At 45.7% G+C, this 60,000-nt stretch overlaps 1 protein-coding gene across 3 annotated transcripts; it reads right to left on the reverse strand.

The window, feature by feature from the left end:
• Nucleotides 1–10,197: 10,197 nt before the first annotated feature.
• On the reverse strand, nucleotides 10,198–44,536 carry LOC136631804 (membrane-spanning 4-domains subfamily A member 4A-like). Of its 3 annotated transcripts, none has more exons than XM_066606177.1 (7): nucleotides 44,380–44,533; nucleotides 37,459–37,609; nucleotides 30,245–30,370; nucleotides 29,421–29,477; nucleotides 25,778–25,951; nucleotides 22,599–22,718; nucleotides 10,198–11,323 (listed from the first exon to the last, which is right to left on the reverse strand). In XM_066606177.1, the coding sequence occupies exons 2-7, from the start codon at nucleotides 37,603–37,605 to the stop codon at nucleotides 11,207–11,209; spliced, it is 741 nt and encodes a 246-aa protein (XP_066462274.1). In that variant the 5' UTR covers nucleotides 37,606–37,609; nucleotides 44,380–44,533; the 3' UTR covers nucleotides 10,198–11,206. The 3 variants fall into 3 exon arrangements, with proteins under 3 accessions (XP_066462274.1, XP_066462275.1, XP_066462276.1); XM_066606178.1 differs by having other exon boundaries at nucleotides 44,392–44,531; XM_066606179.1 differs by lacking the exon at nucleotides 25,778–25,951 and having other exon boundaries at nucleotides 44,380–44,536.
• Between the last annotated feature and the right edge of the window lie 15,464 nt (nucleotides 44,537–60,000).

Here is a 60,000-nt window from a genome sequence, read left to right on the forward strand (position 1 = left end):
GGTGGTGGGGAGGCTGGTAGTGGTGGCTCCCCGGCTGATCTTGGTGCGACACAGGTTGCACACCATTGTTCGTTGGTCGTCTGAAAAACATCCACACCTTTGAACACCTAGCCCTCTGCATGGAGGCTTGGCGCGAGGGGGTGCTTTGGGAAACAGTTGGGGGATTCTTCGCTCTGGCCCTGCCTCTACCCCTGGCCACTCCACTGCATCTTCCAACCTGTCCTGGTGCTGCACTTGCCTCCCCCTCTGAAGACCTGTCCTCAGTAGGCTTAGCAAACCAGGTGGGGTAAGTCACCTCATCGTCCAGCTGCTCTTTCTCCGAATCCTCTGTGTGCTCCTCCCTCGGACTTACTGCCCTTACTACTACCTCACTGACAGACAATTGTGTCTCATCATCATCCTCCTCCTCACCCACTGAAAGCTCTAGAGACAGTTGCCGGAAGTCCCCAGCCTCATCACCCGGACTCCGGGAACTTTCCAAAGGTTGGGCATCGGTCACGACAAACTCCTCAGGTGAGAGAGGAGCCATTTTTTCCCACTCAAGGCAGGGACCCGAGACAACAGGACCTGCTCACACTGTTTTCTTTGTAATAAAGGTCTGCCACGCGGACCCATAAATTGGGATATGAAGCTGGGGACCCCAGAAACTTGCCTCTCTCCTAATCCCGCAGCAGCCCGCTGTGATTCACCTGGACCAGGAACTTGACCTGTGCCCACACCCTCGCTTAGATGTCCGCGTCCGCGTCCACGTCCACGTCCTCGACCCTTACCCCTACTCCTCATCATGGCAGATTAAGAATAGAGCAGGGCCCAAATAAATTACCCCACTGTACAGCATTGACAACTGTGGCTAATTCACCGCACACAGAGACTTGTAGATAGCGGAGGCTCTATGCTGTGACTTGAAAAAAGTAACCCGCTGTCTTGCACTGATACCTAGGGGTAATTTACTGCTCGTAGAGACTTGTAGATAATAGAGGCTGTATGGATTGGGAGAAGACTCTAAAGCCAGTGGATAGTGCTGGTAACTGCGGCGATCTCAACCCCACGAAGGAAAGGGTATTGTGAGACGCTCTGCACAGCGGCTGAGCTGAAATACTTTGCAGTGGCCCCGGTAATATTACAGTACTGTTTAGTGGTGAGACCGCTGTCTAATTCACTGCAGACAGAGAATGGTATAAATGAGGTAGTTCACAGCAGGCTAGGAATAATTTGCGTGCACTTTCACGGTGAGAGCGGTATAGTACGGCACTGCAGCCTGGAAAAATATTATTAAAGGCTGCAAACAGGCCTAGCTGCGTAATACAAAAATGGAAGCACTACTACTCCCAGCAGGCCCCAACTAAAATGCACAAGGTCCGATGTCGCATAACGAAGAAGCTTTGCAGTTTTTGCATGGAGGAGATGAACTGTATGGTGTATCTAACTCTCCCACTAGAAGTGGCTGTGCCCCAGCACTCTGTGTCTAATACACTGCAGACAGAGAATGGTATAAATGAGGTAGTTCGCAGCAGGCTAGGAATTATTGGAGTGCACTTTCTCGATGAGAGCGGGATTGTATGGCACTGCAGCCAGAAAAAAAGTCTAAGTGAAAGGCTGCAAACAGGCCTAGCTGTGTAATACAAAAATGGAAGCACTACTACTCCCAGCAGGCACCAAGTAAAATGCACATGGTAAGATGTAGCCCTAAGAAGGACCGTTGGGGTCCTTGAAGACAGGATCCTACACTACCACTTTCCCTATCTCAGCAACACTTTCCCTATACTCTGTATAATACACTGCAGATTGAGAACGCTATAGCTGTAATAGCCTGCACAGCCCGAGATGAAAAAAAAAATGGTGCACTACTGCCCCTATCCAGATGTAGCCCTAAGAAGGACCGTTGGGGTTCTGGAAGACGCTAACACTTTCCGTATATCAGCAGCAGCACTTTCCCTAATCTCTCCCAGTGTGTGTCTGAGGCGAGCCGCGGGCGGGAACAGTTTAAGTACTCGGCGGTCACTTGATCTTGCCAGCCACTCACTGCAGGGGGGTGAGATAGGCCTGGCACGTCACAGGAGGAAGTAGTAATGCCTTCCCTGCATGTGTGTTGGCTAGAAAATGGTGCTAAACATGCGGGGAAGGAAATGGACTTGACTAGAGTACCGCGTGGTGTTCGTCTCGAGTAACGAGCATCTCGAGTACCCTAATGCTCGAACAAACATCAAGCTCGGACGAGTGTGCTCGCTCATCTCTAATGAAGAAGCAAGCGAGAATTAAAGGGGTGGAACTAGATGATGTAAAAGTACGTAATGGGTCACCCCTCTCTTTTTCACAAAGGAGGGGGTGAGAATCTTGGGCAGTCAGGAAAAGTTTTTTTTTCTCAAATTTGATGAGACATTGCAGGCAGGATCAGATTAATAATGAATTTGCATAAAGGATGTCACATTTCCAATGTTGATAGATGTTTGTAGATTATTCTGCCTTGTTGTAATTCATGTCTCTGTTATTGGCACTGACATCTTACAAGCCTTATCTGCATCCTTCAAATTCTCACCGAATGGATCGGTACAGGTTGAGACATCAGGTGACAGTTCATAAGAAATTTGTAAACTAACTGCTCTCTTGGTGGATCCGGCTCATGTGTTTGTCCTGACAGCTGCTGCAGAAACTCAGCTTTCCGCAGGTCCTGACAAATGGTGGGCCACCTCCAAGACATACATAGGGAAATTGGATGTACCCCCTATGATGGTAAATCTGAAGCCAGGATACACACCCCTGGATCAAAAAGTATCCCCTTAGTTTCCCACAAGAAAAATGCTGATTGGGGAACAAGTGGGAGACTTGGTTCCGATGGGGGCTTTGCGCGAGATACGTTCTCCAGCAAACACCCCTCTTTTTCTAGTCAAGAAAAGACGCTGAAGCCAGACACCTACCGCATGTAGGTACTGTGTGCGGATGATTTGGAGGCCTGCCAACAGGCCACAATTTTAATGTAAATTTTTTTCTGCAGAAAATGGCTGTAAAGCCTCTAAAGACAAACTCCAATTCTGCAAAACAAAGGTTGTTCTCCTGGGTCATTGCTTAGCCCAAGAAACTGGACATCTGACAGAGGAACGAAAGGCTACTATCCAGGCCATACCCGTACCTACATCCGTTGCCAAACCCCGCACCTTTCTGGGCCTTGTTTCATACTGCCACCCATGGATCCACCCTGTTTCCTCTCTTATGCAACCACTCTATGACTGTCTTTCAATCATTCCTTTCTCTCTCATCCCTGAAGCTCCATTCTTAGCCTCTCCAGCCTTGGGTATTCCCAACTACACTTCACCCTTTACTCTTTCCTGTACTGAACTTTCTGGCCATGTGACAACAGTATTGACACAAAAGCACAGAGGACAACCACGGCCACTTGGATACTACTCCATGAGGCTGGATCCAGTGGCTTGAGGAGCTCCCTCATGTGTTTGTGCGGTGGCAGTAGTACAGGCAATGGTTGATAAATCTTCTGAGTTGGTATTGGACTACCCCCTAGTGCTCCTCGCAACAAGATTCTGATCTATTCGAAATAGAAAATCTGCATGATTGTCTAGCATTGATGCAACAAGAAAATTCAGGTTTTAAGGACAGTTACTGGAACCCCTGTTGACAATGCAGATTTTGAGCTTTTTTTAGATAATACCAGGGTGAGGATGGACGACTCCACACTGGATATGAAGTGGTCACACAACAAGATGTCCTAAAAGCAGAAGCTCTGCCTCCGCATGTCTCAGCACAAGAAGCGGAACTGAAGGCCCTCACTGAGGCGTGTAGAGTGGCAGGAGGTAAGATGGCAACCCTTTACACTGATTCTAGCTATGCATTTGGCATAGCTCATGATTACGGCCAAATATGGAAGGCCAGACAGTTTATTACCTCCAGCAGGACAGCCAATTAAGAATGGTGCAGTGGTGCAGAGTCTCATGGACGCCCTACTTCTACCTGACAAAGTGGAAAGCTCACACCAATTCCTACACTGGAGAAGTAAGAGGCAATGCCCTCGCAGAAAGCACAGCTAAGGCAGCGGCCCTCAAACCGTGGAAGAAAGAAGAAAAGAAGAGGCTGACAGCATAAGTCAAAGACAAAAACTTTGGACATTGACAAAAATTTGGACATTGATAAAAATTTGGACATTGATATGCTAAGGACTTTATAGTTACAAGCCAGCAAGGAAAAAAAAGGACAAATGGACTAAAAATGGGAAAAATCAGGACAAGACGGAGTATGGAGAACAGTCAAAAGAACTTGCCACGGTCCTTGTACCCCATGATGGCCCAGCTGATGCACGGAAAGATGCACCTATCAAAAGCAGCAATGATGTCAATGCTTGAATGAGGACAGGTGACTCCTGGGTTCTCTGCTGCATCAGTTGTCCAGTCTTGCATAAGCAACTCAGGACAGAAGGTAAAGTAGCCACAATAACACTTGCCTAGGCCACGCTACCCATTTCAGGGATTGCAAATTGACTACATTCAGCTCCCACTTGTTGGGAAGTATGAATATGTGCTTGTTGTTGTTGATGTCTTTTCAGGTTGGAGGCCTACCCTGTTACCAAGGTAAATGAGCAGGTAACCGCACAGAAGCTCATGAATGAGGTAATCTGCAGATACGGGGTACCGGAAGTGATTGAGTCAGACAGAGGTACACACTTCACAGGTGAAATAATGCAACATATCATGTCTGCTCTAGGTGTATCCCAACTCTTTCACACACCCTACCATCCACATAGTAGTTGAAAGAATTAACGGTACCCTGAAATTAAAAATACAAAAAGGCAATGGAGGAAATGGGCAAACCATGGACTGAGTCCCTTCCATTAGCCCTTTTCTCAGTCAGGTACATACCTAATAGGAAGATAGGATTGTCTCCGTATGAAATTTTGTTTGGCAGTGTGCCAAGACTGAGCCTCTACTTTCCTCAACATTTGTAGGCACAGTTTGGGAACCCAGATTTGATAGTCCCTACCAGGTTCTGTTGACTACCAGCATTTCAGTCAAATTGGAGGGAAAACCAAATTGGATTCACGCCTCATACTGCAAAAAGACAACCAAACCCCAGGGGCAATGAGGCCTGTATCCCTCATGGCCTGCGGTATAACTGTCATGTTTTTTTGCATTCTTCCTCTTCCATTCTTCCAGAGCAGCTAAGGCATAGAAGGGAATGAATGCAATGAGCAGTAGGGCATGCCAATATGTGAAAATACTTGGCCTGGAATGTATTAAATATTGCTAATATGTGTATGGTAAGAGTAGTGAAGACATACTGCATACCTGCTTGTTGGCAGTACCTACCTCAATTTCAGAACTAAAAAGTGTATTTTCAATGATTCATAAGGACACCGAGGTAGAGGAAAATGATATTCAGAAATTGGTAAATATCTATGACCATTGTCCAGGGTGCCCACAAGTAGAACACACCCAGTGGAATCTGGCATACAAAGTCCGGCTCGGGTTGAGTAGAACCCTTGAATGTACCACAGATATGGACTCTTTCTCATGATGAACTGTTTCAAAATGGGGGATTTGTTAGGGCTGCAGCCTAAAAGATGGAATACAAGGACTCCATTTTGTCTCTTTGCTTGTCTGTTCTAATACTTAAGCTACACATATATATTTGTATGGTTTCTGATTTTCACTTAGAAATATGATAAATTTCATCTTGACTAATGTAGCTGGAAAAATTAATTGGGACCACCACAAAGTTTCAGGAACTGTGTTCTTATCTTAAGATATGTCCTGCCAAAACTCACTAACGAGCGTCAGAGGATGTATCTCAAGGCTACGCATCTGGGGAGAGAAGGCCGAATTGATAAGAAACTGATGTATTAGGAAGCCAACATTAATTGTATTTTTAATTGTATTTGGCATAAAGCCACTCACTTTGTAAGATCCCATAAAGATTGAGTATATTGTACAATAAACCAGAATGCTACACAGATACCACCATCTCTGTGTGTCCCTGCGTTCTCATGACCGGTCATATCACTATAATTTGGAGCCTGTCAGCATACCAAGAGTTATTGAAATTTCCCTAACAATGTTGAGGATCTCCTTCTCGTCAGACTGGCTCTGACCTGCTTGTAACATCAGGACATTCTTCAGGGATTCTGTAGATAAATGTTCTTTCCTCTTATGGGGAGAGGCCTCTGACATTGCGTAAGTCCCTGTCAGGACTTCTCTGCCTAGCACCTCTATGGCCAGTTCCTTAAAGTCTAGGAAAGAGACCTGTGTTCTGGACGGATAGCATGCACCGCTGTCTTTTGACTTCTTCTGTGGCTGCTCCTTTCACGAATTGTTCCTGCAGCATCTGATCTGCTCCTATCGCTACTACTGGATCTGTGTGGCTCACGGCCTTCATGTCTTCTTGTAGCGACAGTGCGTATTCTCGGAGCGTTTCATGTGATTTCTGTCTTCTCTTAAGGAAGCATTGTTTTACTCCGGATGCAGTGCTGGTCTCAAAGATGTTCTGCAGCCTCTAAAAAATCTGGTCCACCATCTTCCTATTGTCTCTGGGACATCATTTGACCTCTCTGGCTGCGGCACCTTCTAATTTGCCCACTTATATCTCCATCTTATGTTCATTAGTGAGATGGCTCAGACGGTATAGCGTTTTCATCTTCTGCTTGAATCGCTGAGCTGATATTCTTCTCCATTAGGGCTCCTGCACACTTGCGTTTTTCTTGCGCGTTTTTTTCACGCAATTTCGCTGCAGTTTTTAACGCGATTATCAATGAGACTTTTTAATGTTAAAAACGCATCGCAAGTTGATGCTTTGCAATTTTTGTGCAATGCCGTTTTAACATTAGAATTTTCCCATAGATATGACATGAAAAAAAGGCAACGGTATTGTGTGAAAAAAAACGTGCAAGAAAAACGCAAGTGTGCAGGAGCCCTTATATCAAGGCAGCCAAGGGGCTCCCAAGTAATATGGCATGGTAAATGGTATTACCCTGTTTCCCTGAAAATAAGACATAGCATGATTTTCCAGGATTTTTGAGGATGCAAAATGATTTTTCAGGATTTCTGAGGATGCTTGAAATATAAGCCCTACTCCAATATTAAGCCCTGCTTACAGTTAATTTAAAAAGTCAATTTCAATAGTGTCCAGGCAGCTATACATGTAAAAAAGTTAAATCTTTTTGAGCAAAAATTAATATAAGACACTGTCTTATTTTCGGGGAAACAGGGGGGATGGAGTAGGGATCTTTTGCTCCCTTGCTGCTTTGCTGTTCATTGTCACTTGAATTTGACATTTTTTTAAATTGATTTCAAGCAGAGGTACTACCCACAAAATGAATAATGTTTAAATTTGAAATGTCAGTTGCAGGTAATTTAGACGATGCAATCAGGGATCACTTGTAATGGCAGTCAGTTGTAAGGTCACAGAGGATTTAAAGGGGTTGTCCCGCGCCGAAACGGGTTGTTTTTTTTTTCAATAGGCCCCCCGTTCGGCGTGAGACAAACCCAATGCATGTGTTAAAAAAAACAAACGTTTAGTACTTACCCGAATCCCTGCGCTGCGGCAACTTCTTCCTTACCTTAGCAAGATGGCCACCGGGATCTTCGCCCACAATGCACCGCGGGTCTTCTCCCATGGTGCACCGTGGGCTCTGTGCGGTCCATTGCCGATTCCAGCCTCCTGATTGGCTGGAATCGGCACACGTGACGGGGCGGAGCTACGAGGACCAGCTCTCCGACACGAGCGGCCCCATTCACCAGGGAGAAGACCGGACTGCGCAAGCGCGTCTAATCGGGCGATTAGATGCTGAAATTAGACGGCACCATGGAGACGGGGACGCTAGCAACGGAGCAGGTAAGTGAATAACTTCTGTATGGCTCATAATTAATGCACAATGTATATTACAAAGTGCATTAATATGGCCATACAGAAGTGTATACCCCCACTTGCTTTCGCGAGACAACCCCTTTAATCCTGTTCATAGACGCCATAAAGCACTATAGTGAGCGCTAATTTTATTATTATTATTTGTGGTGATTAATTGGGATTTGTTTTCTCTTTTTATTGTTTTTTTAGTTTGTGACACCAATGCCCTTGGTTATAATTTGTAGCTGTGAGGGTGGACGCTCACTGGCGACTTTTTCTTTCTTGTGCTGCGAGAGCACGAGAAAACTCTCGCCTCGCAGCGCAAGAAAGATGCCGGTATAGACCCGGCATATCGCTAATGGTTTCAATGGGGCCAGCGGTAGCAGTGCTAGCCCCATTGAAAACATAGGGAGAATGTGGAGACTTCTGCCACAGCTGGCGGGGATGAAGGATTCCTCTGCCACAGCTGTGGCAGAAGTCGGCGGCATTCTATCCCATTGCTTTCAATGCTATCCCATTGAAAGCACTGCTTTGTCAAGCCCCACGGTATGATTATTGGGGAAGGGCTTGAAATGTAAGCCCTTCCCCGATAATCAGCAAAAAGTGTTAAAAAATTTTTTTTTTTAATTTCTCACCTCTCCGGCGCTCAGACTCGTCCTCCTGCTGGCTCCCCTGTACTGCTATTAAGCTCTTTCAGCAGGCAGGGATTTAAAAATCCCCGCCTCCTGAAAGGGCTGTGCTGATTGGCTGAGGGCTCAGCCAATAGCAGCTACTGCTTAGCTATTGGCTGAGCGCTCAGCCAATGACACATAGCCCTTAGCTATTAAATCATGAATAGCAATATCTTAGCTATGTGCCCATCCCATTGAAAGCAATGGGATAGAATGCCGCGGACTTCAGCCACAGCTGTCACAGCTGTGGCAGAGGATTCCTTCATCCCCACGGTCCCCGCGGGGATGAAGGAAACTCCTGCCACAGCTGTGACAGCTGTGGCAGAAGCCCCCGACATTCTCCATCTCTTTTCAATGGGGCTAGCGCTTGTTCCGTGATGCCGATATCCCGGTGTTATGCCGTTTTTTTTTCTCACACTGCACTGCGAGACTTTAACTTTACTCTCGCAGCGCAGTGGAGAAAAAAACGCCAGTGGGTGTCCGCCCTGAGTGGTGAGGTGTGGAATAATACACGGAGACAGATATTGCTTAATTTGTGGTAAATAAGGTATTATTATATAAGGCCGTGAGATGAGGTCGTTTTCTTCCTCACATTCTATGCATAAGAAATGATATACAAATTGCAACAATGTAGACACCTGTGTCTAACTTGTTCATATACTGGGAGCTTCCTCTGGATTTATTTCCTCTATCCTTCTTTGTATATATATCTCTTTATCTCTTTATCTCCCTCTCTTCATATTTACATCTCTTTTATTTATTTTTTTCTATTCTCTGTCAAAGCTGACTCTCTTTTTCAGTTACTCGGGGTTTCTCTGAATTTTCTCTTGTTTCTCTCTTACTCTCTCTGTCACGGCTGATCTCTGTCTCTTTTCACTTCTCTCTCCTGCCTGGCACTTTCTTTTCTCCTGACGGGTGTTTCTTTTTCTGGCACTCTCTCTCTGCCTGGCACTCCTCTTCTTGGCGTTCCTCTGCCTGGCACTCCTCTTCTTGGCGTTCCTCTGCCTGGCACCACTCTTTTCTCACTACTCATTACTCCCTTTACTTATTTCTTAAACTTATTCTGCCTCTTCTCTCTGGCACTTGCTTTGTCGGGTGCGTCTCCCTGGCTCCTGCGACCGTTGTTCAGCTATTTATCACCTCTGTCACCTGACCAGATTTGTCTGCAGCCAATCACAACCTATCTGGTTGTTAGGCTACCTGCATCAGCTGACTCTCTATGCATTTTTTCTATCTTGTGCAGCTGGATAAAAATGTCCTAACTCGTTGCTAGGTTACCTGCATCCCTTATGTATACTGACTCAGATTAACCACTAGGGCCGGTTATTATATTACCGGTCCCCACAGCTAAAAAGCGCTATGTAGTGCCTTTTTCCGGGCCATTACACTTATAAGCGACCCTTTGGCGGTCATAGTTGGAGCCGTCCGCGCACCGCTCTGAAATCTTGCAGTCTGCTGGGCCGTTGGGTCCCCACGCATATGCATAAGCTGTTTGAATCTGTGGGACAGCTAATCTGCACATGTGCAGGGAGCCGATGGCAGAGCACAGTGCGAGATTTCAGAGCGGTACGTGGATGATGCTAAGTATGTCACCATGCACAAGAGGCTGGAGAGGACTGTTGTGAAAAAAATGCAACTAGGGAGCTGGTCAGCCCCCCAGACCGCAGGAGATTTAAAACATCAATTATGCAGGAAGGAGTTTATTGTCATTGATAACATTGATAAGACCAGTGTGGTAATCAGTGCAGCTCCAGTAATGCAGTGCGGTATTGGTTAATGTCCTACAAACTGGTGACAGGTTCCCTTTAATGCAGTTTCATTATGTCTTTCTACTGTATACTTTGGACAGTCGCTACAAAACGTAATATGTGCCGGTGATGGTAAATACAGTTATATAATACACTCACTGTCAAAACCCATTCCTCCCCTAGAAGGAACACACTCATTGCAATAACATCCATCCCCCAGCGGGAGTGTGTGTGTGTGTGTGTGTGAAAAAGACTTGGTTATTCTCATAGATCACAGGTTGAAGATGAGTGAATAATGTGATGCAGTAGCAAAAAAGGCAAACACAGTTCTGGGATGTATTAAGTGAAGCATAGAGTCTAGATCATGTTCAAGTTCAGAGAAGAGTTACCAAGATGGTCTGCAAATCATGTCCTATGAGGAACGGTTAAAGGATCTGGGAATGTTTAGCAGAAGAGAAGGCTGAGAGGAGACTTAATAGCGGTCTACAAATATCTGAAGGGCTGTCGCAGTACAGAGGGTGCACATGAAGGCTCTAGTACCCTGTTGTACTGCCTCTAGCTTGGATACAAAATGTGATATGAGGGGCATGGAGGTTGTAGTACCCTGTTGTACCACCTCTAGCTTGGATACAAGATGTGATAGAGATAGGCATGGAAGCTCTACTACCCTGTTGGGAAGCCTCTAGCTTGGATTTAAGCCATAATATGGGTGCGGGTAAGGAGGCATACACGTTCTGTATGGTATCCTTCCCCATATCAGTTTAAATGACAACTCCTTCTAGGGTCTGGATTGTTTTTGACAGTGTATATGCTATGATATTGCTTTACAACTGAAGGTTTACTGATTCACTGCAGTTTTAGAAATGCTATAAGTCACAGGTTGCATCCAAGGATCCTGTAAATGCACTGGAGTGTATTCGTCTTGCAGTGGCTGTATGACAACGACTAATGACTTCCTGCCTGTGCCTTTAAGTCGGACGTCACGGCTGCTGAGTAGTCGGGAGGAACATCTCTGGTTGTATCAGGTACATGCAAATTTGTGGTTTGATAGATGACGACAGTCTGCAACAAAACACATTTCATTAGCCTTATCTGTATAATCATGGAACTCTATTGGATGTGTGTGTGGCGGTAGGGCAGGTGACAGAGGGATCAGTGCGGGGCGGACAGCGGGCTTACAAAAATATATATTTTTTATTTTAACAAACTTGGAGATGAAGTTTCCGTAGAAGCTTCCGGTAATAGATGAGCAGTATGCAGGTAGTGAGAAATGTTAGACAACCTGACTGACTCAAAGAATATGATTATCTCTCCCTTGAATAATGGATGATAACAATCTATTATATATCACAGACATCAGTAATACACTTCACTGTAGAACTAGTGGTAGTAGCACCCAACGTTTCATCCTAGCAAAGGCGGTAGCTCACACACAGTCTGAAAGTAACGCAGGTGTTGTCCAATAACCTGTCTGCAACTTGCGAAAGAATGTCTTCCTCTGGTGTTGGCTCAGGCCTGTGTTTTACTAACTATCTGTGTGCAGACGTTGGGTCTTTCCTTGAGGACCAACCTCACTTACATATCCCTAGCATGTTCAGTATTGTAATGTCGGTGACACCTTTTTGGACATCTATTGGGGGCACCGCGATTTGAAGAGCTGCAGGACAATGTAATCCTTTGTAGCAGTCTCTCTAGTCTTAGCGTGTTCAGTTCTTGTGCCTCTCGAACAGGCACAGATTCTACACGACATGTCTCACACAACTCCCCAAGCCGACTCTTCACTGCTTTGGCAGCTCTCTCTCCCGGCCATACAGTCTCTCTTAAGGCTCAGTACCACAGACATTGCTCTCCAGCTTGCAGTTCTCTATGATCTCAAGTCCTCCAGACCTCACACCTATCTATCTATCTATCTCCTATCTATCTATCTATCTATCTATCTATCTATCTATCTATCTATCTATCTATCTATCTCTCATATCTATCTATCTATCTATCTATCTATCTATCTATCTATCTATCTATCTATCTATCTATCTATCTCCTATGTATCTATCTATCTATCTATCTCCTATCTATCTATCTATCTCCTATCTATCTATCTATCTATCTATCTATCTATCTATCTCATATCTATCTATCTATCTATCTCATATCTATCTATCTATCTATCTATCTATCTATCTATCTATCTATCTATCTATCTATCTCCTATCTATCTATCTATCTATCTATCTATCTATCTCCTATCTATCAATCTCATATCTATCTCATATCTATCTATCTCCTATCTATCTATCTATCTATCTATCTTCTAACTATATATCTATCTATTTCCTATCTATCTATCTCCTATCTATCTATCCCATATCTATCTATCTCCTATCTATCTATCTATCTATCTATCTATCTATCTATCTATCTATCCATCTCATATCTATCTATCTATCTCATATCTATCTATCCATCTCATATCTATCTATCTATCTATCTATCTATCTCCTATCTATCTATCTATCTATCTATCTATCTATCTATCCATCCATCTCATATCTATCTATTTATCTATCTATCTCCTATCTATCTATCTATCTATCTATCTATCTATCTATCTATCTATCTCATATCTATCTATCCCATATCTATCTATCTATCTATCTATCTGATATCAATCTATTTATCTCCTATCTATCTCAAAAATCGTGACGTCAGGAACACCACATTCCAGCTTGGGTCTAAGAAACCCCAATAAAATCAATAAGAGAGGTGTGTGTGTGTGAGAATGGCCTAAGGGGCATGCAGCACGATCTAGATATAGGGGGTGGAGGCCCGTGGGGATGGGGGGCCCTTTGCACCAGGCCCCTTAGCTTCTAGGTATGCCCCTGGTGCTCAGCATACTTTTCGTTTGCCTGATGCTACCCCTTTCCGAGAGAGATCCCGGAGAATTGCTCCAAAGCATGTTGATGAGTGATTCATAGAGGCAGTAATAGTCTATAATATAATCAATTGGCCCTTCACAGAATAGACTTGCTAAAAGATACTCTTCATTATTTCAATTTAAAACCATATAGACGTGGGGCCCATGTAATGCCAGAGGGGAGGTATACGTCAGGTGTGTGTATACTCACTCTTGGGGCAGTCCTTACTGTTCATAGATAATTACCATCCGATAAGGGATACATATAAATCCCCAAAGACTGCTCTCCTAAGTAATGCCTACGTGGCTAGAATACTTGAATTGTCGCTAGTCTGATAACCGAGATTACGCGACCACTCAAGCGTAGATACACATAAAGTGCAAAAACTTACTGAAACACCAGTGTATAGTTCAGTAACCTTTGAAGATGAGCATCACGATATGCCATTCGCAGATGTTATGGCATTTATAGCTGCCCAACGTTGGAGGTATTGGATCTCCAAGTGGACACCTTAAATATATTGGTTTCACTTCATGCTCAGAAGTACTCGACATTCAAGATATTAGGTCTCAAATTATACGTCCTAGATGTCTCCAATTTTTAATATTCTAATTTCGACGCGTTTCACCGCTGAAGTTGGCGGATCATCAAAACATTTTTTTGGAACTCATTGGTAAAACTCTATTAGGAAGAATGGCTCCCACTCTGCCAGCGACCCTCTGCCCTCCCTGAATGTCGCTGAAAGTGACATCGGCTGGGAGAAGGGGTGGGGGGCTCTTGTGGGGCAGCGGTGGCGGCCCAGGATCAGTCACTTGATAGTCGGGGGGGTTGCGCCTTCAGGGTCCCTACGCAGGAACCCCCTGGCACATACTCCGAAGGGGGCTGCTCTATGCACTTTTCTGAGATTTTAGTGGCCTTCCAGGAACTACTGCACAGCCTGCTCTCCATCCAATCACGTACAGGGGGCGTCACCCCCTGTCAATCTTGGCTCCCCCAGGACTTCCTGGTGGCGTCAAGATGCACTAATACCAGGTAAAATTCCCCCACTTGCTCACCCTCCATATAAGTTGAAGTGCTAGACCCAGCTATACCTTTCAGTTACTATGTTAAAGGTGTTCCTACACTGCACATTGAAACATGGTCAGTGAGGGTTAAAGATACAAGTGCTGGTAATGCATATGAGGAGAGTAGATAAGAGTAAAATAGCAAACAGATAGGACCTGTGGCCTGGATGGTAGGTCAGGGCATTCTGGACTATACATTGGTGTTTTTGCACTTTATGTGTATCTACGCTTGAGTAGTCGCGTAATCTCGGTTATCAGACGAGCGACACTTCTAGCCACGTAGGCATTACTTAGGAGAGCAGTCTTTGAGGAGTTATATGTACGCAAACCTGACGTATACCTCCCCCTCTGGCATTACATGTGCCCCATGTCAATACGGTTTTAAATTGAATTAATAAAGAGTATCATTTAGCAAGTCTATTCTGTGAAGGGCTGAAGCATGATGATGAGCTGCGACGAAGTTTACAACAAATGAAAGATCAAGGCATCATTATAGACAGTAAAAGTCTGTATGCTTAACCTGCCTGTACGTAGACTACAGGACCTTAAACAGAAGAACAATCCCCGATCAGTATACTCTGCCAAAAATTAAGGAAGCTTTGGAGGCCCTTAATGGAAATTGTTGCTTCACTGTGCTGGATCTTCGGTCTGGATATTACTAAGTACCTATGGCCTCTGAAGATCAGGAGAAGACAGCCTTCATATGTCCATCGGGGTTCTATCAATTTACTCGTATGCCTTAGGGCATTGGAGGCGCTCCAAGCAACATTCCAACGGTTGATGGAAATAGTACTGAATGATCTGGTGCCTGAGAATGCCTTGTGTGCCTGGATGATATCATTGTATTCGGGGCTACTCTGGAAGAGCATAAAGAAAGCCTCATAAGAGTGTTACAGGGCTTGCAGGAAGAGGGGTTGACGTTATCTGCAGACAAATGCAAATTCTGCTGGTCTTCAGTCACTTATGTGAGCCATATTGTCTCCACTGAGGGAGTTGCCACACATCCTGACAAAATTGAAGCTGTAGTGAATTGGCCTCGTCCACAAAATATTATGGAGCTGCGCTCGTTTTTGGGATTTTGTGGATATTACCATCGTTTCGTGGAGGGGTACTCAAGAATAGCTCAAGCCCTACTTGATCTCCTGAAGAAAAATGAAAGTGAGCAGGGGAAGGAGAGAAGGTCATCCAAGAGCCTCTTGGCAGATAAGTGGACTTCTGACTGGAGATTCCTTCAAGCTACACTGGCCAACAAAAAAAATATTATGGAATGTTTCCTTAACTTCATGAGTCAAATCTTACTAATTTTGGGGTGAGAAAAACGAATATGAAAAAGAAACTTTTTCTTAGCTCTAGTTTCTGTGATATACAAGAGGTGGATGTATGCTATTTTAACAGATTAAAGGGGTTGTCCCGCGCCGAAACGGGGTTTTTTTTTTTTCAATAGCCCCCCCGTTTGGCGCGAGACAAAACCGATGCAGGTGTTCAAAAAAAAAAAACGGATAGTACTTACCCGAATCCCCGCGCTCCGGTGACTTCTTACTTACCTTGCGAAGATGGCCGCCAGGATCTTCACCCTTGGTGAAGGTCTTCTGTGCGGTCCATTGCCGATTCCAGCCTCCTGATTGGCACACGTGACGGGGCGGAGCTACGAGGAGCGGCTCTCCAGCACGAGCAGCCCCATTCAACACGGAGAAGACCGGACTGCGCAAGCGCGTCTAATCGGGCGATTAGACGCTGAAAATTAGATGGCACCATGGAGACGGGGACGCTAGCAACGGAACAGGTAAGTGAATAACTTCTGTATGGCTCATAATTAATGCACGATGTACATTACAAAGTGCATTAATATGGCCATACAGAAGTGTATACCCCAACTTTGTTTCGCGGGACAACCCCTTTAAGAGAAAACGATACATTTTAATTCCATATGCTAACAATATAGAAAATGTATTTGAAATTTTTTTTAATTACATTCTAAGAGTTCTAAATTGATGGAAGAATTCCTGGCCGGCGGTTCGGTGTGAAGAGAATCATGTGGTTACTTCATGAGATCATTTTCTTTTGGCTTGCCTCTTGTTAGTGAGTTCCGGAGCATCCCTACACACGGACCAGCAGTAATCTGCAAGCATTGCTTCATTCCAACGGCCCTGATATCTTTGTTCCATTACAGAAATGTCCTGGTGTAATCTTTCTCCATGTTCATCACTGACAGCTCCACAACTAGGAGGGAAAAAGTCTAGGTGGGAGTGGAGAAAAGATTTTAAGGGACATGTTGCATCCGAGTTGATGGTATTTTTTCAGAAGTCCTGTCACCAACTGAGTGTAGTTATCATCTCTTTTGTTGCCTAAGAATCCATGAATAACTCCCTTCAAGACTTGCCAAGCCTCTTTTTCCTTTCCCTCCAAACTTGGTCAAACGCAGGATCCTTTACAAGTTGTCGAATTTGTGGCCCAACAAAAATACCTTCCTTAACCCTTGCATCACTCTATCTAGGAAATTTGTCTCTTAAGTACTTAAATGCCGGTCCTTCTTGGTTCATACCTTTGACAACATTTTTCATTAAACCCAGCTTTATATGAAGTGGTGGAAGAAGAACATGTTTTAGGCCTACGAGAGGCTTGGCAAGGACATTTTTCTTGGCAGAGTCAAGATTTCTTGCAGGCCAGTCCGCTGGAATGTAATGTGATTTCCTATCCCTACTGTCCCACATACATAAAAAGCAACAGTATTTAGTGTCCCCAGTTGTATTTCTAAGAGTACAGCCATGACTTTTTTTTCCACTTGTGTTCAGCATATTTCATTGAGTTGAGGAGGGCTGTCATGTTTGCATAAGTCTCCTTCATGTGAACTGCATGACGAACAGGAATAGAAGGAAGACGGTTGCCGTTGTGAAGTAATACAGCTTTCAAACTAAGCCTGGTGGAGTCTGTGAATCGCCTCCATTCAGTTGGATCATCGTTCAAATTCAAACATTTCATCAAGCCAATAACATCGCAGCAAACAACCAGATTGTTTTTCTTCTAAAAAAAAAAGCATATCCCTCTGACGTCAGGATCTCACAGTACAGAGAACATCACATTGGAGAAAATTCCATTGCTGTAGTCTTGACCCTAGAAGTTCTGCTTTTTCCTTTGACAAGTCAAGGTCTCGATTGAGATCACTCAATTCCGCTTGACTCAGTCTTTGCGGTGTATCATCTTTTACCTCAAAGTCAGGGTCATGGGATGGGGAAGGCTTGTTGGGTTCTTCTCTTTCCACACTTTCTTCATTTTCTACTTCAAGCTCATAATGTTGGGGTGGAGGAGGAACTGGTAAACTATCTGAATGGGGAATAGGTCAGATAGCAGATGGAAGATTCGGGTAATAAACTGTTCCTGTTTTCTTAATTGACAATCCTGCCTTTATAGGAGGAGTCAAGTAGAAATAGCAGTCATTTGTATGGTTTGTAGGCTCCCACCAAACCATAGGCACAGCAAAACCCATAGGTCATTTTTTATTTTTCAGCCATTCTCGTTGTTTAACTGAACAAGAGTTGCAACATAAATGGAGCCCATGGCTTATCCTGGTCCCCGACCTTCATACTAAAATAATGATGATAGGCAGTCTTCAGAAGTGGCGTCAGATTGCGTTTCTGTGATTAAAATGTTATTTCACCACAAATGTAACAACAATTAACTAAATTTACACATTTTCGTGGCCCTTAAGTAGGCTATTGTTGACAAGTTGCATGACTACTTGTATGGAGCGACGTTTGAAGTGAGAATGGATAACAATCCCTTGACATACATTTTGATGTCGGCTAAACTCGACATTACGGGACATCGTTGGCTGGCAGCCTTGTCCAATTATCAGTTCACATTGAAATGTGAAAGGACCGAAGAATATTGGGGCAGACGTTCTCCAGATGACCTGGACTACCTGATTCAGAGGAAGAAAACAAGTGGGAAGAAGAGCTTTATATGCTATGGCTGCTGAAATTGTGGATCAAGTAGCCTTTTCTGAAACATGGCTTATAGACTCCATTGGAAGTGGGGCTAAAGCTGTGTCTGACATGTTTGCGTATCCTGCTGCCCTGGGGCATTTGAGAAGTGCTCCATATTCTCTGAGCAGATGATGGGAAGTCAAAAGGCTGATCCTCTTATCCTCTGGACTGTGGGCAATTCCTACGAGATTGGGAAAAGTTTGAGATCAACAAAGGCTTGCTCTATTGTGTAGTGCTGTACCATGATCACCCTGGGAGGCATCATGGCCATTTGGGACCCGAAAAGACTTATGGTCTAATACATGACCGATTCTACTGGCCTGGAATGAGAGACACTGAGACTCGGTTAAGTAGACGCTGCCTTCGGTGTGTACAACAGAAGACCCTTCCAGCTTGAGCAGCTTTTATGGTTCATTTGAAAAATTCAGTTTGAATGGATCTTGTTTGTATGGACTCCCTGTGCATCAACAATGATTCGAAAGGATTTTCGAAATGCTCTGGTGGTGACTGATCACTTTACCCGTTATACCCAAGCCTTTCCAACAAAAGATCAGAAGGCAGTTACTGTTGCAAGGGTACTTTGGGAAAAGTACTTAATACATTATGGATTACCACACTGATCAAGGCAGAAAGCAAGTTAATTAAGGAGCTGCTTCAACTTCTGAATATCCACAAGAGTCGGACAACTCCCTATCATCTGGAAGGAGATGCTCTCCATGAAAGGTTGGTTCAACAGGACTTTACTGGATATGCTAGGTATTTTAGAGCTTGAGGACAAATGGGCTTGGAGCTGGAAAGTCGATGCCATGGTACATGCATACGGTATAACAGCACTAGACATGAAAGTACGTGATACTACCCATACTTCCTAATGTTTAGTAGGGAACCCCAACTGCCTATTGATATTCTGCTGGGAGTTTCTACAGATGGGATTAGTCAGCGGGATAACTACCAATATGTGGCCCGTTTGAAGGAGACACTCAAGAAAACGTACAGATTGGTGGAAGAGAATGCTGCCAAATTGAATGAAGGAAATAAGCAGGGATTTGATCTTCAAGTCGAGTACCAGGAACTCCAAGAGATCAAATGTTACTTCAACACCTGGGAGCTTCTGCGAAGCACAAGTTAGCAGATCGCTGGAAGAATGAGATCTTCACTGTAGTGAAACAACTACCAGGGATTCCAGTTTACGAAATAAAGGGGCCGGAGGGTAGGATCAAGACTTGGCACGGGAATAATTTTCTACCTAACCCCAGATTGAAGATTCAGATATCTCGGGTGGGCAAAACTGTTGAGGATGATTGGACGGCGGTGACTCAAGCACCTAGTCCCACAGTTTCACCTATACCATGCAGAAAAAGTCACAGGGGTGGGTATGTAGTCTGTGGAGTAGACACGGCAATTCACAGAACAGAGTAGCAAAATTAAAACTAAAATTTTATTAAATTTAATTAAAATGTAAAGAATGGACTGACAATCATACACTACATATCACAAATGAATTGGAGACCCTTGTGAAAGAACGTGTGTACAGTATCGTAAGGTCACACGAACTTGCTCCAAAATGCAGAATAGGGTGCTACCAAGCTGAAAAGGTTCAAAGACCACAGAGTACAGTTGGCTATCAAAATTTTGTTAGAAATAACCAAACTGCACTGATCCTAAGAGGTTACAGTAATGAGCTTCAGAAGGAGTAAGGATAGTGGACCACAGCGTACGGCTGGCTGTCAGGAATCAGATTTATCAACAGTAGCCGTGCTGTACTGGTCCTAAGAGGTTACAGTAATAAGCCTCAAACGGAGCAAGTACCAGTCATTCGGTCGTACCAGGAGAAATATACCAATTGATACTGGTAGCCTCACCAATAAGGAGTTAGCCGAGAAGGAACTACTCAAGTTAGATGATTAGATTAAGTTGAAAAGTCAGTTCATCTGAAATGACGTAGGTTGGATTCAGAATCGGTTCAAAGCGTTTCCCTGCCAAATTTTCGGCAGTTCATGAGGAACCTTGTTTCAGAGTGTAGAGGTCGAATACATAGAGAGTAGTTAACCCAAAAGGGAGAACGATAGGAAAACTTTCAGGTCTGAACCAACATCTATTAAAATAGCATCTCAAATAATGGTATTTATTGGGACAGGTATGTTAGTGCACTAAGGATGATGCTAGTTATATCCCGGATAATCCAAGATATAGCATAGCATGTAGCTGGGTTAGTATAAACCAGTTTGCCTCTCTACAGGATGGACTCTAAAGTGCCGTCCGCCCCAGGGGAGGTCTTAGTAGCCATATATAACACTGGCTGACAGCCCCAGACATTTATACCTGTCGCCCACCATCAGGGTCACAGACCTTATCACTTTTTTTTCTTTATCATTTTTTTTTTTGTTATCACAGCATCCCGGCTATCTCTATAGGGACTAGATTTCTATGCACATGGAGATAGACTTGGTGCGTCAAGGAATTCCTGGTGGCGTCAAGATACACTAATACCCCCTCTGACTACTACCCCCAGGAGATCTTCCCACTAAGGCCAGGAGAGGAAATCACCAAGCAGCACTAAGAGGCGGCTGGAAAGCGTGAGTATGAACAAGCTGAGAGTCTGGAGAGGAGAAGAGTGAGTTGTTTGTCCAAGAGCGGAGCTGCACAGATAACTAAGACTGTGGGCCCGATGTTCATCCTGTGCTCTACCTCTAGTCTCACTACCCACTTTGCCTGCACCAGCCCTATACTCTTCCCTATTTATTGTTGGACTGTTTCAAGTTGGCATTTTTCAGTAAAGCAACATTGCCGACTGTTATGGGAATAAATCATATTCAAGAAGATTTCACTCATCTGCTCCAAATTGGTTATAATTAGAAGCTTCATGCATGAATATGTATTTGAGCTGATTCATGTTATCAGTCACTCTCTAATACCCTTCTGATTTATTCAAAGGAATACAATCGCTTTTACGGAGAAACGTTACACCACAAAATAGGAGAATACAAAAAGAGTTATTGTGCTCATACAGGATTGGTTAATACAATAATATGGTAATTCACATGTTAGTAAGGTATCAAAAGTGAAATCGTGTGTGGGAGGCAGATACATGATTCTAACACATTCTTAACTGCCAGCTATTTCCTATAAAGGTGGATATAACAATATATATATATATATATATATATATATACACACACACACACGCATGTTTGCCTAGGCTGATTTCAGAAACACATTTATTAACCCCTTCCCTCCCCAGGGAGCCTGGTGCTTCCCGCAACAGGACGTACCGGTACGTCCTGGGGATAGCGCGAGATCACATATGATCCCGCGCTATCCCGCAGCGGGAGCCGGCTGTCAGTCACAGCTGGCATCCTGCTGCAACAGCGAGGGGACATCGGAGATGCGCCCCCCCCCCCCCCGCTGTTAACCCCTTCCCTGCCGCGATCTAAGTAGATCGCGGCAGGGAAAGAGTTCACAGAGGGAACGCGCTCTCTCTGTGTCTCCGGCCGGCTCTCGCGATGTCATCGCGAGAGCCCGACCTGTCACCGTGGCAACAGGACGCCAGACACCGGCGTCCTGTATTGCCTATGCCTATAATCGCTGTACAAGCGATAAGGCATGGCAGAGCAGTAGCTCTGCCATGCCTTATGACAGCGATCATAGACATAGTGCTGCAAGTCCCTCAGAGGGACTCAAATAGTGTAAAAAAAAGAAAATAAACATGTAAAAAAAAACCTTTTTTATGCTTTTTCTAATATTAGCATAAAAAAAGGTAAAAAAAATGAAAACCCCACATATTGGGTATTGACGCGTCCGTAACGACTTGTACAAAAAGTTGAACATGCATTTTATTTTGTACGGCAAAAAGCGTAACAAAAAACGCTAGAAACTGAGGCAAAATGCTAATTTTTAGCATTTTGCCTCCCAAAAATGCAATAAAAGTGATCAAAAAAGCCGTACATTCCCCAAAATGAAACCAACAAAAACTACAGCTCGTCTCGCAAAAAATAAGCCCTTATAGAGCTCCGTACATAGAAAAATAAAAAAGTTACAGGACTTTGAATGCAGCTATAGAGAAAAAAAAAGATTTCGGAAAAAAAAGGGTTTTTATTGCAAAACTATAGAGAGGCTCATGGAGGGTTCACGTGTATGTAGGCCTGGTAAGGACTTAGTATAGAAACCCTCGTGCTTTAGCGCCAACTCTGCAGCCTTATGATTGACTTCCTGGCAGACTGTTTTTGCAGGGTGGTTTGCCTCCTCTATCTTTCCTCCCCATCAAGCTGGGTACTCATTTTACCGACTTTGGAAGGATGGAACCTTCAGGTTTTGAGTGAGAGCTTAAGACTGCATACTGCTGCCTTACCACTCAGCGCCACAATCGGTGACTTACTGTTTCTTCAAAAGACGTTCGGCAGACAGTTCTGCAGGCGAACACACTTGTGGATATACTAATGCACAACATCAGCAGGAAAAGCAGTAAAACATACGACAGGAGACCTCCTCCAACAGGCTGAAAGAGAGAAAGAGGAGACGTTCTGTAGGACACGACACAGATAGGAATCTCTTCTGGGATACAATATATAAAAGAGCAGTCAGGAATCTGCACAGTGCAGCAACTGGCCTAGAGTTAGTAGGGCCCCTCCATAATGTTATACGTCTGTCTTGTGCCATTGTTTTGTCAGTGTTTTTTATGTGAAGTATGCATCAGAGTTATATGTATTGCACCTCTGCAGGATTAAATGGGTTAATGTCTGGGTTATATCTGCAAAATGTATCACTTTGTGTATCATGTGACTATGTTTTAGGTATATATGTTTGGAAGGATGCTGTGCAAGTCACTTGGTGCTTGAGTTGGAGTCTGTAAAGTACTGATCGGTCCGTGTGAGGAGAGAATGGAGGGAGCTGAGCGATTCCCTTATGGTTGGCCTGGGCACAGTCTACCCAGGATATGCAGGTGCTACCACTGTTCACTGAGTGAGAAAGGGACCGCTGCTTGGCGAGAGAAAAACACAAGTAACATGAGTGTGGACTGGTAGCGAGTGACAGAGAGAGAGTCGTCAGGAGCGGAATCACACAGATAACTAGGACTGTGGATTGCCCTGAGAATCTTCCCTGTTGGACCACTTTATCTTGTTGTATCTGTGCCAGCACTGTTGATGTAAATTGGACGTTGCTAAGTTGCACTAAACGGACATTACCGACTGTTCCTGGTTTGTCCAGAAAGGTTTCCCTGTGTTTGGACTAATTTATTCAATTATCAAGATTCACCACAGAGGACGCAACGGTGGCGTCAAGTTTGACAAATGGACTACAGGTAACCTCCGGTTACTTTCCCTGTGACCTTCCCCAACAGTAACTTGTTCAGGTTCCAAGCTACCTTCAGGGGAGGAAATGGTAGAGCCCCGTGACAAGATCATTATCTACCCCGCTATCTCCTCGGCTGTGGGCCTGCTCCTCGGACGCTGCAGAAACTGCATGGGTAAAGAAGGTGCACAAAACCATTATCCGCTTCCTCCACGGCAACCTTAACCCCTTTCCACTGCAGCCCTTTTTGTGTTTTCCCTTTTCATTTTTCTGCCACACTACATACCCTGTTTCCCCGAAAATAAGACGCGTCTTATATTAATTTTTGCTCCCAAATATGCGCTATGTCTTATTTTCAGGGGGTGTCTTATTTTCAGGGGGTGCCTTATTTTCGGGGAAACGCGGTAGCTACGTGTGGTTTCTGAGGGCACAAACAGCTCTTTGATTGCTTTGTATTCAAGGGTTTTCTTGGAGATGGAGGTGATTAAAAAAGGGGCGAGTCATTGTGCATTGTTTCTTTTTCTGATGTTGTGCATCATGTGAAAATTAACATTGTGAGATTGGAATAAATTGGATATTTTCAAATGCAGTGAAACATTGAAGGCAATTTTTACTTTTTTATGCAATGAATGGGAAGTTAAAAAAAACAACTTTTAATATTTATTTATTGGTAATAATTTAAAAACATCTTTCATTCATTTTTAATCCCCACAGTGGACTTGAATAGCAATCATTTGATCGCTTATACAATATATTGCAATACTATAGTGATTCGCTACAACATGTATGTGAGGAACCTAAATGCAGGCTCCATGAGTGTCCAGTAACAAAGTGTGTCGCATTGATACCCCTGAGGGTGAGAACATTTTTGAGGTTGCGCAACAAAACTCATATCCACGGCATGCGCGGGTTATTCATGCGGATTTTCAGCCAATGCGCTGTGAGTCATCATTAAATTGATTTTTTTCCCTGCTTGCAGGATATCACGCATCGCATTTTTTTCTGTGCGGAAAATTTTTTTAACCCCACTTCCCAGCCTGTTCCCCACCCCCCTAATTGATTTTAACCTTCAAATTTGCAGTGAATCCGCAAATGTATTTGTGGATGCACTGCGGATTGTAAGCTTCCATAGAGATGAATGGAGCCCATCCGTCTGTGATCCGCGGTATTATCCGATTTATTATCCGTGCGTGGCATCCGCAAATCAAATCTGCCCGTGGACATTAGACCTAAGACCGGAAAACAGGCTTGGTGGAGGAGTAGTTGCTCTTCTCTCTCCACAACGCTCCTCTCGGGTCATTCCCCCCGATACCCTCACTCACTTACCCATCATTCGAGATAGATACCCTACGACTTTTTCTTCCACTGTCCATGTAAGTAGCAGTTATCTACCGCCCCCAGGTCCTCCACACCTGTTCACAGTTGACTTTGCCATCTGGCTTCCCCACTTCCTATCCTGCAAAATTCCAACCCTCATCTTAGGTGACTTTAACATCCCCATAAATTACCCCATCTGCCTCTCCGCTTCTATCGCTTACTTGGTCTCTCACAACTCACAGCCTCTCCCACTTACAGGGATGGCAATACTTTGGATCTGGTCTTCCTCTGTCTCTGCTTTGCTTTCCACTTCACCAATTCCCTTCTCCCATGCAGTGTTCAAGCTAGTAATCGCAAGTGAGTGTCTGCGGAGTGTTGTGTCCTCCTCTGGTGTGTCTGTCCAGGAGCGGAGTCATACAGATAACTTAGCCTGTAGGCCCAGTGTTATCCTGTGTTCTCCTCCCTGACCTTACTGAATTGTTCTTCCTGCACTGGTGTGAGAAGTTTGCATTGGAGAAGTAAAGTTCCAGTCACTGCCTGTTCCCAGTGATTGAGGTATTCAACTCTATTATTTTTCCTGCTTGACATCTAACGGTGTGAAGGAACGGTGGCGTCACGAGTGACAATGTCTCAAGTCCACTACACCACTATACAGGTAACCGCTGTCCCAGCATTGCCTGGAAGAGGCCTAGCAGTGCCTTGTCTCAGGCTATACACATCCCTCTGGGGAGGAGTTTGGTAGAGCCACCATGACAAGTGCTATTTCTACCCCCACCATCTTTTCAAAGTTGTGCCGCGGTTGCTGCACCAGACATAGCCAATGGACAAGAGTGGCGCTGTTTCTGCAAGACAACAGCTGTGTTTTTTTTAGACTTATACAATTTCTTTAAGTGGTGCTGCTCACAGCTGCTGCATAGTGACCGGTCAATATAAGGGAATGATCCTTACCCAGGGAGTGAATGCTCCGATGCACAACGGATCATTACTATAATATGCACAATATGTCAACGTCCAATATTGGATGCGGTAAGAATGTTCTGTGCCTACATCATGTGCAGACATTATTACTCCACTAGATGCAAACAGAGAGCTGAAGATGTTTATCACCAAGCTGGCGGTTATCTAGAACACAAAATAACAATTATTACTTAAATGGGTTCTCTGCTTGAGACGTCTCATTTTCACACATCCTACCAGGGATATCGCTGTAAAGGGGGTTGTCTCAGGAACACAACCATCATCCATCTGTCTTATTAGCATATATGGACATCATGAAGAAGTACACCAGCTTGGGAACTCCCTATGTAAGCAGAACAACTTTGTAAGAACGGCTCCCACTCTGGTCGACTAAAGCTGCCAGAAGCTTCCAAGACTGTTGTCTCTGATGAGACAACCCAATTAGTAGAGGGGAGTCAGGCATTCAGAATTGCCACAGTGGAGAGCAGCTATGAAGAATATCTTTAGAGGACCCAGTGTGTCAGTGTGCTTCGTGGATAACTCTTTGATTTTAATGGAACTTGTGCAATACTTCATTTCACCTGTAGAGGCATTGCAGGGAGATTGAACACCCGCTGTCAGGTTACTTTACACTTTTTAGAGATGTTTTTACAAGAAAATGAGCAATAGGAAAAAATATCCTTGTTTATTAATAAACATAATGACCAGAGACGACCTACTATTGTAATTTCCAAATTACTATTTAATGCACCATAAAATGCATTAACATTTTTTTAAAAAGGGGGTTACATTGCAAAAAAGGCATCTTTTTTACTTTTTTTTTTGGGGGGGGGGGAGGGGGGAGGGGGGAGGGTGACACTTGTTTTTTATGCCATTCACAATGCATTAAAAATGACCTGTGCACTTTGTTCTGTGGGTCAGTACATTTACCGAATTTACCGTGTATACTCCCTTGGCTTATACTCGAGTCAGGGAAGGATTAAAAAAAAGCCCTCCATACTCACCTCCCAGCTGGCTGGGGTTGCATTGAAAAAAAGAATTTTGTTTTTCAGGGAAAAGCTTATATTTAAAGCTCTTTCTGAAAAACAATTACGGGGTGCCGGCGGACGATTTGAGTGGAAAATACATGTGTATGTAGGTAGAAGATATGGATATATATATGTCTTTCCTTTTTATATGTATGCTAATTCTATGCAATACTATAATGCAAAAACTTAGTATGGACCTTAATAATACTCGACCAGATATGATGCCAGAGCTTTGCAAGGCAGAGAGATGTATTCTGAGGCTAAAAGAGAAACAGGATGTGCTGACCGCGTGCTTGTCTGCTTTCTTAGAATTGACTATGTGACTTCTTGCACAGAGACTGAAACCAGAAGTGCCTTATCTGGATAATGACTGACTTAACTGCCTATATGACTAATCCTGCCTTAGGCAGAACTGCGGACATTACATGTATGGTTATGCGGTGGATTTGAGCCAATAAGACAGTTACACACTTCTAGTGACGTGACTAAGGGTATAAAACATCATGTAACCTGCAATAAAACGCGCAATTACTCCCGTGTGAGAAATTATAGAAGACATCCGTGTGTGGTGTTTTTCTTTACTGCCGGCTACAGGGCATTGGACTGGGCCTGATTGGTGCTGTACGCAGTATTACCCTGACACATTGTCTTCAATGGAGCCACCAGCAGCAGCTGCGGCTCAATTGAAGACAATGCGTGCATTCCCTATGGTGCACGCATGTCCTATATTTGCAGGCGCACGCCTGTAAAGCACGGACATGTGCACACACCATAGGGAATGCATTGGGGCTAAGAGACGCGTGTTTTTGTTTGAGCGTATGCATGCACAAAATACATGCTCATCTGAAGCCACCCTAACAGAGTGGTATGTAACAAGGAGAAATGCAAAACTCTACATTTGGGCAAGAATGAAAAAAGCACATACAGAATGGGAGGAATTGGTCTAAGCAGCACATGTGAAAAACACTTTGTATACAGATCACAGGCTGAACATGAGTCAACAGTGTGATGCAGCAAACACAATTCTGGGATGTACTAAGAGAAGCATAGAGTCTAGATCACATGAGGTAATTATCCCCCTCTACTATTCCTTAGTCAGACCTCATCTGGAATATTGTGTTTAGTTCTGTGTTTAGCACTGTCATTCATTCGGCGAGAGCTGCCTGTGATTGACTGAGCACCTCAGCCAATCACAATCAGCTCTTTCAGCAGCCGGGGATTGTAAATCCCCGGCTGCTGATAGATCAGCACTACAGAGCAGGGGACAGCAGGAGATGCGGCTGAGCACCGGCAGCTGAAGAGAGGTGAGAATGTATTTTATTTGTTTTTTACACCACTTTTACTGGATTTTCAGGGGAGGGCTTATATTAAAAGCCCTTCCCTGAAATCAGTTGACAGGGTGTTGGCAGCAGAATCCTCTACCGCAGCTGTCATGTGTGACAGCTGAGGTAGAGAATTGAAGAATTCTTCTGTTGCATCTGTCACAGATGTGGCAGATATAGCAGCAGGAAACTCTTTATTCTAGCAGGGATGAAGGAAACATCTGCCACATACGGCAGGTGTGTTCTTCATCCCCACGGGGGACACGGTAGCGGCGGAGAGGTATGTTTATTTTTATTTGATTTTTTTACACTAAAATTTTTGTTTTTTAGGGAAGGGCTTATATGTAAAACCCTTCCCTGAAAAACAATGCAGGGGTGCCGGCAGATCATTGTTTTCAATGGACCCGCCGGCTGCAGCCGCGGCTCCATTGAAAACAATGCACAGACCTGCATTCACACGTGTTTTTGCACGTACATGGGTACTTATGTACGCACAAAAACACGCTCGTGTGAAGCCACCCTTAGTCACTGCCCACTGTTCAAGCTTTTCAAGATCTTTTTGAATTCTCTCAGGCCTGTAGTTTCAAGGATCCACCTTCTTCCCTTTTTTAAAGATAGGGACAACATTTGCCCTTTTCCAATCTTCTGGGACTTCTCCTGTTCTCCAGGAAATTTCAAAGCTTATGGCATGTGGTTCAGCAATTTCCGCTGGTGCTTCCTTCAGTGTCCTAGGCTATAATTCATATGGACCTGAAGACTTGAATTTGTGTAAGTTAGCTAAGTGTTCCCACTCCACCTCTCTGTTTATAGATAGTCTGCATTTTTTTATTCCCCCAATAGCACAGGGAAGATCAGCTGATGTTACATCTACTCTCTGAGAGAAAACAGATACAAAATAGGAATTTACAACTTCAACCTTATCAACATCATTTTTAACCAATTCACCATTTTCATTCTGTAAACATCATATAACATTTTTGACTTTACTTCTGCTTTTGACCCCCAAAATGCATTTTTATTGCTTTTAGTTTCTGTTGCAAGCCTCAATTCATTATAAGCTTTAGCTTTTCTGTCACTTGCTCTACAGTTTCTGCAGACCGCATTAAATTCTTCTTATCGCTTATACAATATACCACAATGCTTCAGTATTCAAGCATATCACACTTTTGCAGGCATTCTATTTAGCCCTGCTAGAGACAAGGCTTAATGGGCAAATATCCATGATAGCCCTTGGGGCCTTCACAAGGTAAGCCAAGAGAGACCTTTTACCAGTTTTTGTCTTACCTTTCCTGCTGTTGGCTTCCTTGAAGCAGAAACTGATAGCGATCCGGAGATAATAAACTGTAAGGATGAATTTAAAAATATTAACTCCTATTTTACAGCAGAGATAAAAAAAATACTTTATCAATTACATAAAACTAGGAAAAGGTAATCTTAATCTATGTACACTTAACCGATTTCCATGTAGTGGGCTCAGGAGCCAAGTCTGCTTCATCCTCAGTGGAAAACAACTTTTTTTGACATCTCACAGTTGCTGGCAACTGCCATGATCAGTGTTGGTTCAGATTGCGGTAAACTGTTAAGATGCAGTGGTCAGTGGTAGGGGGCACTTCTTATCATGCCCATTATTATTATCTTGGGCACTATAGAAGGATAGTTTGTGCAAAGGGGTAGATAATGTAGGGACAGTTTGGAAAAACAAGGATCCAAAGATGTCTGTGCGTCAAAGTCCGCAGAGACAAGCTGTGGCCGAGAGAAGTTGTCATTGTGGTCTGGGCCAGAGACAGGAGAAAAGGGAAATTGAACATCAGTCAGAGATAACATCACCTGTAATCACTGGATTTAATAGTACTGTAATCACTTATATGGTCTGCAAAGCACCTGTGTTGATCAGGTATCTTCCGTTATATGGGTACTGTATGCACTGTTACAGATTTACTACTGCATGTGTCATGGCACATTGCAATGAGCCCATTTACCATCGCCCCATAGCTACAATATATATAACATAACAATGTAACTGATATAAAAAGCAGCCAAGCCCTGAGGGAAGAAAATAGCAGGTAAGTGGCACAACTAGAAGTCCACTTTACATGTATGTTTCTTACCAGTATTCCAGACCATATTGGGATCCCAGAAACAGTCACAATTCCCGGAGGATCAATCTTAGTCTCCACTATTATCAAGACAATGCCGAGGCTCAGAAGAAGAATCCCTACAAATATCTGTGTTGTCTGCAGGATAAGAGAAATTCATTTTGACCTTTTATAGTATAACTGTAGGAGACCAACAGGCGATACTATAGAAGTAAGGATACAAACCCATAAGTATACTAAATGTGCAGCCATTATAAAATGTATAGCGTCATTATATGATGTGGCACCCAACAATGCGGATAAACTGAATTAGTTAAATAGGATTTTGAGAAGTACAAACTTTTGAATTCCTATTTTTTATGGGACATCAGCTGATCTTCCCTGTGCTTTTGGGAGAATAAAAGAATGCAGACTAGCTCTAAGTAGAGAGATGGTGAGGGAACACTTAGCTAACTTGCATTAACCTAAGTCCCAAGGTCTAGATGAATTACATCCTAGGATACTAAAGGAAGCAGGGGAGGTAATTGCTGAACCACTCGCCATAATCTTTAAAAATTCCTGGAGAACAGGAGAATTCCCAAAAGGTTGGAAAAGGGCAGATGTTGTCCCTATCTTCAAAAAAGGGAAGAAGGTGGATCCAGGAAACTACAGACCTGTGAGCCTGACTTCTATACCGGGAAAGATCTTTGAATTATTAAACAGCATAGTATATAGTACATCTTGACTTTTTTTTTTACTGTAATTTTTATTTGAAATTTTCAAATTTTACAATAATGCAAAATACATTTTACTAGAATTTAACAAGGCTCCTTAATACATAACAAAAACATTTTGCAATTATGTAGATTGGGGAAGAGAGAGAAGAAAACATGACTGAAATTCAAAGTATGAATAATCTTCTTAGTGTCCTGATCCAATCTTGAAATTGGACTGTTATGGATAACGAACAGAATACTAATGGCCTGGCCAGGGCCTTACCTGAATTAAGTGGAGATAGGGAAGATTTGGGAAAAGGTAGGGAGGGGGCAAGGGTGCAAGCATAACTCCTGAGACAGGTAAAGTTTTTCCCATGATCGTGACTCATTATTTTTTAGTATTACTTATTATTTCATACCATCCTTATTGCCTGCAAGAAAGAAGCAGACAGACAGCTGACAGACACCGGATACTACACCAAAATGGATCAAGACCCGACTCAAAAATATGTGAGGGAATCGAGAAGGGTCATCAAAAACCTGTCTGTGGGCTTCACAAAACTTTATGACTTTATACCAGAGAACCCCAAGGTTGGAACATTCTACATGCTTCCAAAACTACACAAAGCTGGCAACCCAAGGAGGCCAATTATCTCAGGTGTAGGAATTCTCACTGAAGGAATCTCAGGATGGGTAGAAGGTATCCTCAAACCACTGGTGAGAAACACAACAAGCTACTTGCAGGACAGCATAGACCTACTGAACAAACTATGAACCGTAGGTCCCCTGCCCAATGGCGCCATCCTGGCCACTATGGATGTGAAATCCTTATAGTCCAACATCTCACACGAAAATGGACTAACCACCTGCTTGGCACACCTTGAGGCTAATGGGTTTGCCTCCGAACCTATATTACAACTCACGAGATTCATCCTCACACACAATTACTTTTCCTTTGGCAAAGAGATATTCTTGAAACTCACTGGAACCACCATGGGCAGTAAAATGGCACCGCAATATTCCAACATTTTCATGGCAAAGCTGGAGAGTGACTTTCTGGCCTCCTGCTCCAGCAAGCCATTGGCCTACTTCCGCTACATTGATGACATCATAATCATCTGGACTAATACTGAACAAGAGCTACTAAAATTCCATGAGAGATTCAATGCATTCCTCCCCACCATAACTTGACTTTTTTGACACCACAATACAAATTTCAGATGGGACAGTATCCCATCCTAAACAAATCAAAAAGTCCATTGTCTACAGCCAGGCCTTAAGGTACAACTGGATTTGCTCCAACCCAACAGACAGAGAGGAACATCTATACCATCTTAAAAGGACATTTTTAAATCAGGGCTACCATCCCACCTCAATTCATGAGCAAGTCACTAGAGCCACCAGGATACCCAGGAATCAAATACTTAGATACACAAAGAAGGAAGCAAACAATCGTGTACCTCTAGTAGTGACCTTACAATCCCCAGCTGGAGGTACTAAGGAAAACCGCAAAAAAAGCTCCATCATACCCTATTCAAGGATAACCGTCTGAAAACCATATTCCCGGACCCTCCCCTTCTGTGTTACAGAAGGAAAGACTAGAAGCAATGGGATGAAACTGAAAGGGAGATTAGATATTAGACAGTGAGGGGGATCAATGAGTGGAACAGGTTGCCATGGGAGGTGGTGAGTTCTCTTTCAATAGAAGTTTTCAGAGGCTGGACAGACATCTGTCTGGGATGATTTAGTGAACCTGTATTGAGCAGGGGGTTGGACCTGATGACCCTGGAGGCTCCTTACAACTCAACCATTCTATGATTATATGAACAATACTGGCAGCTTAACTCCTGCATTACATTCGGATTCTCCACCTTTACTCTCCTTATCATGTGCCTTGCTGTGCCATTACATCCTTCGCCATATACATTACACCACAACATTACACGTCCGCCTAAACTATTTACATGACATCACACTTCACCTATAAGTCCATTAACCCATGTAAGGCCGTGCTTTAACTACAAGCTATGGCGCCATTATCCCTACATTATGCTCATGTCATAATAGTCCCCGTGAGTCTATCACGCCCACCCTGGCCAGGAATGTAATCACATGCAATCCTGGGGATCGTAGTCCAGTCAGATTTGGTTTATATACCTTTTGCTGTTTGCTGGCATCTCTTTGCCACCACAGTCACTGTGTCCAGCACTCCTCCTCCCAAGCAATGCGAGGCACTTCACTCCAAGGATCTGGTTGGTTTCTTATTTTTGGCCCCTCCCAGGATGTCAGGACCCTTTGGTCTCCCTTTCTGGTGTAGTGGCCCAGAGTTAATGGTGTCCCCTTCAGAATGTTCTATGCCTGTCTCGTGTCACTGTCTTGTCAGTGTTTTGTTTGAGGAATGCATTTGATTTATGTGTAATACTGTTTGCAGGACTGAAAGGGTTAATGTCTTGTATGTCCTGTCCTGGCTGGAAAATGTATTGTTTTGTTCTGCATGTAGTACAAAAGTGTGTTCATGTGATAGTCGAGGGGAGAGAGAAGAGAGAGTCTGGGACACATGACAGAAAGGCTGCCAGGTTGTATGGAGGAGGCCGATCGATTGCTTGCTGCTCCGCCTGGGCCTGTCCTTCCCAGGAGTCCTCTATACCACTTCTCACTGCTAAGAAAGAAACTGCTTACTAGCGAGAAAGAAAGAAAGAAAGCAAGTGTGTGTGTTTTGCCAGTGGAGAAAGTGATTACCGGGAGTAAAAGAACCAGCAGATACCTTGGCCTGTGGATTGTTCAAATGCCCCATAAAGCTTCACCGTGAGATAATTCTGGATACCATTGTACTGAGACTGTTATATTGCTTTACAAGAAGTTTAAATAGACAAGATCGACCATTCCCGGTTTTGTTCCCAAATATACTCTTCTGGTTTTGGACTATTTTATTCATCTACAAAATCCATCCCGGGAGAAAGAACGGTGGCGTCACAATGACAGCATAACTTTAAGGTCACCCCTGGTTACTGTATGCAAGCACCCCCAGCTAGTCGCCAGATAGTGTTCCTTAGCGTCTATACAGGAAGGAGACAGTAGAGCCGCATGACAAGGTGAACATTTCTACCCCGCTGTCTCCTCGGCTAAGGGCCTGCTCCTCAGACGCTGCAGGGCGGAGCTTCTTTGGCATCATGAACAGGATGATCCCTCCGTGCCTTGCTTAAAAATGTGAAGTGATACCTCTGCCCTTGCCTAACACGGAAGAAATGGAATGCCCGTGCCTGAGAAAACGGAAACTAAGCTGTCTACAGCATCGAGCCCTCTGAGTCTTCCAAAAAGAATTCAAGGACAAGATCTCTCTAGTCCTCTGAGCCATTCAAAAATTCAAGGACAAGATCCCTCCAACACTCTGAGCTTTAAAAGAGGAAAAGGACAAGCTTGTAGGTCCTCTGAGTCTAAAGAAACTAAAAGGACAAGGTTGCGAGTCCTCTGAGCCTAAAGAAAAGTTGGAAAGACCAGGCCTTACCGCTTGCAAGATACAGAGAAAAAGTAAGGACTCTTTATTCACGCCAAGTTAATATGTGTCCTAGATGCGTTACCACCTGGAGAAAATTGTGTCATGTTGCATGACAAAGTGGAGTTGCTGAGGCTGCATTATGTAGAAGAAAACATCAAATGCTGTTTGGACTCTCAAAATGGCACTCAGCCTTCTTCTTCTACAGTGACAGAAAAGCCTGTGAAGCTTCCTGCCACACAGTTTCCACTGTGGCTGTAGGTAAAGTAGGGGGTAAGAACCCCACAACGGAGCAGAGCGCTGAAGACCTCCCAGGAGAGGAACCAGTCATGCTGGTGAGTGAGATGCCAGAAACCACCCAGTAGACCAGCAAGAGCACATCTGCATGTGAGATAGCTACAAGAGAGGTGCAGGAAATACCGGCTGGATACCCACCACCAAAGCTATAATTCTACTGGGGTGATGAGCCGGAACTGTTGGACTTCTTGCCCATGATTTCTCCGGTGTCCCCCAAACCTGAGGAGAGGATAGAAGAGCTGCCGAATCCTGACTGCACCATGAAGAGGGAGGAATTGACCGTGCTGGCCATTGCTGTTGCCTCTAATTCTGCTTCTACCTCAAGGACTTACACTACCCTCTTGCCCGCAGCAAAAGACCCGCTAGCAGGAAGGCTAGTAAAGAGGAATACTTCCGCCAATTTTTCACCGTCCAGGAAAGTGGACCAGACCATCAAAATTTTTACAGGACCCATAATGGTTTTGTGGCGTTTCGTTTTCACCCTGGATCCTAATCCACCAGGATAACCAGGCAGTTAAAAATGCCTTGCCAGAACATTTACGGCCATTTGTTGTTGAATATGGTGCCACAAACTTCATGTTTATGTATACAGATGAAAGAGACAATAGCCCTATGGTTTTATCAATACCACGGCGGCAGTCCTCCAACTGTTTGAGCCATGCCCTGTGGGAGAAGACAACGCATCTGAGGACAGCGATGTAAGTGTTGCCATGCATGCTAGTCCTTCACTTTGCTCCTCAATAGGAATGTGTTTTTGGTGAAGCAACGCTACACCCACAGGCTACACCACTGAGTCAAAGTCAGAAGAGCCCGTAGTCTTGCTAGCATGGATGGTGACTTGTTCTTGTTGCTAGAAGAACTTTATAGACTTATTGGTTCCTGAACTGTTCTTGAGACTTTATTTTCCCCTTTGCCCAAAAGACTTTAAAGTTATTTTATACCCTTTACTGCATAGCTAATTAATGCAAGTGTTTATAATGCATAGTTAATTGCATAAAGTTAAAAAGCAACGTAATAATGTTTAAGATATTGTGTAGGGGGGTGCATGCAAAGTAAAGTTTTGTTGATTGCACCTAAGTAAATGCATGATGATTTGAGTGAAACAGGAGGTCTAGACGCTACAGCCTACTATCCACTAATTGCTCCAGTGTCTGTTTCTTGTCTGTCACAGGAGATGCAGTCTCATTATCATTACTTTTAGTCAGCTCGGTTGGGAGTATTGACTTAAGCTACCACCCTTCACAAGATTCAGAGGAGTAATGTTCATGCCACTTTCCTCACTTTTCAAAGTCTACCAGTCACCCTTCTCTATTCGTATGTTTAGCTGCAGTGTTGTATTTTTCTTTAGTCTTTGGGGAGAAGAATTATGATTGGGCCCCATAGCAATGCTAGTGTATCCTGGATTCCGTCATGCCCAGCAGTATTTTTCTCAGTCGGTATGGCCATACCCCTTTTTTACACACTGTCATGTATTACTGCTTTGCATTGAAAGGGAGATCCCAGGTAGTCTGAGTACACCAGGTTGAGTTAACTCTGAGTAGTAACCAATTGGGGGGATTTGCGCAACGGTTTTGCCTTACACAACCCTAGACTATGATAGATAGTTCTCAAAGTGATATTGGGTAGAACACTGAGTAATTCCAATTCCGGACTTACACTCCGTTTTAAGGAGATGACACGGTTGGCTTTTCTTAAGTAGGGGGGAACTGTAGTGGTTCAGAGTTAATGGGGTCCCCTCCAGAATGTTCAATGTCTGTCTTGTGTCACTGTCTTGTTTGTGGAGTGCATTTGATTTATAAGTGTAATACTGTTTTCAGGACTGAAAGGGTTACTGTTTGGTATGTCTCTACCCTGTTGTCTCCTCGGCTGAGGGCCTGCTTCTCGGATGATGCACCTAGCAGGTCCCCAATCTGGGGAACTACCCGCTGTGTAGCAGCTCAATGGCCACCATCGTGTTACTTGTATGTCTTTCCTCTGGCCTGCTCATACAATTGACTCTGCTGAATCTGCCTTTTCTGCTGTTGTTTCTGGTCCTGGGATGCAGCTCTGAAACTCATATGGCACCTGGCTGCGTGCCAAAAGTATTCCCGCTTGTTCCCTTGGGAGGAGCACCATTCTCTATTTAAAGCCAGGTCTTCACCATCACCAAGGGAGTGGAACCCCCCTCCTTTCCTACATGAGGCCTCAAAAACATGGCACTGTGCACCTCAGTGACTGCCTCCCCTCCTGGACTGACTGGTGGAGCCAGGCGTTGTACAGGACACTGCAGCGCTGTACTCTGTGATGCTTTTACCTCCCCACTATCAAAAAATCATAACTCTTTTATTTATCCATTGATGTAGATGTTTATTGCAAGACGAGTTGTATTTTTCAATGTTACTATGTAATGTATCAGATAATGTAAATGTACATCCTGTTTTGTTAATGTTGTTATGTAGGCAAAATTCTCCAACAGGATAACCAGCAACCCAATTGTTACGGATGTGGTCTAACTTGCCCAGAGTGGTCGGTCTTGGCACTAGTCGCTCTACTTAGTAGAGTCTATAAGAGCTCCTGGTCTTCATCCTTGCCCACCTCCAGGATGGTTGGACGTGGCTATAAGAAGCCTCCTGGTTACATCGTAATACAACAGTAGAACTCAATAAGTCACCAGATGACCGTATGTACCGATCAGAACATGGTGACGTAAGTCTGTGACACCAGTGACCATCTCTAACAACATCTATATAAAATGCACTTACCCCCAGAACTTCTGGTTCTCCTCTGTAAAATGGAACAAGCGGTTTGGGCATGTTGGCTGGAGCGTTGTGGGACTGTCCGTCAGCATTTTGTGGTCTCACTTGAGAGATAACCACAGATCCTCCTGCATCTGGTGCGACCGCAGACATGGCTCTGCAAATGCACAGACAAGCGGGGGACCAAATTAATGTTACAAATAAAAATCCCATTCCTGCAGCCCATCTGGATTCTGTTACACATGGAAATGGTTCAACCCCTTCCTGCAAAAGTGCATATTACATCCCATTGTGCTGTACTGAATCCAATGGGACATAATAGTATGTCCAGGAGCCATGCCCATGCCATCAGCGGTGGGTGCCGGCTGTAACAGCTGAGATCCTACTGCTACATCGGGAATCAGGCTGAATCCATCATTTTATGTGGCTCATGACAAGGTCCAGATGGAGAAGGAGCGTTTCTCTGCTTTTCCTGGGGGACACCAACAGAGGGGGCAGCACCAGCAAATGGAGTAGTTGTCAGTTTGCATTCTTAGCTCACACATGGGTAAAAAAATAAAATAAATAATTGCATGTTATTCCAATAGTTAAAATAGAAAAATCCCATTTACAGGCGAGTTTGATGCAATTTTGTTTCTTGGCTCCCATAGAAAATAGCAGGCAATTCTTGAACAAAATCACCCAAATACGGGACATGCTGCAATTTTTCTATCTCAGACTTTCGATCCAAGAGAAAAAACATTAATGTGTATAAACCCCTTGAAAATAATGGGTTCTTTACTCATGCGAGTTCCGTCCATATTACAAGTATCTCACCCATGTAAATACACGCTAACATAAAAGACATTTAAAGACACACATACAGGGTTATTACAAATGATCTTCCCGATGTGGAACCCTCATAACTGTTTAATGGCACTGGAATACAGAACTTTGATATCAATTGAAACAGAAATGTTTCATTTAGCTAAACTGTCTAACAGGAAGACGTCCTTGTTGCCCAACCAATCACAACTTAGCTCTCATTTCTCAAGCTGCTGAGGTAAAATGAGAGCTATGATTGGTTCCTTTTGGCAACATGGACAGCCTTACTGTTAGATGGTTGAACTAAATGAGACCCAAAAAGTTTTTTTTGATTGTAGGCATTGCCAGGAGAATACAAGACAAAATGGCTGCCAATAAAAACAGGAGACCAGAGGGGTAGCTACAGGCTTAGGAGCCCAGGTGCAAAGAATCAGCTCGGCCTTCAACTCCCTTTACCGCACTTGATGACTGCTACTCGTGGTCTGCTCTGAGCTTTCTGCAGCATCACTGGCTCTCTTAGGAGGCAACACAAGAACCAGGGATGGTGCTAAAGTCTGAAAAAATTAGGGGCACGAGCACCAAAACTCATCACATCCCCTCCTTCACCAGTAAAAAATATATAAATACACAGCCTCTATTTATATATACCTCTCATCTATTTATTGTTGGAGTAACCCTTTAAATTTAGATTTGGTTAGAAGGTTACTGGGTCCTGAGTTCTCTCATGTGTCCAAATAATGAATTATGATAATTGGAGGAAGAACAAGAGAGATCAACTGTCTGAAGTTACAGCTGAGCTCTTTCTAAAGAACCCAGCCCAGTTTTAACTTTATTTATAGTGCGAGCAGACAAAGACTAGTGGCCCATCAGGGTGGACCTCCTGAACTTGACAAATCATGCCAAAGTGTAATGAATATTTATGTGACTTTTTCCCCTCACCATCCTAGTAAAGGAGTGTAGACACAATTTTGAACCATCCTCCGAAGATTCTTCTGAATATTCTCCCGCATCGCCTATTTTCTGGCACCATATGTTTAATAAGCATCAGATCCTTTTAAAGCTTTAGATTGGTGGAGGTATTCTTCATACAGACCAGAACACATACAATGTGCCAGAAAGGGTTTGTTTGCGACAGTCCCTTGTGCTATTGGCAATGACCGATATTGAGTCAGCTTTTCGCCTTCTCCCAGTACATCCCAAGAGCATTCACTTGTTGGGGTGTTGTTTGGTAGCGGAATATTTTGTGGACAGGAGTCTGCCATGGTATATTCTATTTCCTGTGTGTATTTTGAGGCATTCAGCTATTTGTTACAGTGGGTGGTGAAAGATACAGTGGCTATTGGCTTGGTAATCCATTACTTGGCCATTTTTTTATTTATGGGTTTGGCAAGTGCGCCAATATGTTCGTCTCTACTCCTCGTGACTTTTCAATCGACATCACAACGTTTCGGGGTACCGTTGGGTCTGCTAAAACTGAAGGCCCTTCAACATGTTTATACTTTCTGGGCATTACCATTGACACAGAAGTTATGGAGTGCAGGTGGAGAAATTGCAGGCCTTGCAGGTAGAAGTGCATAGGGCCCTGTGGGTCAACAAGAGTGCACTGCGAGACCTGCAATGTCTACTAGGGGTTGCTCAATTTTGTGTGTCAGATAATGCCCATTGAAAAAATCTTCTGTAGATGGTTGGCATGTGCCACAATGGGAGTAAAATCGGCCCATCATTACATTCATTTGGGAAAAGAACATACGGTGGATTTGGAAGTGTGGATGTCCTTTTTTCGATCGTTATAATGGAAAATCGGTGATGGTTGCTGAATCAATTGAGAATTTTGACTGTGAGCTGATTATGGCAGGTAGTTTGGTGCTAATTTTCAAGGACAATGGCGTGATGGTCTGTTGAGTGGGTGGAGTCAGGATTGGTAAGGAATTTGATGCTGAGCTTTGAGATTGAGCTTTTCCCGATTATTGTCGCAGTGATGCTATGGGGGGAGTGTTTTCGGAACAAGGTCAGGTTTCATTACAATAATTTAGGGGTTGTTCAAGTTAATAACAATTTTACTACATCCTCTTCCCCCGGTGATGTGTTTGCTGTGTCATCTGGTGTTGAAAGCCTTGTCGATAAATGTGTGGGTTGTGGTGGTACATGTACGGGTGTAAAAAACTGCAGATTCTCTCTGTCGGTTTCAGTGGATGTGTTTTCATTTGTTAACACTGGGGAGAAGAGGAGGGGAGGATGTGCTGGCCACGGCTCTGGACATTGGTTAGTGAGCAGCAAATCACCTGATTCTTGGATCTTTGGCACCAGGAATCCTTGTCAGTGTATGAGGCAACTTGGCAGGAATGGTAAAATTGGGTTATGTCTTTGGGTGACACATACAGACAGATGACGATAAGGTGGTAGATTTATTATACTGGTTGGGAAATGCATCTATGGCCGGGTGGTCTGTAGCCAAGGTTAATCGCTTTATGGTGGCTTTGGCTTTCAGTTTTAAAATAAAGGGGGAAAAAGGCATAACAAAACAATTTTTGGTAGGCCAGGCCCTAAAAGGTTTCAGAAAGGTGAAGGAGCGACAAACGGGGGCCCATGTCAATTGAATTGCTGCAGCAATTGGGGGATGTATTGGAAAAAGTTTGCAACAGGTCTTCTGAAAGGGCCTTATTCAGAGTTGCCTTTTCCTTGGCGTTCTTTGGGGCATTACATCTAGGCGAGTTACTTTCTGATGTAATGTTTTTTGAGGATCAGTTGGAGGTTTGGATCTGCCGTTCCAAGATGGACCAGCTGGGAAAAGTTCAAAGGATCATTTTTGGACGAATTCTAGGGGCACGAATGTGTCCGGTCAAGTGTTGGGAGATATAGAAAAGTCTCTGATGTATGTGCAGGGCCGTTATTGCATTATGCAGACGGTTCCTTTTTGTACTGATTCCAATTTATTGCGGTTTTCTGCAAGGCCATGTTGAGCACGGGACTCGATAGTTTCCTTTTTGGGTGGCTGCCGCAACAGAAGAGACTAGCTGGGGCTTTTTGATTCTGAAGTGGTGAAGAGGATCAGCAGATGGGAATCCAAATGATATAGGTCTTATACAAGACAGCATCTATTATAGTCAACAAGGCTGGGGAAAGCTAGCACATGGCGGCAAGAATGTAGGAAACATTGATGTTTAGTCATGTTTTTTTTCAACATCTGCCCGAACAGGTGACAGTTGGGGTTTCCGTGGAGCAATGCAACAATAAGGTGGATAGGGTTGCACAGTTTGGCGTGGTGTAGAGTTCTGCCGGGGATTGAGCATTTTGTGGGCTTGGATAGGGTCCCTAATATTTTCGTGTTACACGTCAGGAGGGATCTGGGTTGTTGGTCGTTTCAGAATCTTACGCGTGTTATTCGGTATGATATTTTGCGACTCTTGATGCGATTTCCGAGGTTAATAGTGGTTTGGTCAGAGATTGTGTCACATAAGTTGTGATGCAATGAAAGGTCGGTGGACAGGTTGAATAAGGCACAGGTGAAGGGAGCAGAGTGATTTGTAGCTCGTAACAGGGGCGTGGCCGTTAGCCATGTGGATTTGGAATCTAGACATGGGAATTTCTAGAGGAGTGACGGTGTCCACCTAAACGCAGTGGGGATTGATTTATGGTCATTGGCGATCCAAGAGGGGATCGAGAGAACTTGGGTTTTGTGGAGTGTGTCGCAGGTTTGAGGTGATCAAGCTCTGCTTGCTGTGGCGGGTGAGGGGGGGGGGAGTCCTTGGTGTCTGTTATATAATTGGTTGGGGGGGAGGCAGGGTGCGGATTGCCCCTTCACCGTTGGTGTTGGGTCTGTCACCTCTTGGCTCTGATAAAGGAGAGTCCTTCTACAGATGGTGGTGTGTCTAGCCTTGTAAAGGCTAGTGATGTCTCCAAGTCAGTTGGAGTGTGGCTGTGGTGACAAATTTTTGGAACTCCAGAATTTTTTTTTTCTTATAAATCAAATTTTTATTGGTATTCTTCTCATAACAGTCCGCCATAAAGTAGAAAAAAGACAATTACAAATCTCATATCAAATCCGTCCAGCAGGACACACAATGGAACAGTCATAATCTACTGCAGAATTTGACAGCATCAAGTATTAACTAATCTCTTAATCAGAGAACGGATACATAATATATGTGGAGGGAGGGTAGAGGGTGGAAGAGAGGGAGAAGGGGGGGAGGGGGGTATTTCTTGGGTTGTACAAATGAGCAGATATGTTGAAAAGAGAGAGATGACAGGCTAAGGCCGCATGGGGGAATCAACCACCACAAATCCTCCTATCACCCCTCCCAACTACTCCCGGTAAGCACACTTATGTCCAATCCCAGAGACCCGATCAGGGCTCTCACACAAAGATTAAAGGGGTTGTCCGGACATGGCAAATACATGTATGCACTTTTGTATGGAAATTACAAAAAGCACTTTGTAATATACCTGGTGCTTTGTAAATGAGCCCTACAGAAGATATATACTTACCTACAGGAGTGCCCCCCCCCCCCCTTCCCGTGTTGATTATCCAGTCATCCTTGGTTACAGATTCCTTCTTCTCTTGTTGGGCAGGCTTGCAGGGCTTGTCATGCCGTGGACACGTGTCTGTTGATTCGCTCATGCGCAGTAGCAGCTTGTCGGCCGTGATCGCGCGGCTGCTGCTGCTTCTAGCAGTCGATGTGCCAGGACACGCGGCTGCTGCTTGGCGCATGTGCAGTGCCCTCACATCCTGGTTTTAGCTTCCAGAGTGAGTGAGTGACTGCCTGCCGCTGTGACCAGAGAGCCACAGAAACAGTCCACTAGCGACTGTCAAGAGCAGAAGGGTAAGCGAGGAGAAGAGGGAAGGGGAGGGTTGGGGCATAGTATTACTGGTGCTGCAACCGACCAAACCAACAAACCAGCCAGACAGCCACCCACCCAGCCGGCCAGCCCGTATACCCAGCCAGCCACCATACCCACCCAGCTAGCCACCATATCCAGCAAGCCAGCCACAATACCCACCCAGCCAGCCACCATATCCAGCAAGCCAGCCACCATACCCAGCCAGTCACTTACCCACCCAGTGTAATTCTGCCTGTGCAGGGAGGGAGGAGGTGAGCTGTGACTATTGTGAATGGTGGCTCCTGTGTTCTCTATATATAGGTGTCTCTTCTCAGTGTAATCCTGTCTGTGCAGGGAGGGAAGGAGGGGAGCTGTGACTATTGTGAATGGTGACTTCTGTGTTCTGTAAATATAGGTGTCACCTCTCAGTGTAATCCCGCCTTTGCAGGGAGGGGAGGAGGTGAGCTGTGACTATTGTGAACGGGGACTCCTGTGTTCTGTACTTATAGGTGTCACCTCTTAGTGTAATGCTGTCTGTGCAGGGAGAAGAAGAGGTGAGCTGTGACTATTGTGAATGGTGGATTCTATGTTATCTATATATAGGTGCCCCCTCTCAGTGTAATCCTGCCTGTGCAGAGAGGGGAGGAGGTGAGCTGTGACTATTGTGAATGGTGGGTCCTATGTTATCTATATATAGGTGCCCCCTCTCAGTGTAATCCTGTCTGTGCAGGGAGAAGAGGAGGTGAGCTTTGACTATTGTGAATGGTTGGGGTGCTGACAACTAGTCGCCATGGGGGTTGGGGTGCTGACAACTAGTCGACGCAGGGGGGGAGGGAAAGCTGTCAGTGTTACTTGTTGCACGTGGGTGGGGGGCTGTCAGTGTACTTGTCATGCAGGTATCCTTTTTTCACAGTGAGGTGGCCCCATTGAAAAGACTGGCGATATCCCGGCGTGATGCCGGTTTTTTTCTCGCACTGAGCTGCGAGACTTTTCCTTTACTCTCGCAGCGCAGTGGAGAAAAAAACGCCAGTAAGTGTCCGCCCTTAGTCTGTGTAAAAAGAATGCAAGACGAGACGCAGAACGCATTCCACAACTATAAACACAACAAAACCTGCACTAATTGACGAAACCCCCATCTGCGCTGCGACCGGCGGACAATTCTGTCCCGTGTGAAAGGTCCCAAAGCAGCCAAACCCTCTGTGAGCGGAACGCAGCAGCAGCGCCGCCCCCTCGTGTCCTGACAGTTCGCTACAATGTATGATACAAAGTATCAGCCTGCAGTGCAGACTGTCCGCTCTCCGGTACCTCGTGTCTGACCTGAAGACAGATCCGCTGTTTCCTCGCTGTCAGATCCCAGGGGCTGTTTACAGAAATAAGTCGAGTCACATGACGTCAGCGGAGGAGGAGCCGCGTTTCCTGAGCTTGTGAGAAATGTGGCAGTTCTGATCTCCTAGAAAGAGCGGCTCTTGTAACTTCTCTGCAGATACTTTTTAGATTTTGGGGCAGGAACATCCGTGTATTGTGTAACTGACTCATGAAAGAGAGTTAACCCCTTAAGGACCGACACTTTTTCTTTCATTTTCGTTTTCTCTCCACTTTAAAAAAAAAATAACTCTTATCTATCCATCGCCGTCTGCAGGTTGGTTTTTGTGGGGCGAGTTGTAGTTTTTGTAGTGGAGTGAAATGGAAAAAAAAATCTGCAATTCCGCCGTCTTGTTTTACAGTGTTCACACTGCAGCAAAAATGAGCTGATAGCTTTGTTCTGCGGGTCGGTACGATTACGACAATTATACATATATATTTTTTAGTTGTATAAGTTTTAAAAAAATTAAATATCTTTGAAAAACACAGAATTATTTTCTGCCGTCAGAGCTGTCTTATTTTTTTATTTTGGAGCTCGGACAACTTTTTGATCTCTGAAAGAGATGAGCGAGCATCAAAATGCTCGGGTGCTCATTGCTCGAGTCGAACTTTCCGCGATGCTCTAGAGCTCGTTTCAAGTAACGAACCCCATTGAAGTCAATGGGCGACTCGAGCATTTTTGTATGGGACCGATGCTCCGCATAGATGATGACTTGTCAAACACCAGAAAACATCAGAAAGTCATGGAAACACCACAGAAACGGATAGGGAACGGCAGGGGAAGCATGCATGGCTGCATCTGAGGCTCCCAGGTCCCACTCTTAAGCCAAAATGGGGGCAAGAGTCTGGCGTCACCCTCCTAACAATTTACTTGGGACAGACCATCATTAGCAAGGCACACACACTGGCACATCTTAGCTAAGCACCACACTAGTTGCAACCGAGGACAATCGCTGCCTGTGGGTGACACCGCTGCCTCTTCTCCTGGGTTACATGCTGGCACTGCTGTCCAAACCCCCCACCCCCCCCCCGCACGACCCTGCGTCCACAGCGCACACAAAAGTGTCCCTGCACAGCGTTCAGCTGCCCTCATGCCACACGCTCGCTTCATAGCCACACCACCCTCATGTCAATTTATAAGTGCGTACTAGATGAGGAGGAACCGCAGGCACACACTGCAGAGCGTTGGCAGGGCCAGGCAGTGACGCTCTTTGAAAGTGTGGGCGATAGCCCACAATGCTGTGGAGAATTGATGATAGATTGACGTACGATCATCATTCCAATCCCGTGCCACCTCCATCACAAAATTGTCAGGAGCCGCAAACGTGGGCATAAAGGGAACTCAGGTGCCAACACTTCCACACATTTCCACAATGCAGCAATACTCTGTGTGAAGCACACGAGCGGGCCCTGGGTCAGGCTCGGTCCCAACCTCCACCTTGTTTGACCCAAGGTGCCGTGAGTTACATAGCAATGGGAAATCCATGTGTCCCCACACAATTCATTCTGTGTAGGTGTCAGATAGCTCAACACCGCAATGGGAAGTCCTTGAGTTCCTTGGGTTCGCCTATGGCAGAGTTTCACCCTGCCAAGGACCTCACGACACGCATTTCTACCCTGGTCAGTCAGTGTATTTGTGCCAGACCGGTAAAACACCGCTATGGGAAGTCTTTGTGCACCCACAGCATAGGCGAGCCCCTGGAATCCAAGGAAAGTATTACACATAAAGAAATCACAGCACCCTAACATGGCAGAGTTTCAACCCGCCAAGGACCTCGGCCCACATTCCAGTCAGTGTATTTGTGCCAGACCGGTAAAACACCGCAATAGGAAGTCTTTGTGCACCCACAGCATAGGCAGACCCCTGTAACATTTCTGTAGCAAAAGTATAGGCAGACCCCTGTAACATTTCTGTAGCAAGAGTATAGGCGGACCCCAGTAACATCTTTTAGCAAAGGTATAGGCAGACCCCAGTAACATTTCTGTAGCAAGAGTATAGGCGGGCCCTATTAACATTTCTGTAGCAAAAGTATAGGCAGACCCCTGTAACATTTCTGTAGCAAGAGTATAGGCGGGCCCTATTAACATTTCTGTAGCAAAAGTATAGGCAGACCCCAGTAACATTTCTGTAGCAAGAGTATAGGCAGGCCCTATTAACATTTCTGTAGCAAAAGTATAGGCAGACCCTTGTAACATTTCTGTAGCAAGAGTATAGGCGGGCCCTATTAACATTTCTGTAGCAAAAGTATAGGCAGACCCCAGTAACATTTCTGTAGCAAGAGTATAGGCGGGCCCTATTAACATTTCTGTAGCAAAAGTATAGGCAGACCCCTGTAACATTTCTGTAGCAAGAGTATAGGCGAACCCCTGAAACATTGGGGTACCATGAGTGTAGGCGAAGGCCGGAAAAATTAGTTAGATACAGTATAGGCGAGGGCCAGAAAAATTGGTGTACCAAGAGAAAAAGTGCACCCCTGAAAAAGTGCTCAACCGCGACGACAGGTGAAACCCTTAAACATTTTTTAAAGATACAGCTCGCTGTTACTTAATTTGTAGCAGAACCTGGAGGCAGCCCTGTGAAAAAAATGGTTATTGTTAAAGTATCAATACAATACTTTTGAAACTTTGAAAAATTGTAAAAAAATTATAAACAGAGCCCTTTGGGCTGCAGAAAAATTGGCAGATCAGCGTGATGACATGATGTTTTAGGAGGAGTTTGAGGAGGAGTAATAATATCCGAGAGTGATTGACAAAGCTAATTTCCCCTTTTTTCTGGTGATAGAGGATGCTTATTTCTCCTGTTGCAGCGAAAAGAATCATTAGGTTCCACTGCTTTCCGCCGGTGGAGGAGAGAAGTCTGGGGAAATCCAGCCTTTGTTCATCTTTATGAGTGTAATCATGTCGGCACTGGCAGTTGACAGGCGGGTACGCTTATCCGTGATAATTCCCCCAGCTGCATTAAACACCCTCTTTGACAAGACGCTAGGGGCAGGGCAGGCCAGAACCTCCAGGACATACAGCGCGAGTTCAGGCCACGCGTCCAGCTTTGACACCCATTAGTTGTATGGAGCAGAGGCATCACGGAGTATGGTGGTACGGTCGGCTACGTAGGAATCTTGTGTGCTGAGGAGACATTATTGTCTGTGTATTCCTATGAATGCATAAAATATAACCGCACCAAATCTGCTGCCTGACGTCTCTCTAATTATATATACCTTTGGGAATCTGGACTCATTCCCGGTCTGGGCGTGCAGACAAGGCTGAAGGGTACAGTTTAGGATTTTCTTCTATCCCCCCCCCCGAACTGGTAGTGGTGAGTGCTGCTGTTTAACTTTATCTACTTCAACTCACTAGGAAGATGACTTTCAGGATCCTCCTCCTCCTCCTTTACAGCCCATACACACTGAACAGATGCGAGGCAAGCAGCATGAGTACCCTCTGCAGTGTGCCCAGCGCTCTCTTCCCCCTCCTCCTCCTCCAAATGTGCTGAGATATAGACATGAGGGTGATCTGGCTATCAAGCGACATACTGTCATCCCCCGTCTCCTGTTCCAACCGCAAAGCGTCGGCCTTTATGCTTTGCAGCGGACTTCTCAGCAGGCAAAGCAGCGGGATTGTAATGATAATGATTGCCGCATCACCGCTCACCATCTGGGTAGACTCCTCAAAGTTTCCGAGGACTTGGCAGATATCTGCCATCCATGCCCATTCCTCAGTAAAGAATTGCGAAGGCTGACTACTACTCCGCCGCCCACGTTGCAGCTGGTATTCCAATATCACTCTACGCTGCTCGTACAGCCTGGCCAACATGTGCAGCATAGAATTCCAGCATATGGGCACATCGCACAGCAGTCGGTGCTATGGCAGCTGAAACCGATGTTGCAGGGTCCTCAGGGTGGCAGCGTCCGTGGTGGACTTGCGGAAATGTGCGCAGACGCGGCGCACCTTGCCGAGCAGGTCAGACAAGTGGGGGTAGTTTTTCAGAAACCACTGAACCACCAGATTGAAGACGTGGGCCAGGCATGGCACGTGTGTGAGGCTGCCGAGCTGCAGAGCCGCCACCTGGTTACGGCCATTGTCACACACGACCATGCCCGGTTGGAGGCTCAGCGGCAAAAGCCAGAGGTTGGTCTGCTCTGTCAGACCCTGTAACAGCTCGGGAGCCGTGTGCTTCTTGTCACCTATGCTGATTAGTTTTAGCACGGCTTGCTGACGCTTGCCCATCGTTGTGCTGCCGCACCGCGTGCTACCAACTGCTGGCGACGTGCTCACACTTCTTAATTGAGAGGTAGATGTGGCGGAGGAGGAGGAGGAGGAGGGCTTGGAGGAAGGGGCATAAAATGCCGCAGATACCAGCACCGAGGTAGGACACGCTATTCTGGGTGTGGGTAGGATGTGAGCGGTCCCAGGCTCTGACTCGGTCCCAGCCTCCACCAAGTTCACCCAATCTGCTGTCAGGGAAATATTGTGGCCCTGCCTGCCAGTACTTGTCCACGTGTCCGTGGTTAAGTGGACCTTCCCAGTAACCGCGTTGGTGAGGGCACGATTGATGTTGCGGCAGACGTGCTGGTGTGGGGCTGGGATGGCACACCGGGAAAAATAGTGGCGACTGGGGACCGAGTAGCGCGGGACCGCTGCCGCCATCATGTTTTTGAAAGCCTCTGTTTCCACAAGAATGTATGGCAGCATTTTCCGGCTGATTAATTTGGCAATGTGCACGTTTAAAGGTTGTGCGTGTGGGTTGGTGGCGGCGTATTTGCGCTTTCGCTCCCACGCTTGTGTTAGCGACAGCTGAACACTGCGCTGAGAGACAACACTGGGTGGAGTGGAGGACAGTGGAGGTGAGGGTGTGGGTGCAGGCCGGGAGGCACTCATGCCTGTGTCATAGGAGGGGGATTGGATCTGTGTGGCAGGCTGGGGCACAGGGGAAGAGGCAGTGGTGTGACCCGAAGGCGGTGAATGTCCTTCGTCTCACCTTGTGGGGTGCTTGGCCATCATATGCCTGCTGTTACGGTATCCTACCCGATGATATGCCAGCCAGGGTTGCCCTAGAACTTACCCGCAACCCCTGTCCCTGCCTACGACGCTGGTGTACCAAGATGGAAAGGAGTTAGAATACCAACAGGAAGGGTAGATGAATAAATCAACAGAAAATAGAAGCAGACCGAGGCAGATGGTTAAGCTGGCAGATAAAGCAAACAAGCTGAAACCAAGAGACTGACAGAGGCAGGAAACTAGCACACTGAGCACAAACCAATAACTGGCAGTGAATGGACCTCACTGCCAGCCTTATAAACAGAAGCCTCCGCCCAGGGGCGGAGAGGGGGAGGCGACACCTCCCAGCAAAATCCCATAACAGGGACTCGTGCATAGAGCTGCACTCACAGATGCCCGCGCGCATGTCGCCACCCGGAACCACGAGTGCGTGCACCGCGCCGACCAACCACCCGCGGCCCCGGCAGCCGCCGCATGGTAACACCTGCGCATGCTGGTGGTGGTCAGGCTGGTAGTGGTGGCTCCCTGGTTGATCTTGGTGCTACACAGCTTGCACACCACTGTTCGTCGGTCGTCCACGCTCTCACTAAAAAACATCTACACCTTTGAACACCTAGCCCTCTGCACGGAGGCTTGCCGCGAGGGGGGGGTTGGGAAACAGTTGGGGGATTCTTCGCTCTGGCCCTGCCTCTACCCCTGGCCACCCCACTGCCTCTTCCAACCTGTCCTGCTGCTGCACTTGCCTCCCCCTCTGAAGACCTGTCCTCAGTAGGCTTAGCAAACCAGGTGGGGTCAGTCACCTCATCGTCCAGCAGCTCTTCCTCCGAATCCTCTGTGCGCTCCTCCCTCGGACTTACTGCCCTTACTACTACCTCACTGACAGACAACTGTGTATCATCATCCTCATCCACAAAAAGCTGTTGAGACAGTTGCCGGAAGTCCCCAGCCTCATCACCCGGACCCCGGGAACTTTCCAAAGGTTGGGCATCAGTCACGACAAACTCCTCAGGTGAGAGAGGAACCGTTTTTTCCCTCTCATGGCAGGGATCCGAGAACAGTTCCTGGGAGTCTGCCTGCTCAGAATGTGTCATTTTCATGGAGTGAGGAGGCTGGGAGGAAGGAGGAGCAGCAGCCAGAGGATTCACAGTTGCAGTTCCTAGGCCAGGAGTAGTGGACGGCGTAGAAGACTGGGTGGTCAATACATTGCTGGACAGATTTTCTGCCATCCACGACAGGACCTGCTCACACTGCTCTGTTTGTAGTAAAGGTCTACCACGCGGACCCGTAAATTGGGATATGAAGCTGGGGAGCCCAGAAACTTGCCTCTCTCCTAATCCCGCAGCAGCCGGCTGTGATTCACCTGGACCAGGAAGTCGGCCTGTGCCCACACCCTCACTTGGACATCCACGTCCTCGACCCTTACCCCTACTACTCATCATAGTAGGGTCAAAATAAATTACCCCACTGTACAGCACTGACAACTGTGGCTTAATTCACCGCACACAGAGACTTGTAGATAGCGGAGGTTCTGTGCTGTGAAAAAAGTCACCCGCTGTCTTGCGCTGATACCTAGGGGTAATTTACTGCTCGCAGAGACTTGTAGATAATAGAGGCTATATGGAGTGGGAGTGGATAGTGCTGGTAACTGCGGCGATCTCAACCCCACCAAGGAAAGGGTATTGTGAGACGCTCTGCACAGCGGCAGAGCTGAAATACTTTGCAGTGGCCCCGGTAATATTACAGCACTGATTAGTGGTGAGACCTCTGTGTAATGCACTGCAGACAGAGAACGGTATAAATGAAGTCGTTTGCAGTAGGCTAGGAAATGTTAGAGAGCAGTTTCACGTGAGAGCTGGTTGTACGGCACTTCAGGCTGAGAACGCTATTACTGAAGGGCTGGGAACAGGCCTAGATGCGTAATACAAAAATTGATGCACTACTACTCCCAGCAAGCCACAACTATAATGCACACTGTCAGATGTAGCCCTAAGAAGGAGCATTGGGGTTCTTGCACGGAGGATCAGGACTGTATAGTGTATAACTTTCCCTATAGAAGTGGCTGTGCCCCAACACTCTGTGTCTAAGGCACTGCAGACACAGAACGGTATAAATGAGGTAGTTCGCAGTAGGCTAGGAGATGTTAGAGAACAGTTTCACGGTGAGAGCTGGTTGTATGGCACAGCAGCCTGAGAACGCTATTACTGAGAGGCTGGGAAGAGACCTAGATGCGTAATACAAAAATTGATGCACTACTACTCCCAGCAAGCCACAACTATAATGCACACGTGAGATGTGACCCTAAGAAGGAGCTTTGGGGTTCTTGAAGACAGGATCCTAATCTAACACTTTCCCTATATAAGGAGCTCTTTCCCTATACTCTGCATAATACACTGCAGACTGAGAATGCTATAGCTGAAATGGCCTGCACAGCCTGAGATGCTTAAAAAAAATGGTGCACTACTGCTCCCAGCCAGCCACAACAGTAATGCACACGGTCAGATGTAGCCCTAAGAAGGATCGCTGGGGTTCTTGAAGACAGGATCCTACTCTAACACTTTCCCTATATCAGCAGCAGCACTTTCCCTAACCTCTGCCAGCATGCGTCTGAGGCGAGCCGCGGGTGGGAGCAGTTTAAGTACTCGGCGGTCACCTGATCGGCCCAGCCACTTCCTGCTGTGGGGTGAGATAGGGCTGGCACGTCACAGGAGAAAGTGGTAATGCCTTTCCTGCATGTCTATTGGCTAGAAAATGGCGCTAAACATGCGGGGAAGGAAATGCAATTGACTCAAGTACCGCGTGGTGTTCAACTCGAGTAACGAGCATCTCGAGTATCCTAATACTCTAACGAGCATCAAGCTCGGATGAGTGTGCTCACTCATCTCTAATCTCTTTTCATTACTTGCAGACAGGGTGACCATAAATGCGTCTTCTGATGTTGTGTGTTTTTTCTCCGGACGATGTTCACCTTGCAGGATGATTCATTACTTTGATAGATCGGACTTTTTCAGACACATCAATACCGAATATGGTTTTTTGTTGGTTTTATAAACTCATTTTTACATCTTTTTTTATTCCCTATAGGGGACACGAACTTGTGATCTTTTAATGTCTTATACCAGTGATCCCCATCCATGGTGCCACAGCTTCCAGGCTGAGAATCACTCAGCCGGCATTAAATCGGTGTTAAGAAAATTGTAGATCAATGTATCAGTTAATTATTCCATATTGCATTGTAGACTAGGAATATATAGCATGATACTAGTGTAAGTCGTGAAGGGGTTAAACGAAACCCTTCTATAGGCCTGCATGTCTTCTGAGGAAAACAGATTAGAGATAAGAGTCTACTAGACCCCCCATGTATGCATGTCTATAGACAGGAAACGGGGGGTAGACTATAAGGCGCCTTTACATGCATTCCTTTCTCCTGAATTCATAACGGTTTTATTGTATGTTATAGTTACACCTTAAGAGGTGTAACTTATGTTAATCATTTTTGTTTTAGCCTATTATGTATTCTTATTAATCTTGGAGGTATATACTTTTGCTGTGATGTCATTTATAGTATATAGGCTTTGACCACCTTAGAATAATTTAGAAATCATCTGATACCGCACAGGCTGGTGTGATTTGTATTTCTCCTGGGCCCAGACTTCTGCACGAGATCTGGGATCGTCTTCTCTTTGATAAACACATAAATTCTCCTTACAATCGGTTTTCCAGGCAATGCTGGCTGCGATGCACCAGGGCCGGACCAGAAGCGCTATGTAGTGGCCGGCACTTGTAATTGCAGGTACAGATCTCATTGACATCATTACACCTGCAACTACAAGTGCCTGCCACTACACAGGGGTCAGAGCAGCGCTTCCACTCCGACCCCTGTATATTCCAGCGGGTGCTGCCTGGAGAACCCCTTTACGCTGGGTCCACACAGGGTGAATTTCCCGCAGCATTTTCATGCAGACCCTCCGCACGGACATTCTGCTGCATTTACAATAGCACAGAAATAAATGAGATTTTGAAAATCCAATCCATAAGCTGCGGAAATTGACATGCGGTGCGGAATTTAATTTTGCAGCTTGTAAATTTTATTGCCATTTCCGCTGTAACATACATAGTAACATAGTATGTTAGGCTGAATGAAGCTAATGTCCATCGAGTTCAGCCTGTTTCTACCCCTCCATGTTGATCCATAGGAAAGCAAAATAAAACAACGAGGCTGATGACAATTTAGCTCATTTGGGGGGAAAAAATCCTTCCCAACTCCATAATGGCAGTCAACGTTTGAGTTCTACCTAAGGGCTACCCCGCAGTTCCCGTGGTGATGAAGGAATCCCCTGCCATAACTATCACAGCTGTGTTAGGGGAGCGCAATGTACTCCCTATGTTGTCAATGGGGCTGGCGCTGCTGCCGCCGGCCCCATTTAAAACAATGGGTGATAGCACAAATTTTTCTTAACACTGAGAGGCTTTTAGTATGAAACCATTGAAAATCATTGGTTTCATAATCAATGCGTTTTCACTCACTCTTGCATCGCAAGAAAACCTATCGCTAGTGGGTAGGAGCCCTAACTCCAAGACCCAGATCGACATCCCCGCTGGTCACCTAATGTCCATATCCTGTAAAATATCATAAGGGTGAATAGTCCCAGTTTTGGTGCCTCTCTGGGTATTCCAGTCCCCTCATTCCATGTATTAGTTTAGTTGCCCTTCTTTGAACCCCCTCCAGTACTGTAACATCTCTCCTGAGCTCCGGTGACCAGAACTGTACGCAGTATTCCATGTGAGGCCTGACAAGTGCCTTATATAGTGGGAGGATAATGTTCTCATCCCTCGCCCCTATACCTCTTTTAATGCACCCTAAGACTTTATTAGCTTTTGCAGCAGCTGACTGGCATTGGTTGCTCCAATTTAGTCTACAGTCCACTAGTACCCCCAGGTCTTTTTCCATATTGCTTTTCCCTAGCAGTACCCCATTTAGTGTATATGGGTGACATCCGTTTCTCCTGCCCATGTGCAGAACCTTACATTTATCAACATTGAACTTCATTTGCCATTTTTCTCCCCAAGCCCCAGCTTATCTAGGTCCTTTTGTAGCCGCACATTGTCCTCCATTGTATTAATTGTCTTATATAACTTTGTATCATTTGCTAATATTGATATTTTACTGTGCAGCCCCTCTATCAGGTCGTTGATAAATCCCGATTACTCACGGATCGACTGTTCTGAGCACACTTGCCACCAACAACCATCACAGCAGAGCCTCGATCGATCACTCTAGTGAGATTGCAAGCTTGTAGTTCTTAGAATACAGGCTTATTTGTATCCAGCTTCCCCGGGCTTCTGCAAGCATGCAAGGCAAAAGCTCAAACCACCACCTGATCCGGTCTAATGCCCTCCAGCACTCTACAAGGCAGCACACAATACATACGCTGCCATCACCAGCTATTAAGAGAAGCTGGGATCCAGACTAATGAATTATGAACAGAATCTTCAGAGTTCTGAGTCGTTTTAAAAAGGACAAGTCTTATCTAATAAATTGTAGATTTATTCTAGAAAAGGACTAGCAGTTTAAAATATAGAAATGTACAAAAGATTATACAAAAAAGGTTATACAGGCATACACAACACGAAACAGTACTTGTAAAATAAACAGGAAGAAAAATAAAAGAAAGTTTCCAGATTTTGGGACACATGGCCCAAAAGATCTGATTGGCGGAGTCCTGGGAAATAAAGGGACAGTCCATATACTGCAGCATACCTCCATGGTCTGGAAATCACTCCTCTGTAAGCCCCTAGTTTAAAAAGTTTCTCCAGAACGGGAATATTTCTAGTCTTACTTTTATCTATTCATTGATATAAAGCATGACACGTAAATTATGCCCTGGTACGCAGATATGCCGTTCGGGGGTGTTACTGAGCTCATACTGCAACATGTGTGGATGTCTTTTGTTCAGCTGGCCCGCCTGATTGTGAAAATGTAATTCATATTGGGCTCGGACCTTCATACGCCTAATTATCTTTATTAACAAATTTCTCTGGTATTTAACTGATGGTGCCTAAATGGCTGGGAAACTCAGCCATAGATAATTGAGCTTCCTGGGGCTTCATTAACAGGTGCAGGTCATACAACTCAGTATCTTCATGCTAAAACTACCCAAACAAATACAGGTAGGAGAAGAAAGAAAGGGGGGTTATTAACATCACAACCCAGCACTTGTCCCCGGAAGGTGAGGCAATCGCCGTTTCTAAATGTAAATATCAACAAGCAGGGGAAATTAAAGGGGTTGTCTCGCGAAACCAAGTGGGGTTATACACTTCTGTATGGCCATATTAATGCACTTTGTAATATACATCGTGCATTAAATATGAGCCATACAGAAGTTATTCACTTACCTGCTCCGTTGCTAGCGTCCTTGTCTCCATGGTTCCGTCTAAATTCGCTGGCGGCTTGCTTTTTTAGACGCGCTTGCGCAGTCCGGTCTTCTGCTCTGAGCACGAGCCGCTTCAGCATGCTCGCCGCTACAGCTCTTCTGCGCATGCGCAGACGAGCTGTATCTTCTCGGGAGCGCCCATTCTGCCACCATCCTCTGTTAGAGGAAGGTGCAGAAACTGGAGCCGCCCAGCCCAGCAGCCCAGCCGCCCAGGTAAGTGATGGGTGACGGACTGATGGGGGTGACGCGTGACTGACTGCCGCTGTGGCCCTGGAGCCTACCGCTGTGGCCCCGGAGCCTACCGCTGTGGCCCCGGAGCCTACCGCTGGGCCCCAGGGCCTACGGCTGGGCCCCGGAGCCTACCGCTGGGCCCCGGAGCCTACCGCTGGGCCCCGGGGCCTACTGCTGGGCCCGGGAGCCTACCTCTGGGCCCCGGGGCCTACCGCTGGGGAGCCGGGGCCTACCGCTGGGCCCCGGAGCCTACCGCTGGGCCCCGGGGCCTACTGCTGGGGAGCCGGGGCCTACCGCTGGGCCCCGGAGCCTACCGCTGGGCCCTGGAGCCTACCGCTGGGCCCCGGGGCCTACTGCTGGGCCCCGGAGCCTGCCGCTGGGGAGCCGGGGCCTGCCGCTGGGGAGCCGGGGCCTGCCGCTGGGGAGCCGGGGCCTACCGCTGGGGAGCCGGGGCCTACCGCTGGGGAGCCAGGGGCTAGCGCGGGGAAGCGGGGGGATAGCGCGGGGAAGCCGGGGGCTAGCGCCGGTTACCTGCTGCCTGGCGGTGGGTGACTGGTCGGCCGCGTTCAATCCCGGGGTCCGGTCGGCAGCTGCGGGGCGTCTGGTTGTCAGGGAGACACAGCTGGTAGCGTCTCGGGAGCGCGCACGTCGGGCTACAGCAAGCGACGGGAAAAGAGCCGGCGGCCATCTTGGGGAAACTTTTTATAAGTTGCTGAAACGCTGGAACTGTAAGTACAAACCAGCTAGAAAAGTCATTTACAGGGGGGCTTAGTAATGTATGCTTAATTAGGGGGACTGGGGAAAAAAAAAATTTCACTGCTTCCTCGAGACAACCCCTTTAAGAAACCTCTATAACTGCATTCGAACCGTTCAAGGCCTGCATAGGGATTATACAGTGGGTAAAAAATGCTGAAAATAAGTCTAAGGACTGACACACAGAGCAAAATGGCTGGCGTCTCAAACCCGTCAAGGTCCACGGGCAAAATCACATTTTATGTGACTCATGACGAAGTCTAGATGCAGAAGAGCCGGCTCTTGACTCTTCCCAAAATACGCAGCTGGCATTTGGTAGAGGGGGTGGTGCCAACACAAGGAGCGGGTGCCATCCTGCATTCTGAGCTCCATATCGCTCTGTACAGCAGCTCCCAGGTGGCGCCATGGCTCAGACAGCCCAAAGTAGTGCAGAGAGCTCCATGGACCTGTTAAGGAGTAGTTACATTCAGGGCTCATTCACACGAGCGTAGACCTTCTTCCTGTTTTTGAGTTTTTCCTCACGTACTCACTGTGCAAAAAAATACAAGAAGGTCCCATAGACTTCTCCTGCCTTCATGCGTAAATACTAGAGATGAGCGAGCACCAAAATGCTCGGGTGCTCGTTGCTCGAGTCAAGCTTTCCGCGATGCTCGAGGGTTCGTTTCGAGTAATTGAAGTCAATCGGCGACTTGAGCATTTTTGTATATGACCCATGCTTCGCTTAGGTTTTCATTTGTAAAAATCTGGAAAACCTACGAAAGTGATGGAAACGATACAGAAACAGATAGGGCAGGCGAGGGGCAACATGCAGGGCTGCATTTCAGGTTCCCAGGTCCCACTATTAAGCCACAATAGTGGCAAGAGTCTGCCCCCCCCCCCCCCCAACAATTTTTACTTCGGACAAACCCTCATAAGCAAGGCACTCCTTAGCTAAGCACCACACTACCTCCAACCAAGCACAATCACTGCCTGGGGGTCACACCGCTGCCTCTTCTCCTGGGTTACATGCTGCCCCCCCCCCCCCCCCCCCCGCACGACCCAGTGTCCACAGCGCACACCAAAGTGTCCCTGAGTAGCCTTCAGCTGCCCTCATGCCACACGCTGGCCTCATAGCCACACCACCCTCATGTCTATTTATAAGTGCGTCTGCCATGAGGAGGAACCGCAGGCACACACTGCAGAGGGTTGGCAGGGCCAGGCAGCAACCCTCTTTAGAAGGGGAAGGGGGGGTGCGATAGCCCACAATGCTGTTGAGAATCGATGAGAAATTGACGTTCCATCTTCATTCCAGTCCTGTGCCACCTCCGTCAGGAGCTGCAAACGTGGTCATAAAGGGGACTCAGCACTTCTACACATCTCCACAATGCAGCAATACTCAGGGTGGGAAGTATGTGAGCGGGCCCGGGGTCAGCCTTTGTCCCAGCCAACACCTGTGGCCCAAGGTGCTGCGAGTGATATAGCAATGGGGAATCCATGTGTCCACACACTACTCATTCTGTTTGGGTGTCGGAATCCTCATCGACAACGCAAGAGGAAAACCATCTGCACTCTGCACCCTACCCAAGTCTGTCAGTGTTTTGGGGACAGACAGGTAAAACACCTCTATGGGAAGTCTGTGTACACCCACAGCATGGGTGGGTCCCAGGAACCCAGAGACGGTACATAAAGAAATCCCATTGCAGTGCCCTGGATAGCTGTGGTAACGTGAGAGAAAATACATGTTGGCTTCGGCCCACACTCCATGCCCTAGTCAGTCTGGGTGTTTTTTTAGTGCCAGGTAGGTACAACACCGCTATGGGAAGTCTGTGTGCACCCACAGCATGGGTGGGTCCCAGGAACCCACAGACGGTACATAAAGAAATCCCTTTGCAATACCCCGGATAGCTGTGGTAACGCGAGAGAAAATACATGTTGGCCTTGGCCCACAATCCATGCCCTAGTCAGTCAGTGTTTTTTTTTGGGCCAGATAGGTAGAACGCCGCGATGGGAAGACTTAGTGCACTTATAGTATACACAGACCCCTGTAATTTTCCTGTAGCAAAGGTATAAGCTGAACCCAGTAACAGTTATGTGGCAGAAGTCTAGGGAGACCCCACTAACATTTCTGTAGTAACAGTATAGACAGACCCCAGTAACATTTCATTACCAGAAGTATAGGCAGACCCCTGTAACATTTCTGTAGCTGAAGTATAGGCAGACCCCTGTAACATTTACGTGGCAGAAGTATAGGCAGACCCCAGTAACATTTTAGCAGCAGAAGTATATGCAGACCCCCTAGTAACATTTATGTAGCAGCAGTATTGGCAGACCCCTGCAACATTTATTTAGCAGCAATATTGGCAGACCCCAGTAACATTCTTGTAGTGGCAGTATAGGCAGACCCCAGTAACATCCTTGTGGCAGCAGTATAGGCAGACCCCTGTAACATTCTTGTAGCAGCAGTTTTGGCAGACCCCAGTAACATTCTTGTAGCTGCAGTATAGGCAGACCCCTGTAACATTTATGTGGCAGAAGTTTGGGCAGACTCAGTATAGGCAGACCCCTAAAACATTTACATGGCAGAAGTGTAGGCAGACCCCAGTAACATCCTTGTGGCAGCATTATAGGCAGACCCCAGTAACACTTCTGTCGCAGCAGTATAAGCAGACCCCAGTAACATTCTTGTAGCAGCAGTATAGGCAGACCCCAGTAACATCCTTGTGGCAGCATTATAGGCAGACCCCAGTAACACTTCTGTCGCAGCAGTATAAGCAGACCCCTGTAACATTTATGTAGCAGAAGCATAGGCAGACCCCAGTATCATTTTTGTAGCAGCAGTATAGGCAGACACCAGTACCATATCTGTAGAAATATAGGCAGACCCCAGGAACATTTCTGTAGCAGCAGTATAAGCAGACCCCTGTAACATTTACGTGGCAGAAGTTTGGGCAGACCCCTGTAACATTTATGTGGCAGACGTATAGGCAGACCCCTGTAACATTCTTGTAGCAGCACTATTGGCAGACCCCAGTAACATTCTTGTAGCGGCAGTATAGGCAGACCCCTGTAACATTAACGTGGCAGAAGTTTGGACAGACCCCTGTAACATTTACATGGCAGAAGTATAGGCAGACCCCTGTAACATTTAAGTGGCAGCAGTATAGGCAGACCCCTG

Source organism: Eleutherodactylus coqui, chromosome 6, assembly GCF_035609145.1.
Source record: "Eleutherodactylus coqui strain aEleCoq1 chromosome 6, aEleCoq1.hap1, whole genome shotgun sequence".
Taxonomy (NCBI): Eukaryota; Metazoa; Chordata; class Amphibia; order Anura; family Eleutherodactylidae; genus Eleutherodactylus; species Eleutherodactylus coqui.

Bases quoted from the DNA above. Each gene is read 5' to 3' on its own strand.
- LOC136631804 (XM_066606177.1), bottom strand. From the start codon at position 37,605: ATGTCTGCGGTCGCACCAGATGCAGGAGGATCTGTGGTTATCTCTCAA. The intron at 25,952-29,420 runs GTAAGACAAAAA...TTTGTGTTCTAG, and splicing joins GGAAGCCAACAGCAGGAAAG to ATAACCGCCAGCTTGGTGAT. The intron at 22,719-25,777 runs GTAAGGATCATT...TCTCTCTTTCAG, and splicing joins TCGGAGCATTCACTCCCTGG to CCTGTTGGAGGAGGTCTCCT.